Below are 71896 nucleotides of genomic sequence, written 5' to 3' on the forward strand. Positions count from 1 at the left end.
AACATCCTTCCTCTTTGCATGTCTCACCAAACTCATCCCCAAAGATCCAAATTACCCAATAACCAAAATGTAATCAAAATCATCACCAAATCAAAACCCACTTAACCAATCAGAATCTTGATTCATTCCAACCAAACCCAGATGGTCAAAAGTGGTAAATTTATGTGGGTTTTCAATTTCTAGTGTTTCTTGATCATTTTCTTGATGTGGGTGTGTTAAAGTTTTGATTTTTATTGCCTTTTATTTTGTTGTTTTCAAGATTTCTTGATTCCCCTGTTTTTTGTTTGTTGTTGTCTTGTTATTAATATTAATAATGGTTAAGAACATGAAGGAAGATGAAGAACTTGAAATGTTATTGGGTGAGATCCCTCATGCAACATCACTTTCCCATCATCATCATCATCATTATCACAACCACCTTCATCATCATATTGTTCTTCCAACAGTGTATGGTGATAATAATAATAATGATGATGATGATGATGGTTCATGTGGTTACAGTCAACATACATGTCATTCATCATCAAGAAACCAAAATGGATTTGATGAAACTGTTATTAATGAACTTGGTAGAATGCATATTCAAAATCATCAATTTTCAAGCACATTTGGGGTTAATGATTATGTTTCAAGAATCATGAATTCTGATAGTGAAATCAATCCAGCATCTTTTGATATTCAGCAAAACTGTTGGAATTGGAAATTTAAGAACTTTTATAGAAACGCGTTAGATTATCGTTACAAACCGCATAATCCAGCTCAAATTGGGATGAACTCAATGGATGCAATGATGCCAAATGTACCTTATACATGCCACTTGGCAGCCGGTGATTCGTCGAATATTAGAATCCCTTATTGTGGGCTCGGGCCGGGTGCAGCCACTTGCGAGGATAGTTTGATCATTCAAGGCGAAGATGTAAGTCGGGTTAGAAAGAAGTTTGTAAAGCCTTGCGAGAATGGTCAAACCAATGTTCAACGATATGTATTTGCGATGGCTAAAGATCAACATGGGTGTCGTCTTTTACAAAAGATTTTTGATAAAGGGAACCCGCAACACGTAAAGATTGTGTTTGATGAGATTATCGGGCATTTAATTGAGCTTATGATCGATCCTTTTGGGAATTACCTTATTCAGAAGCTTTTGGAAGTGTGTAATGAAGAACAAAGAATGCGTATTCTGGCCGTTGTTACACGAGAACCAAGAAAACTTGTTCAAGTTTCATTGAATACTCATGGGTAACGAATCTTTTTGTCGTGTTATTACTTATTAGTGTTTTATAACATTAAAAATGTCAACTTTGTGGTTTTGTTATAGAACTAGAGTGATACAAAAGCTTATAGAGACTCTAAAAACTAGAGAGCAAGTTAAGCTTGTTATTTCGGCTATTGAACCGGGCTTTCTTTCTCTTATTAAGGATCTTAACGGTAATCATGTCATTCAGCGTTGCTTGCAATGTCTTGGTAATGAAGATAATAAGGTTTGTGTTTAATTTTGCATTTTTATATGTTTATAATGATCGAGTTCATGATGCCTTCGATTAACCAAATGATTGGTTTACAAGAAATTTGAGTGGTTTTTAGTACTGATTTTCGCAAAAAGTCGTTAATGCCGATTTTGTTACGAATTTTGGATTTGTAGAGTAAAAAGTTTGACCTCAATTTACATTTTGTGTAATTCGTAACCAGTAAAAATATCATGTAATTTGTCTAAATCAATTTAAGAGGTTGCGAAACATTCAAATAACATTCTGGGCTACTTTTAACCCGCTCGACCCGTTATGCCTTTCATTTTTGTTAATTTTTTTTATTTGACCGTTGGACGTTTTGTTCATTGACCACAGTTCATCTTTGAAGCCGCTATGAAATTCTGTGTTGAAATTGCAACCCACCAACACGGGTGTTGCGTGTTACAAAGATGCATCAATCACTCGACTGGTGAGCATCGTGAAAGACTAGTCTTAGAAATTTCAAGAAGCGGTCTCCTTCTTGCCCAAGATGCATTCGGGTAATTTCAAGAAACGATTTTTAAGTTATATATCCATCCCCTATATATATATATATATATTTCTTGATTGAAGCTAGTTTCTATTGTGCAATGCAGAAATTATGTTGTGCAGTACATACTCGAGCTGCAGATTCCTTCGGCTGTGAACATGCTGACCTGTCAGTTTAAGGGTAACTATGTGCAGCTCGCGACTCAAAAGTTTAGCAGCCATGTGGTGGAGAAATGTTTGGCTGTATTAGACAGTCAAACCAGGTCAACCATCATTCGTGAGCTGATCTCGGCTGCTCATTTTGAACAGTTGATTCAAGATCCACACGCCAACTATGTTATTCAAACTGCTCTTCGTGTTGCCGAGGTCTGTGATCTTTTACTAAAGTTGTGGTTTATTGTAAAGGTTGTAAAATAGGCGGTCGGGTTGATTAAAAAACTTTTTCATCCACTTTTTGAATATACTTTTATAAATAATTAGTGTGTTAGCTTTGATTATTACGGCTGTATACGAGCCGAGCCCGGGCTCGAACAAGCTTAAACTTGGCTCGTTTAGAGCTCTATTTCTAAAGCTCGAACTCGGTTCCGTAGTTTTTCAAGCTCGAGCTCGTATAATTTATATTCTGTTAATTATTTAGTTATTTATTTGTATATTTTTAAAATTATAATATTTACATGTATATTTATATTCACATTAATTAATTATTTTTAGATCTACCAAATTAAATTCTATTTGTAAATTCATTTTATCCTAACTTTATATAATAATAATAATAATAATAATAATAATAATTTTATTGTGATTTTATATATAATAATAATTGTTATGTAAGTATATATATTTAATATAATAAATTATAATTATGTAAATAAAAAGCTTGTTTATGGTGCGAGTTGGCTCGAGCTTGATATGTGAAGCCCGGGCTCAAGCTAGTTTATTAAATGAGCCTCAATAAAAGCTTGAGTTCAAGTTCGTTTAAGCTCAGCTCGATTTGAGTTTTTAGCGAGCCGATCTTGATTAGCTCACGAGTGCTCGACTTGTTTACACCCTTAGACCTTAGTGATCATAGAGCTTTATTATTACAAAAATATATAGTTTTTTCTTCGTATTAAATGGTATTAAATGGGACTTCCGACCCATTTGGCCCGATTTCCCTTCAAGTTACGTTTTAAATTTCTCATTTAACCCGTTAGAGATTAAACATAATCCAAATTGGCCCGTTCGTATCTAAAACTTCTAAAACTTGAGTGCAGGGTCCACTTCATAGCTCGTTGGTGAATGTGATCGAATCCCACAAGGCAGTCTCACGAAATAGCCCGTACGCAAAGAGGATATTCTCCCACAAGCTTTTAAGGATGTGATTGTATGATTGTAATGTTGTTGTGTCTTTTAGGGGCCGGTTTGTTTTAGCAAATGTGCATGTGCTCGATGACAGGATTTTGTGTCAAATCTTGTCCAGGGTCATAGTTACATAGGAAAAGCAAATTTTGGGTTCAAGTTGCTTAAAAGTTCATGACAATGTTGATGTTGTTTCAATTATGTTGTCTCTTGGTTTTTTCACACTTCTTCTTGAAGCTTGTTTCCTTTGGTGATAGCAAAATAGATATAAATAGTGAATACTCTTTATGTTTTTCTAGCTTTTTGAATAAATAGTTTTGATTAGTTTACAAGCACTAAATTAAAATTTGAACATCTTGGAGATGATGCTGTTGCAACTTTTGTTGCTTTACATTCTTTGGCAGTGTCCAAACTTTTGGAAATTGTAGCACTTTACGTTTTAATTTTAAATGTTTAAATTATTCTGCTATTTTTAGATTGAAACTATGTGATCTTTCCTGCGAAAAGGTCTCGCAATTAGAGGAAGAAGGAAAAAAAACCGTTTGCGTACTTTGTCTAGCCAATGCCCGTTTTCACCTGATTATGCAGTCATACTCTAACTGTTAATCTTCGTGGTGGAGGTCGCCGGAAAAGTGGTTGGTAGTATCAAGAATCATTAGGGAGAGAAAAACAGTGAAAGAAAATAATCAGCTAATCGATAGTTCTAAAAAGTCAAATAAAAGAATGATTGGTTGAAATTAGAAGTATAATATGTGTTATAATAAAGTAAAATATCAAATTGGCCGAAAAAAAAAAATAAGTATAATGTCATATGTAATGGTAAGTGATATTGAAAGTGTTGTCACGTAAGCGTTACCTAGGCATAAAGAGTTTTATAATCACTAAACGTATGCAATAGTGTCACTATTTATATGTAATGGTAAGTGATAGTGAGTGGTCTTTTGTATTAGTTTTTTAATCCATTTCATCAATTATTTTAAACAACTAACATTATTTATTTTATTTGTTAAATTATTAAACAATTAAATAATTTTATTTACTATTTAAAATAATAAATATTAGTTATTTCTAAACATTCGCTTATGATCCGAAATGTTAATTTAAGCACGCGTCAAAACCCGCTTACCTTACCAAAAATATATATTTCTAAAACAACTCCGTTTCTTTAAAATTTATATTTGAATGTTCAGAAATACAAGCAAAACTAAGTATTTTGTTTTTTTTTCCTAAAAGTTAACGAGTATAAATCATTTAAGAAGAAAATACTCCTAGATTAAAAGGTAAATGAATTTTCTCTTTTATAAAAAATAGAAATATAAATGGCAATGTGGTGTGCCTAAATGAAGTTTGGTGACCAGGATCGATAAACACAATAACGAAGTTTTAGATCATAAGCTCGATCTTGTAATTCTCATTAGCTCGAAAATTACAATACTTAAAACTCTTATCTCACTTAATAATATAACCCACAAACTCGGGTATATATACTAGTTTAAACATGAAAACCTAATTAAACTAGAATACAAACTCCTTATCATACTCAAACACTAATTAGTAAAAACATATTTGAATAATAATTAATAAATAAATTCCTTGTTGTCCAAGTCATTCGCTCGACTTGTTCACCAAGTAATTTATTCCATGTCAACCAAGTCACGTGCTCAACTTGATAAACAAGACACTAACTCATCATAGGCTCGGCCCAACCCGCCTCATTGACTCGAGGACGGAAATTAAGTCCAACACTAAATGGCTACTCAAAAAAGAAGAAAAAATGGTCACTTTCTTTTACTCCATCAAATCGTGAGTCTATCAACAGAAACACCTCTCAATCTCTCATGAGTACAGGAGTGATGTGATGTGATCGTGATACTTAAGTGACCCCTGGCTCACAATCACACATGCAATACTATATATACATGCCTAACAGTTTGGTTAAAATATATTAAAAAAAAAAAGAAATAAGCTAAACATGGGTTGATACCAATCTCATTTCTAGATACTTTTTCCTGGTCCAACTTCTTTAAATAATTAACTTAACAAAAAAAATTAATGTTTTATATAAAAACATTTATTTATTAGTGTTACTTAAAAAGTAACTTTAATATACATATATTTAATCTTAGTTTTTATATTTTAAATTATATATTATGAAAATAATAAAGCTGATAAAGAACTTGATTATTGAAAAATGAATGTAAAAAGTTGTGACAATGTGAAAATGTAAGTATTTATAAAAATGTTATATTGAGAGAGAAAATATGAACTTTTATACGTATGTAAAAATTTAATGTTGTGTATACATACATTTAGCACCTTACAATAGAGATAAATTGATGATAAATAATTTAACCATTCAAAAAACAATCAAGGTAGGCTTTTTTTAACGGACATCGAATCCTTCAAATGAGATACTGTCTAAATTCACTGTAACAAGATACACTCAATTCAGGAAAAACCCCCACTTAAGGCCAATTTCTGTGAACACTCACCCGAATACACAATAATACAGTGAGATAAAACTCGTTCAGTTCAAGAATCCAATTAATGAACGCGCTCCATGCTTGCCTAGTCTCCCATCTTCAACAGGTACTGTAGAAACTCAATGATTAGATACAAAAATCACATGAAAATTTTTCTTTACCGCTTCACCAGCAGCTCATTTGCTAATTAGGTAGGTATACGAGCTTGATTGAATAATAACAAAAATTGATAAATACGAGGAGTTGAAAACCAAACTCATTAAGATATTTTTCTCCTGTCCAACTTCTTTAAATAATAAACACTTTCAATAAATCCCATCCTCAAAAAAAAATAAGAAATAATAAATAATATTTATACCCAAAAAAAGAAATTAACGACTCACGTGTCCCTCATGGTCCAAAAAACAGGTGACGTGGACCAATGAGGTTGGAATAAGAGATCGAATGTCTACCTTCTCTCTCGTCCACTAATTACCCAACACTCTCTCTCCTCTCAGCTCTCCTTTTGATATCCTGCCACGTGTCACACCCTTCGTTACCGACTTTTCCCCAATTTGTTTACTTTTCATTCACAACGCACACAACACAACGACTCTCTCTCTCACACACATACATATACACATATACATACATACGTACACATACATACACTTTCTCTCTCTCTACACCTAATTGTTACAGGTTACGATATACAGGATTTGTCATCGGAAGTTAGGGTTTACTGGACGTAAGTGTGAACTGTGCGGTGATTTCGGTGAGTTTTTACGGTAGATCTTACGTTATGTAATGATTTGATGTTAATTTGTGTATGAATTTGTGATTAATGAGTTTGTATTGTTTGTAATATGATTATGAGATTTGATGCTGTGATGTGAAGTTAGATTAGATAGTTTATTTGGTTGATTTGACTGGTAATTGAATGATTTCTTTGGATTTGGAGGTGAATATTTGTGTTTAGGATATGTTTTGATGCTTTTTACTGGAGGTTAGTGTGGAGTGTGCGGTGTGTTTTTTCCGGTAGATCTTAGTTTATGTAGTGATTAGGTTTAGTTATTTGATGTTAATTTGTTTAAGTTATGAGTAATGAGTTTGTATTATGTGATATATGCTTTGGAGATTTGATGTTGTGATGTGAAGTTAGGTGTGAAGTTAGATTAGATACTTTATTTGTTTGATTTGACTGGTAATTGAATGATTTCTTTGGATTTGGAGGTGAATATTTGTGATTAGGATATGTTTTGTTGCTTTTTACTTGAGGTTAGTGTGGAGTGTGCGGTGTGTTTTTTCTGGTAGATCTTAGTTTATGTAGTGATTTGGTTTAGTTATTTGATGTTAATTTGTTTAAGTTATGAGTAATGAGTTTGTATTATGTGAAATATGCTTTTGAGATTTGATGTTGTGATGTGAAGTTTGGTGTGAAGTTAGATTAGATAGTTTATTTGTTTGATTTGACCGGTAATTGAATGATTTCTGTGGATTTGAAGGTGTATATTTGTGTTTTGGATATGTTTTGATGCTTTTTTCTGGAAGTAAGTGTGGAGTGTGCGGTGATTACGGTGAGTTTCTCCAGTAGATTTTAGTTGATGTAGTGATTAGATTTAGTTATTGATGTTTAATTGTTTAAGTTATGAGTAATGAGTTTGTATTATGTGAAATATGCTTTTGAGATTTGATGTTGTGATGTGAAGTTAGATTAGATACTTTATTTGTTTGATTTGACTTGTAATTGAATGATTTCTGTGGATTTGGAGGTGAAAATTTGTGCTTAGGATATGATTTGATGCTTGTGTGGATTTATTAACAGGTGAGAAGCTGTGTTTGTGAAGTTATGTGTTTATCTGTTTCGGTTCAGTTTGTTTGAAACTCTTTACTGTTTTATTTTAGAAGGTAGTGTTTAGTGTTAGGTTATTCTTAGTTGATTTCGGTGTTTCTGGTAAATCTTTGTTGATGTAGTGATTTGATTTGGTTATTTGATGTTTGTTTGTGCTTGAATTGAGATTAATGAGTTTGTATTGTTTGAATTATGCTTTTGAGATTTGATGCTGTGTGTTGTTTGGTTGCTGTGAAGGAAAGTTAGGTGTGAAGTTAGATTTCAGATTTTTTGTTTGATTTGACTGGTAATTGAATGTGATAAATATTGAATTGATTGCCTCTCATTCCATTCAATGATACAATATATAGATACAAGGTTTATCCCATATTTTCAGAAGGGATTTGCATGATCACGAGGAGATCAATATCAATTATAAAACAAGATAAATATAGATAATATATATTCTATTACACCCCCGTAGTCTGGGCAGGAGGTTGCCGAACGCTTAGACTGGATCGAAAATCATCGAAAAGTAACTTTGGAAGCCCTTTGGTGAAGATGTCTGCAATCTGGAATCTTGTATCTTGTAGGAACGTGAAGAATCCGAACATTGCCTCGACGAACCTGCTCTCGAACGAAGTGAATGTCTAGCTCGATGTGTTTAGTTCTTTGATGTTGAACTAGATTACCAGACAAATAGATTGCGCTAATGTTGTCACAATAAACTAGCGTGGCAGCAGACAAAGGGCGATGTAATTCCAATAATAAATTTCTTAACCAGCAAATTTCGGCCACCACGTTTGCCACTCCCCGATACTCGGCTTCAGCACTAGATCGAGATATCGTGGATTGTCGTTTAGACGACCACGACAGCAGGTTGTCCCCAAGATATACACAATACCCGGATGTTGATCTACGCGTGTCCGGGCAACCGGCCCAATCCGCGTCGGTGTACGCACGAAGACCCGAGCCTGTGTTCGGTCCAAGATGTAGGCCAAGATTGGAAGTTCCTCGTAAGTACCGTAGTATTCGCTGAAGAGCATTCCAGTGAGATGTTTTCGGCGAGTGCATATACATGCAAACCTGTTGGACCGCATACGTGATATCAGGTCTGGTAAATGTTAGATATTGAAGAGCACCAGCTAAGCTTCGAAACAGTGTTGGGTCTTCAAAATCCGGTCCATCCGAAGCACTCAGCTTCGGTTTTGTGTCAACCGGAGTTGGTACCGATCTGCTAGTAGTCATTCCCGCGCGTTCCAATATATCGGACACGTAATTCTGTTGAGACAAAAACATGACATTGCCTTGTCGTTTAACCGAGATACCAAGAAAGAAGCTAAGAGGACCAAGATCCTTCATGGCGAATTCAGCTGCAAGTTTAGCCAAGAGACCGACGGAGTATGTCCGACGATGTGGTGAGGATTATGTCATCAACATAGATAAGCAAATAAGCTGTGTCATTACCGTGTTGATAGACGAAAAGAGAGTTGTCACAACGACTCTGAGTAAACCCTATCGTGCAAACAAAATCCGTGAAGCGTTGGTACCATGCACGAGGGGCCTGTTTTAAACCGTAAAGAGACTTCTTAAGGTGGCATACATGATCGGGATAGTCTTTATGGTGAAACCCCATAGGTTGGTACATGTATACGGTCTCGTTAAGGTTCCCGTGTAGAAAAGCATTAAATACATCCAACTGATGGATGGACCAAGATTGGGAAAGTGCAAGAGAAAGAACAGTCCGTATGGTTGCCGGCTTAACTACGGGGCTAAAAGTTTCACCACAGTCAATACCCAGTTGTTGGTTACGTCCATCGCATACCAACCGTGCTTTTTATCGCTCCAATGAACCGTCATATTTAAATTTGTGACGAAATAACCACATACTACGTATAATATTCATATTTGGTGTGCGTGGTACCAATTCCCATGTACCGTTTTTAATAAGGGCATTAAATTCCACATTCATTGCATGGCGCCATTCAGGTGTGGACAAGGCGGTTTTTGGGTTTCGGGGGATGGGTACAGCGGATGCGGCGCTTAGGTTAAACGGCTGTTTAGGTTTAACAATACCGTCCATGGAGCGAGTGCAAATTGCTCTGGGTGCGGGTTGGGTTTCTTGGGCCTGAGGCGCGGGTTGTTGGGTACTGGAGTGGACTGGATGAGCTGTAGGGGTGGGGTTTTTGGTCGTTAGTGTTGGACAAGCAATATTAAGTGTGGAGTTTAGGTTAGGTAGTGGGGTCATGGATGGTGAGGGCTGGTGGGGAGAGAGTGGGCCGTGGGTTTGGGGTAGAGAAGCAGAGGTAGGCTGATTGAGTTGAGTGGTGGTGTTTGTTGGTTTTGTCCGTCGGGTATACACTTGTAGTGTTGGGTCGGTTGGACGGGTAGATTGAGTGGTGTTGATAGGATCGGGTGGAGGGTAGGAGTCAAGAGAGTTGGAAAGAAAATAGGGATGAATATTATCGGTAAGGAAGTTGTATTTTTGTAAGACGGGTGAGTGTATATTTTTGAACGGGAATACGGATTCGTCAAATCGAACGTGACGACTGGTTATGATCTTTTGAGTGGAAAGGTCAAGACACTTGTACCCGCGGTGTTGTGTGGGGTAGCCAAGAAAGACGCAAGGTGTGGAACAAAAATTTAATTTGTGAATTGAGGTGGGAGGAAGAAGTGGATAGCAAAGACAACCGAACACACGAAGGTGGTCGTATGACGGGGAACGATTGTAAAGGAGGTGAGTGGGGGTTTTAAAATTGTGATTTTTACTAGGTAGGATGTTGATAAGGTAAGTGGCAACTTCCAGCGCGTGGTGCCAAAAAGTATTTGGGAGATGTGATTGGGCTAGAAGAGTACGTATGATGTTGTTAATCGAGCGGATTTTGCGTTCCGCTTTCCCGTTTTGAGATGGTGTGTATGGGCACGAGAAACGGGACATCATACCATGTTGTTGACAAAAAGATTTAAAAGAATTGTTTGAATATTCCTTTCCATTGTCACATTGGAATTGTTTGATTTTTCGTTCAAACTGTGTCTCAATTAGTTTATAGAATATATTAAATGTAGGGTAGGTTTGGGATTTTTGGCATAAGGGGTAAGTCCAAAGAAAATTAGAGAAATCATCAAAAAATAATATGTAATAACGATGACCACCCGTGCTAATGATTGGTGAAGTCCATAAATCGCTATGAACTAAATCAAATGGTAAATAAATAGGAGTATTAGAAACATTAAATGGAAGTCTAAATACTTTTACCAAAAACACAAGGTTCACACAATTTGGAAACATCTTTATTACATTTAACTGAACTAGACGAATTAAGAAATTTTAATAGGTTCGATCCCGGGTGGCCCAAGCGTTGATGCCATAACTCTTGAGAAAGGGCAGCAAAGGTGGTAGGAGAACGAATCTTGGATAGTATTTGAGTTGTGAGCGGATATAGATCCCCAGAGCTATTGCTGCGTAGGATACGAGCCTTGGTCTTGAGGTCCTTCACAAGAAAACCAAATGGGTCAAATTTAATAGATATTTGATTATCAGTGGTGAGACGACGGACAGATAAAAGGTTTTTAATAATGTTTGGTGCAAGGAGGACATTGTTAAGTTGTAAAGGTGGGTACGGTGGTGGTAAGGTTTGGTTGCCTTGTCCAATTACGGGAATGGTATTACCGTCACCAACAATTATGTTTCGTGAATTACCTGTATTAAAAAAGGATGAGAAGTTACCTGGATTGTTGGTCATATGATTCGTTGCTTCAGTATCCATGTACCACGGTTGCTCTGGCGGATTGAGAGCCATGGTGTGAAGTGCTTGTTCAATATCCGTAGGCGTGTACCCCATATTATAAGCTTGTGCGGGTCGAGGTCCGAGAATCCCTTGACCAGACGTCCCCGGTGTGTTAGATGTTGGATACGGACACGGTGGATTCGGGTTTCGCTGCTGCCATGGTGATTGAAACATTCCAGAATTAGCCCACACTGGTGTTTGAAGCATTCCGGGATTAGCCCACATTCCCGGGAAGAGATTCCATGGTGAAAACTGTGAACCGCGACCCCGAACGAAGGTGCCACGGCCTCGACCGCGTCCGCGACCACGAGTCCCGGCATGCTGCTGCTGCTGCTGCCGTGATTGATTCCGAAAGTCCGAACCGGGTGAATTGGTGCCGTCGGATTTACTGTTGTTAGAGGATGCATGGAGAGCGGTCCCAGCGGCTTGTGCGGAATGTAGGGCTTGAGATGCGAGTTGCGTTTCTTCGTGGCAGAGGGTTGACCGGGCCTCGTTAAAATCGGGAAGGGGCTGTTTGTGGCGAATGATCGAAGCAGTCGTCTGGTATTGCTCCGTTAACCCGCCGAGAAGCTGCAGAACCAATTGAGTTTGACTCAGGGGTACATCAACATTATAAAGTTGATCCGCCAATAGTTTAACCTCTTGACAATACGCCGCCATATCTTTGAAGGATTCGAGTCTCGTGTTGGTGAGTTTTGTTTGAAGATGAAGAGCACGAGATGCTTTGTTGCCCTGAAACATGTTCTCAAGTGCACGCCACGCGTCGAAAGCTGTGGTGTCTTTCTTAATAATGGTTCGAAGAAGGTCCTGAGAGATCGTACCATAAATCCATTGCAAAACAATCGCGTCTAGTCGTTTCCATGACTCGCCGGTTGCACCGGAGCCGGAGGAGGCCGTAGCTTTGTCTTTACTGGTGGCGTCTGGAGGGGTGACTGGAGCAGATTGTTGTGGTGGTCCAAGGTGGTCTTCAACAAGGTAAGCTGTACAATGTATCTTAAACAATTCTGACCAGGTTATATATTGTGAGCTTTCATTGTCAAGGATGATTGGAATAAAGGTTCGAATGTTGGAAACGGTTATAGCGGGATGGATCTTTGAGTCCATCGTTGTGTATCGGGAATGAAAGGAAGAAACAGGGAAGCGAAGAAGGATCGAGAAGGGAGGGAGGGTCACCGGAAAATAACTGGCGGCTAGGGTTGAGGGGTTGAGGAGAGAAGTTTTTGCTCGATACCATGATAAATATTGAATTGATTGCCTCTCATTCCATTCAATGATATAGATACAAGGTTTATCCCCTATTTTCAGAAGGGATTTGCATGATCACGAGGAGATCAATATCAATTATAAAACAAGATAAATATAGATAATATATATTCTATTAGAATGATTTATGTAGATTTGGAGGTGAATATCTGTCTTTAGGATATGTTTTGATGCCTGTGTGGATTGATTTACAGAAGAGAAGATGTGTTTGTAAAGTTATGTGTTTATCTGTTTCGATTCAGTGTGTTTGAAACTCATCACTGTTTTATCTAACAAGGTACTGTTTAGTGTTGGTTTAATCTAATTCGGTTGTCTTTATGAGGTCCAATCTTGCGGTCTGCTGCATCATTAGTGCTGGATAGAATGATTTGAATGAATGCCACACTTGTCTATGTATGATCGTATGAGGTGATCTTATCAGTACTTTGTTTTAGCATAATTGTACAATCATCAATAGTTAGTTATCCTGAAGTTAGTTGGCATTCAGGATTATAAGCTAATAAGAAGGGTCTGATGCTAATAAGATAATAGATCACGCGAATTCCGAAATTTCACAATTTTGGTACCATGTAAAACAACATAAGCAGAATAGTATTAGTAAGGAGCTCACTTAGTTGTAGATATCTTGTTAGCTTCTCGAATATGCCATGCATATCGCATACAACTAAGAAGGTTGTGATGCATTCATATGCATAGTTTTCGAAAGCATATTATTATTTACAACCAAAATAAAGACTCAAGTATTAATGTCACAGATGCTCACTTGTAATTGGTGAATGGTCATATGAAATTTAAGACGAGTTTTCTAAACTGCAGTTATAAACAGCTTCTATTTCTAACTGGATTTGCAGCTTGAGGATACTATTTGGGATGACTTTGATTGAGGTGATGACCATATAGTACCGCACCCTACTAACACTCAGACTAGTAGAAATTCATTGCAAGACAACAGCAGTCAGCAGTTACAAACCTTGGTGTGAAACAACTTCTGTTTTGAGTAAAACTGACAACCTTGATGCTTCCAGTAGTATTTGTCAAGAAAAAGCAGAAACAGATTCTAAGCCATTGATGGAAAAGGAATCTCCATCTAACGCACCATCTGGTGTATTTAATGCTTCATGTGATGGTGATATTGTAAAAGATATGCCTAATTTGGCATCCGATGATACTCGAATGCAAAATAATTGCTTCAAAAATAGCTATGCCACATCAGCTGCAGATGATAATAACTCATACAGTTACACGTTAACACAAGCAGGAAATCTTTGTTTTGTTGACAATAACTGTGAGAAGGAATCGGCAGATCTATCATACTATAACTGGCCTGATATAGGAAATTTCGAGGATGTTGACAAGATGTTAAGGTAAATGTTACAAGTTTTTCTTTCTTCCCTTTTGCCAAATGAAACAATGTATTCACATATGCTTTATTTTCCATATGCAGAAGTTGTGATTCATCATTTGGACTAGGTGTTGCTGACAATGATGTTGAACTTGGCTGGTTTTCATCGAATCAAATTGAGAGTACTGAAGAAGCACTGAGGATGGATTTTAGATTCCCATGTCCTGAGCCAAGTGGTCTAAAAAATATATTACACCCAGATCATGATTCTTCAGAATCAAATAATTGCAGGTCTGGCTGTATCTCTGAAAGCAAGGATGAACTTAATTTCAAAGATCAGGTAGTACAATATTGTGATAGCAAGCCTAATAAACACTGATGTTAGTTATGCACTTGTGTTAATAATTGACAGACCAATTTGCAGAATAGGCAGTCAAAACATCACAATCAGACGGAAGGTAAAAAAGCAGGACAAGGCATAGGAAATCATGATGGTTCCTTTTATCAAACAAGTGACTTGACAGACAACAACAGTCGATTGTCTTCAAACAATACATTTGACCAAGTTTTTACCTCTGCAGACAACCAGCAACAGTATAGAAATCTAGAATGTGATTATTTTGGTCACATGCAAAGCAACACTTGTTATTTAAATCCAGATTATCCCAATCAAACTACATCTGTTCCGATGCTGTCGGGCAGTAAATCTGAGCAACCAATGGGCTCTTCCTATGCATCTAACCAGGGTCGTTCAACCGAGAGTTCTGGTGATCCTTCATTTGAAAAGGCTGCTTCTGAAGTTAATGAACAGAAGCGGTATATTGGAAGCCCGAGACAGATGGGTATGATGTTTCAGTCTTCAAAAGGTAAATTATTGATAAAGGAACATGAAAGTGAAAGTGATGTTGGAGTTCCAAAAGGAGTGGAGATAGGTTCATTAAATGTACACGGAAGCTCCTCCGTTAGTTCTGAGCTAGATGAAATCTCACTTGAAGCCACTAGTTTTCGCCAGCTAAGACAGGTTATGGAACAGGTATGGCGGTTTTGCTATTGTCATGACAATTGATTCTTAATTTTTTTATTCTTAATTTCTTGGTTAATTTTGTAAAGTTGCTTGAATCGCATTTGTGTTTTTCAGTTGGATTTGAGATCCAAGTTATGCATAAGGGACAGTCTGTATCGTCTGGCTAGAAGTGCTGAGCAAAGGCATAATGATCCAAGAATAAATAGCAGTAATGATCTTGGTGGGCCTTTAATGGCTGAAAGGTCTAACAAGTATGATAACTTCACTCTCTATATGTTTTAATTTATTGTACCTGTTTAGGCACGGGTTTCTGATCTTTTTAATATTCTGATTACAGATGTGCTGGATTCATGGATATAGAAACCGATACAAATCCAATAGATCGGTCTGTAGCACATTTATTATTTCACAGGCCTTCAGAATCACATAGGTTGCCTACTCAATTGCCTCCCAAACCAAATCTGGTAAAATATACATGTAACTATACATAGATTTCATGCGGCCCGATTGTTATAACTTCACCATCTCCTTGATGAACAGAACCATGGGTCTGTTTCGGGGCAGTCTATGCTAGTTTGTCAGGAGGAAGCTGCAGGTGAATCAAATAACACGATCCGTGGTGACTGAAATTAGGTGAGTTATTGTTTATATGTATATTGTTGTGCAATATAATGTATAAAATCGTCCAAGAGGCCCGGTCAACATATACCAGTAGGGCTTTTATAGTTTCTTGGTGTATATCCTTTGTTGTGTTAGCAGTTTATCTTGTTTCGTTAGTTTTGCTGTGTCTTTGTGACCTAATGATCCCGAGTTATGCATGTGAGTGCGGGTGCTTGGTGAATCGGTGATAGATTACATGTTTCTCCCACTTAGTCAAGAATGAAAAGATTTCTGCTTCTAGCCTCATATTCTTTTATATCAAATTCTTTCAATTCCTTTACGGATTTGATGTTTTCATGATTGAGTTGACACCAGACGACGGTAGCATCGGGTGAAGATAATGGATTGAATATTGTGTGTATTATTTAGTTTGAATTGAACAATATTTCATGTTTTGTTTATTTATATAACTTCATGTTGAAACTTGAAAGAAGAAAATGTTGCTTATGCAAACAAAATTATACATAATCTTAAATCACAGTATAGACAGTGATGCTTATGCAACCTTAGACCATGGTCAATGCAAGGGTGTAAATGCATGTGCCATGTCATCCCAACCGTGCCACATCATCCTGCTTATCTTTCAAATCAATGCTTGTTTTAACCTATTAAGTCGTGTCTAAAATCAACATAGAAAACCTAGTATACATTCTTAAGACTCCCCGAGGAAGCTTGCAATATAACATGCATTAGCATGACCCATCGATCATAACACTCAATATATATGCATATTTTCCTACGATACTACGAGCCAAGTATTTGTATCATGAGCACCATCTCATAACATGTCATGTAATATCATACAAAAGTTAAAATTATTCTTTATTATAGACTAATTGTTACAAGGTGATCAACCATCCTCCCCTCATCTTCAAAAACTGCAATAACCATGACACGCAAACCAAATTCATGCTGTGCTTTCTGGAGGTTGCAAATGTGCAAACTCATACGCGTCTTAAATGTGCAAAACATCGAGACCCTAGTCGTTGCGGATGGAGATGAAGATCATGTGTGGGATGGTGGCTGTAACGGAGGCGGTGGTCAAATTGTTGACCCAACAGTTAACAGACTGCTGCAGTTATATCATTCATACATAAGTAACCATTTCCATTTTTCATTCCAAATGCATAAAACATTTACCATCCACTTAATCCTTCGGTGAGCTTTCCTTATTGAACCGCGCCTTATGCTTATAATACTCTTGCAGCTCGTTCTCCAGTTTCTCAACAAACTCACTCGTATGCTCAAGCGACTGTTCATATTTGTATTTTTCTAACGCCTGCAACATTCAACATCCAGAAAATTTTAGAACATTTAATCTGTTTATTTTAGAGCAGCGAACATGATCAAGAACTTTATACCATCAAAGTTTCAAAAATATAAAAAATAAAAAATCTAAAGCAACCGATTTCAAAATTTCGATTTAAGATAATTTTATCAAGCAACTAGTCAAACGATGCCATGTCGATAACTACCATGTCACCTTTTTCTTAAGTAACCAGAAACCCGGTTATCATTTATAACTACCAACTACCTCGGACAAAAAAGTTCGAAACTTTAATGGTTTTTCAGGTCAAAACAATGATGTGGTAAGGAAAACCATACCTTGGCTTTTGAAAGGGTGTCTGGAGGTGACATAATCTCGGGCTGCACATAATTCTTTCCACGATAAAAAATTATGACATTATTGGGTTTGATGTCAATCACGATGCCTTTACTCAATCGAGTTAACTCGTCAGCATATTCTTGAATTTGACCAGGCTTACAAGGTTTGCAAACAACCTTTACTGTCTCATGGTTCTTCCAATGAAGATGCATATTAAGAACAACTCCACCAAACACACCACGCCTCCCAACAGGCACATAATGTTTCTTTTTTTCACCGGTGCGTTTAAGATAAAACTTTTCCTCCTCTGTTAAGCTTTCAGGGTCGTATACTTCAGGTGCGGGTTTTCGTAACTCAAATTTTCTTAGTTTTTCTATTAACCATTCTTCCTTTCTTTTAGCCTGATGAAGCAAACAAATAAAGTTTTAAAACTAATTTATCAGTAATTAATATTAAAAGTTAAAACACAAGCCATAAACGAGTATAACCTTTCCAAGTCTGTATAATATCCTAACTTCTGGATTTGGCGATCTCATCTTTTTCTTTGCTTTCAGGCGATAAAACCTTAGTTCGTTTAGTTTGGCCCTTTTAGACATTTTAACCCGTCTTTGTTTCTTATCTCTTTCTGGTAAACCGTTTATCCGATTCTGTTTGCTTATACAAAATGTGACATTATCTTTATCCATTGTCATCTCAACAGCAGAATTGGTAGCTAATCGAGCATATGACCTTAATGAATAAACATTATGTTGCAAAAATACAGGTTTTTGGCTAACATAACGAGTAATCAGATTGGAATTTGAACCATGATTCTGACTTATCATACACCTGCATTTAAACATTACATGATTAGAATCAGTATCTGTTTGCGCGCGTGCAAATCGGCTAACTGTTGACTAATATCCAGTGTTGTAAAAATCAGAATTAGTCGGTAACTAGTTGCTAATCGGTGGGTAACTGATTAAATTTTGTTAACCGGTGACATTAGTCGGTCAAATCGGCAAGAAAATCAGACCTTTTTTTTTCTAAACTTTTTAAAAGGCAACCGGACCCTGGTTTTCTCAGCGGAAAGTTAACGTACAAACTAAAAAACTGTACTAAACATGCAAATCAAATAGTGTAAATATGTATACAAGCAGTGGAGAAGCTTGGGTGAGTTTGTAAGGGGGGGGGGGGGGGCACAGAATGTATTAAAAAATTCATAAACAAGGGGGGCCGGGCTCAAATTTTCGGTCGAAAACAGGTAAATTTACACTACATATACAAATTTTCGGACGAAAATGAGTAAATTTACACTACTGCGTAAAAAAGCAGGGGGGAGGCCCGGGCCCTCACTAAGCTTCGCCAATGTATACAAGTAGTGTAATTGTGGAATCACATTGTAGTGTATTTAGTTAATTACACTATATGTTGAAATTACACTACACTATAATTACACTACCTTATTATTCTTACAATTAGCACGCTAATTTAATTTGTATTTGATTCAAACCTGTTTTTCTCATTGATTTGTATGTGTGAAGTATTTGTGTGAACATTTATTATATATATGAAAATTTTCAAAATAAGATATAAAAATTCTAATCCGATTAATGGCTAATATCAGCTAAGGAGTGTGAATTAGTACATATAATAAGTATTCATGTAAACAATTGATTGTAATTATAGATATAGTAGAAGTAGTATAAATAAAACCCTAGAAACATAAATGCGTGAATAAGACTTGGGTTTACCGGAGAACGGAGGATGTGTTGGATATGAAACTGGAAATACGCCGGCCAACGAATATCATTGACATGTGACGGTGGCACTGCGACGGTTGTCGGAGGAGTGTGGTGGTGTATTGGTGGAGGAATTGAATCAACTCAACCCTTTGATTTTTTTATTATTTTTATAAATAAAATATTATTTAATAAACAGTTTTTCTTCAATTTTTACAGAAAGCAGAATTCTTTTCTATCCATTTACCCACTTGACATTCGTTGTGCCGTTATAAAAACAGAATTTTTTAATGCATACGGTGTAATGAAAACCTGGGTAGACTCGGGATTCAAATTAACAATCTCGTAAGACCTTGTTTAAGTGTTTAACACTGAAGAACCAAGTTTTTCTATCACTAAACCACATGTGGTGATGTTAACCGTTTTTCTTTAATAACTTATCATATTTAATTATTTTGAAAAATTAAATAGATAATTTTGCTTAATGTTTCTTTTTTGAAATATATATCTGATATAAATTTTTAGCAAAAACCAAATTGTATAGTATTTGTTGATCAATCCTATAGCATTACAACTTGCACATAACAAGATTCGAATCCTTAATTTTTATTGTGGGACACACCGCTTAAACATTATCAATTGTCATCACACATATCATCATTATTGGTATCAATCAGCTTCCTAAGATATTATGCAATTATCTAATTGTTGATTTCGGGTCAAACTTTGTTTGTCAAAATCCATTTTTACAATCAAATTTAGAAAATATTATGTTGTTGCGGGTTTAATATAGCTCTCCATGACTCCATTTCCTGCCTAAAATTGAATCTTTCATTACCTTTTGGATTTTTTGGCTGAAAAATTTGTTTCATCGTTTTAATTATGGTTTCGACTTTTGTAACACCCGCCAAAAATTTCGTGCCGAAATGTCAGCTTTTAAGAATTAAAGGGTCGTGATGTAAATATTTGATATGGTCATTCCGAGATATGAAAATTAAACATTTAGGTTAAATAATCGTTTAAAAGGAAAATAAGCATTCGAAGTATTGAGGTATACGGTTATTTTTTATTATATTGCCCTTTAAATCTTTTATAAAAAAATATATATTATGAAAGGATAGTTAGACCATATGCAATGGGGCTACAATTTGGGCGATAAATGGCGAGAACACCCCCCCCCCGGCGATTTTTGGGCGAAAAGGGGCTGGGGCGGGGTTCTTTTGTCGCCTGGGTTTGAATAATAATATTATTATATTATAATGACCGTTGCAAACGGTCAAATGTAAAAAAAATAAAAAATTAATAATTAAAACAATATATATATATATATATATATATATATATATATATAACATACACATTCTTCTCTATTTCATATCCATTTCATACACAATTCATACCCAAATTCTTCAAAAAATCTAGCAAAATGAATCCTACAAACAACCCGAACCAACCGAAATCCGTGGAACTCACCTCTATCATGACAGAAATGATAAAAAAACACGAAACGTGTGTCAAGGAACTCAACGATACCATGAGAGAAACCAACAAACAACACGAAAAGATTGCCGCTATGATAGAGTTATGGGAAATGAGTAAAGAATACGAATCCCTAAAAGCGGTCGGGTCATACGAAGAGGCCGCATTGTTGCAACGACGACGAATCGAAAAAATGCGCGAATATTATGGATATTAGTACTTTTTTTAGTTATGTATATTTTCTTAGTTATGTATTTTTTTTAGTTATGTATTTTTTTGTATTTCTTTCTAATTTTAATGCATTTTTATTTAATTATTTAAATAAATTGGTTTTTATTTGGTTTAATTATAAAAAGAAAATAATAAAAAAAGATATTGTGGCCCCAGTTTGTAGCCTCTACACCATTACACCACAAAAACAAATTTCCACTCCTTACTAACTTGGCGCCACGTGTCGCAATTCGCTTTGTAGCCCCTCCACTACGCATAGACTTGTAAGAAAATATTTATTCTCCTAAAAAGATATGATGTACACATGTAAGACTTTAAACTAGTGGTGAAGGTGAAATGACACATGTCATTGTCTAGTATTACTTTTCATAATATATCAACACCTCATTGAATAATATGAGTCTATAACTAGTCATAAGACATATCAAAAACCTTAAAGTAGTTGGTGAAAAAAGAATGACACATGTCAAATTTTAGTGTCACCTTTTATGGTTATAGTTTCCTATTTTCTAAATCGAATCAAAAATCTATTTGACACCTCATGATTTGTTAATCATGATGAATAATTTTAGAACTATTAAAAGAGGACTTACGAGGTCATTTTAATTCATTCAAACTTGAATTCATTTACCCTCTTGTATAAATGAGCCTCTTTTGAGCGTTACTTTGTTTTCAAGTAATAGACTTTCGTGTCTAGGAAAACATGACGGTTCTAGTCAAGCATAAGAATATATAACCATCTACTCGTGTCCAATTTATTTTAGGTTAAGCATCCGAGATAGAAAATTAATACATCAGGATCTATCAAACCGAAATGACAGGTGAATACGTCTAATTTTTTTACAACGTGAATACGTCTTACCTCTGTTAAAATGATTTACTCCTACGGGACAAATCAGTTATTTTTCATAGAGTAGTCGGAACCCGTTTACAAACGTGGATATGTTTAAACTATTAACTTACGTGATTACATATGATTGTTATCGAATGTGATTGCTTTAAACTTATATTTAAACTGATTTTATTCTAAAAGACAGCCGATTTGTTTGTCTTGAAGAGTCCGAAAACTCAAACTAAAAATGCACATGTGTCTGAATCCAAACATAATTGACAATTAGAAGATATGCTATTCGTTAGTCTTTGTCACAACTTCGACTCTATATCCCTAGACGGGAGCCATGAACATAAGAGGTGGTATTGGTGTTTATTATTATTATTATTAAAAATAGAGAATTCATACTCGCAGAAGCGCTTTACTTGATCTCAAGGTATTGACGGATCCCACAAGTTTCTGATGACGGGTTCATCCGTTCATAATACAAAACTTAAACAAAATGTCATACTTCTAAAGCTTTGATTTATGAAAGGCATTCATGCATTATAAAAAAAAACAGATTATGCCTTAATTATGTTCTATGGTGAAGACCAAAGCCTTTTCTGCTCTCTAAAGCTTCCTATTACAGCCGATTGTTGTTGTCGAACAAGATGATTTGCAAAAGTATCATAACATGATACCTCATTGAAGCCCTGCAACACTTTAAATTCTTTATTTTTTTGTAAGTCCAAGTTCAGTGTTCCATCCTTGGATACCCGTCCTTCGGCATAGTCGAATTCAGGACTTTCGGATCGCCTGTAGCTATAACGGCAGCTAAAATCTCTCCCAAGAACATATCCTAAAATTTATGTCATAAATTTAAGTGAGGAAGTTTGTAACATAACTTTTAGAGGCAATACATTAAGTGGAAAATGACTAAAATGTCTGTTCAAATCCCACCGGTTTTATTATGTCAAGCTCAAAACCAACCGAGCTGCCTAGTTATTTTGCCCCCATTGACCAAGCACCACATGCCAAGAAGGTTTCATGTCGGCCACCTCCTTTTTTGATGACAAAAATGTTCTCGACACCAGACGGATTATTTATGCGTCGGGTGGTTTTTTCTATTCATCAGGTGGTTTTTTCTAGGCGCCGTCTAGTTTTTCAAATTCAAATTCTTAATTTGTTTATTCATCTTATATGAAACCTGATGCCATATGAAAATTTACGTGTATAAAAAAATAAATAAACAATTTTCATAACCTATGCTATAAGATCTTTTAATGATAAGGATTTTTATTAAAACATCAGATTTTATGAAAAAAATAAGTCAGATATGATATTATAAACAATTTATGGAAAAAAAATTATAAAGGATTTGAATTTGAAAACCAGACGGCACCTAGATTAATCTAGTCGCCTCCTGGATTTATATGATCTAGTAGCCGCCTAGGAAAAAACGACCGGGCGCCTAAAAAAATCCACCCGACGCTCGGTTTTGAAATAACTAGGCGGCGCCGGGAAGTTTTTTGTCTGGTAGTTAGAAAAAAATGCGGCCGACAAGAAACATTCTTGACATGTGGCGCTCGGCCATTGGGGTAGAATAACTAGGCGGCCTGATTGGTTTGGGCCGGTCATAATGGAACCGGTGTGATTTGAATAGACATTTTCTATTCAAATGTAAGGTAAGATCAAATGTCATACCACATGTTGATACGATTGATGCGTTTGTTGCAAGCGATAAAGCCTCATCAACAAACGTCGAGTGAAACTAGCTTCAGGTGTCCCGCTCTTTGCTTGCAACCTTTTTATGATCTCTGGAAACGCGTAAAATTTGCGTTGCATATGAAGAGGAATGATTGTGATATCAAGTGACTAATCAAATATCGTCTTAGCTGACAAAGGGTCGAGAAACATGTTTAGTTCTGCGTACTTGTTTGAACGAACATTGAACACATTCCCTTTGTCTTGGTTGTTTTCGTAGTTCGTATGTCCTCCTAGTATAAACACTTCCTGTAATTACACATTAGAGATTTAAAATCACATAAATGCATAAATGATATGAAGATAAACCCGATCAGTTACCTTAATGATCGAGCTTGAATTATTGTCGGAAAGTAGGATGTTCCCTAAATTGGTTAACGGTCCATTAGCCAAGAACGGAATTCTTGATCCGTCATTGATGGATTTCACTAGTGATCTCCAAACATCTAATGCTAACGGTTGAGATGAATTCACTGCTGCATACCTGAAAATAAACTAATATAAGTTCGACGGTTATTATCGTTTATCACATCTACTTGTTACATGATAAGCGAATAGTCGAATACCTTCTTGGGCTCCTTGGTAGATCACGAGCAAAGCCGTATAGGGTATCAGAGTCCAAACGCCCCCCATTTCCATGCGGTATAGCCTTTGAATATTTACAGTCGCCAAGGTTTGGGTCATTCGGATAAGACTAGTTCAAACCAAATGAATCACCTAAACCAACGACGATGTCATCACGACCCATCATATGTAATAAATCATACACCACATCTATTGTTGCTGCGTTCGCCCAACCACTTCCGGTTACCAGTATTGCCTAAATTTATACAAACATTAGTTTACATGTATATTATTTAAAATATACTTTGGACGAGTTTTAAATTGTGCATCGATCATGATCACATTACCTTGAGATATATTTCTTCGACGGGTACTTTGAGTAGATAAAAGATAGCCAAGAAATCTCCCACGCTCATATCCATATCAAACACCACGATCGTCCCAAGTTTTTTCCCTGTGAAATCTGGTTTGTAGAACACTTGTTTGTAATAATGGAATTCGGATGTGAAATTGAATCGGCCTTTATGTTGAGGTCGGTTTAGTACCTAAAATCATCCAAAACTTCTATTATGATATCTTCTTTATGTGGATCATTGTCACACCCTCAAAATCCACTAACGGAGTTTTACCGTCAGAGGGTGTGAACTGGCAGGATCGGATTCATTAGTTATAACTAAACCAAAGAAAAACGTTTAAATGAAAGTAAATGCGGAAGCGTAAAACCTTAATTCAAAAGTTGCGTCACGCAGGACGACTTAAAACCAAATGTAACTGTTAAAATTAAGTTTGCAGAATAAAAGTGTTTTCATTAATGCATGCTCCTAAACCGCGCGCCCGCCTCGGCTACCTGAGAATAACATACTAAAAGGGGTCAACACGAGGTTGGTGAGTTCACAAGTTATATAAGATAAATCGTTTAGCGTTTGAGTTCAGCGTTTTCGTTAAGTGTTTTGCGTAACCACGTTACGGCGTTTAAAAGTTTTGCGTAACCACGTTACGGCGTTTAAATGTTTTGCGTAACCACGTTACGGCGTTTAAGTGTTTTGCGTAACCACGTTACGGCGTTTAAGTGTGTAACCACGTTACAGCGTTTAAGTGTTACCAGATAATGTTATGTCAAATTATATATCGATAGGTAGCTAATCTATACAACAAGTATTACTAAGTGGTTCGAGACCGAAGCTGACTGTTTATCAAGTGCCTGTCACCAGGTCAACCCAGACCATGGTAAGTGTTAGCCAAAATTACACCCACTCAACCTCCAGTTGAGCTTAGCGTCGGGTGGGGTTTGTCAAACCCAGTAGTACTACTCAACAGTGACTCGCTATTCCAAATATTAACCGGTTCGATGCGTGGGACTTCAAGGGTTACGTGCCGCTTAGCCTCTACAAGTGATATATATAATTTATAACAAAATCTTAAATATGTGTTTATCTCAAAAATGCGTTTATCGGAGTATGTTATCTCCCCCAAGTGAAAAACGTTTGAAAACAGTTCAAAGAGCGGGGTAAGTGAACTCACCGTTTGCGAAGAATATCCGATCTAGATCACCGAGTGATGCGCGTCGTAGAAAACTCTCTAGCGTTCTAAAATAACAAAGAGATTTTCTAAGTATCGGAATGTTTAACGAGTCTCTAGACTCGGCACATAATACCTATGCACGTAACATGTTTCGTGTTTCGTTTGTGAATCGTGTGTGACTTGAACAAGTACAATTGTGATACGATACATGAGTGAGCAATTACTTTCGTGTCACGTATTAATAACATACTTATTAGCAATTATTCCCGTAAGGGCATTTTGGTCAACAAACAAAGACTAACTAACCATTATTCCCCATAAGGGCAATTTGGTCAATTCATGGCAATCAACTAGCAACTATTCCCCGCAAGGGTATTTTGGTCAAAATACAACAATTATATAAAAACTATCATATTTCATGCATTCCTATACAACTCAGCAGCTAGTTTCGTTATGACAGAATTTCTACTTGAAAGATTACACTAGTTCACCGATTATAACGTCTCAATTAATTCACCAAAAATTACCACAGAAGCATACATATCTTAGGTTTCCAGAACATGTTTTATCTTATTTTTATTCCATATAGATTGCTCATAATGATCAAAACACTACAGTAAACTCATATCAGTCAGATTCATGCGCAACAGAATGTTATTTGAAATTCCCGTTAAACGAAAAATCCAATAAATGCAAGACCACTTGGGTTTGGTTCCTAACTCAGTGAGTCAACTTCCAGAAGTGGAACCAACCCAATTGGTCTCGTGGTTCATGAGATATAACATTTACAACATAACCTAACAGCAGGTCTAACAGCTCAGCTTTGCATCACGTTTTTGTAAAATCATAAAAGTATACTTCCACTTATCCAAAAATTACGAATTTATACTTCATAGAAACTAGACTCAACCTAGTTTACTGCAGTACCCACAATCTCAATCAATTTTCACGTTTACACTTCGTTACAGTCAGTTAAACATCGTATATACATTCTGTCCAGAATCTGTTCACATCAAAACTCAACAAAATAACAATCTATGAACTATTATGCATCCATATAACCCTCTAGACACTATAACTACTATCCATGCATATCAATCACACCATACATACAAGATTAGGGTTTGTGTTTTAATTCAAATCAAGAACAACAATCAATCATGTATCAATATCAATCTAGTTTATCAATCATCATGAATTCAACAACCATCATGTTAACTCATACATACTTATCAAAATCGGCTGCCTAGGGTTCTTAATTAACCCATTAAACATCAAAATTAAACAACAAGAAGGTAAAGGATGATCAATTATACCTTCCTAGCACCTAGTTCTTGGATTAAACACTTGATTAGGGTTTGTATGTGTGTATGAAAGTGACGGCAGCCTTGGAGAGGGGAGGTGAGAGCTCCGATCGGGATTTGGAAGGAATAATAATAATAGGTTAGGGTTTAGTTTAGGATATATTTATAAGCAAACAAGTTACACTCTAGTCCTTCTACTTTCAAGTGTTGTTTTTCTAGAACATTCCATCATACTTGGACAATAAGTTAACATGACCATAGTATTATCACATAGCTCATAATCCTAACACATAATAATCATATAATTATTGTTTTTACGTTTGTCGTTTATTTATCAATCGTTTGCGTCAACTCGTTTGCGTTTCGGTGCAAATCCCGAAAGACTACCCATGTAGTGAGTGTTAAGCGTCATTTAAACCCTAGTTTAAATGTAATGAAGTGTGCGTTATAGATTCAACGATCTTAAAGTTTGAATTGACGGATTTGAGTTAACGGAGTTAACCTGGAATTGACGATTGTCACATCATTCCCTTGTTAAAGAATTTTCGTCCCGAAAATTTGAGTCAAGTCGTGATGAGAGCCTGAAAAAGTAAGAAGAAAAATTTTCAGTTTGTCATATTATCCCCTAGTAAAAAGAAATTTCGTCCCGAAATTTAATTCATACCTCCGGTGATGTTTGACGGTTTGTCGGGTTTCGCGGTTTTCGGTGTTTGGTTAGCCCTTCAAAAAGGTGGGGATACTTTTTCATCATTTGATCCTCGCGTTCCCACGTGAACTCCGGTCCACGTCTCGAGTTCCAACGAACTTTAACGATTGGAATTTTGCTGTGTTTGAGCGTTTTGGTTTCCCAATCCAAAACCTCAACTGGTTCCTCAATGAACCGTAACTGTTCATCGACTTGTAGTTCCTCCAAAGGGACTACTTGGGTTTCATCAGATAGGCATTTCTTCAAATTTGAAACGTGGAATACATCGTGTACGCCACTGAGTTCTGTTGGTAGGTCCAGTCGGTACGCCACCGGACCAATGCGCTCAGTTATCCGGTACGGACCAACATACCGTGGGTTGAGTTTGTTTCGCTTACCAAAGCGAACCACACCTTTCCAAGGTGAGACTTTGAGTAACACCCGATCGTTCACTTTAAATTCGAGAGGTTTTCGGCGCTTGTCGGCGTAACTCTTTTGGCGATCCCGTGCTGCTGCCATGCGATTTCGGATTTGAACAATCTTTTCCGAGGTTTCGAGTACCAGTTCTGGACCAGTGATTTGGCTGTCACCCACCTCTGCCCAGCAGAGTGGTGATCGACACTTCCGTCCGTACAGCGCTTCAAACGGCGCTGCCTTAATACTTGCGTGGTAGCTGTTATTATACGAAAACTCTACCAAGGGTAAGTGGGGTTCCCAACTTTTTCCGAAATCTAAAACGCATGCACGCAACATATCTTCCAGGGTCTGAATAGTCCGTTCACTTTGCCCATCCGTCTGAGGATGGTATGCTGTACTCATATCGAGACGTGTGCCCAGTGCGCTTTGCAGCGACTTCCAAAAGTGTGAGGTAAAACGAGAATCTCGATCGGAAATGATCGAGACAGGCACTCCGTGTCTAGACACCACTTATTTCATGTATACTCGAGTCAGTCTTTCCATTTTGTCCGTTTCCTTAATCGCTAGGAAATGTGCCGATTTAGTCAACCGGTCAACGATCACCCAGATGGTATCGCATCCCGTCGGTGTCTTAGGCAAACCCGTAATAAAATCCATTGAGATGTGCTCCCATTTCCACATTGGGAGTTCCGGTTGTTGCAGTAGACCAGATGGTTTCTGGTATTCAATCTTGACTCTGGCACAAGTCAAGCATTTGCTCACGTAGGTGGCAATGTCGGCTTTCATGTTCGGCCACCAGTAAAGTGCCTTTAAATCATGATACATTTTATCTGAGCCAGGGTGGATAGAATATCGGGACTTGTGAGCTTCGTCCATCACTAGAGTTCTCAACTCTCCGTATCGTGGAACCCAAATCCGGTTCTCAAAATATCGGACCCCGTCCGATCTGGTTTCAAGTTGCTTGTTCATGCCCCGCATGAGTTCCGATGGAAGATTTTCATCTTTCAAAGCTTCCAGTTGCGCATCGCGAATCTGATCGGGTAAGCTGGCATGAATCGTAAGTTGCAATGCTCTTACTCGTCTGGGTTTATCTGTTTCTTTTCTGCTGAGGGCGTCGGCCACCACATTGGCCTTGCCCGGGTGGTACTTGATGGCACAATCATAATCTTTGAGCAGCTCGACCCAACGACGCTGTCGCATGTTCAGCTCCTTCTGATCGTAGATATGTTGGAGACTCTTGTGGTCGGTGTAAATGGTAAACTTGGTACCGTACAAGTAATGCCTCCATATCTTAAGAGCAAACACCACAGCTCCGAGTTCCAAATCATGGGTCGTGTAGTTCTTCTCGTGAACCCGTAGTTGTCTAGAGGCGTAGGCTATAACCTTCTCGAGTTGCATCAGCACACAACCGAGACCTTGTATAGATGCGTCACAGTGTACCTCAAAGTTCTCCGTTCCCTCGGGGAGAGCTAAAATAGGGGCGCTACAAAGCTTGGTTTTCAACAGTTGAAAAGCGGTTTCTTGCGCGTCACCCCAGTTGTACTTAGTGCCCTTGTGAGTCAAAGCGGTGAGGGGTTGAGCAATCTTTGAAAATCCCTCGATGAAACGCCGATAGTAGCCGGCCAATCCTAGGAATTGTCGCACCTCAGTCGGAGTCTTAGGTGCTTCCCAGTTTTTGATGGCCTCTACCTTACCGGGATCGACATGGATGCCATTCTCGTTGATCACATGTCCTAAGAAGTGAACCTCGCGAAGCCAAAATTCACATTTCGAGAGTTTAGCATACAGTTGTTCCTTCTTCAGTAGTTCCAGAATTATCCTTAAATGCTCTTCGTGGTCAGTCTCGTTCTTGGAGTAGACGAGAATATCATCAATGAAAACAATCACAAACTTGTCGAGGTACGCCTTGCATACTCGATTCATGAGATCCATAAATACGGCTGGTGCGTTGGTTAGGCCAAAAGGCATAACCGAAAACTCGTAGTGACCATACCGTGTTCTGAAAGCCGTTTTTGAAATATCTTCTTCGCGCACTCTCAGCTGGTGATAACCGGATCGTAGATCGATCTTCGAGTAGTAACTCGATCCCTGAAGCTGGTCAAACAAATCATCAATTCGGGGTAAAGGATAACGGTTCTTGACCGTCACCTTGTTCAACTCCCGGTAGTCGATGCACATTCGGAAAGTCCCGTCTTTCTTTCGGACAAACAAGACAGGGGCTCCCCATGGCGATGAGCTAGGTCGGATAAAACCTTTATCCAACAAATCTTGCAACTGGGTGGACAACTCCTGAAGTTCCGCCGGTGCGAGCCGATACGGGGCTCGTGCTATGGGTGCTGCACCGGGTGTCAACTCGATCTGAAATTCGACTTGACGAATAGGAGGGAGTCCAGGTAAATCCTCCGGGAAAACTTCCGGAAAGTCTCGCACAACCGGTATGTCTTCAATTCGTTTCTCCTCCGCGGGTTTCTCAACAATCTGCGCCAAAATTGCCGGATGACCCTTTCGTAGATACTTCTGTGCTTTCATAAGGGTGATGATGCTGTTGGTCATGCCGCTTCTCTCGCCTCGGACCGAAATGATCTCGACGGAAGGGGTGGTAATATGGACTATTTTATCATGGCATATAATCTCCGCTCGGTTCTCGGATAACCAGTCCATGCCGACAACGACATCGAAACTACTAAGCGTAAAAGGAATAAGGTCGATGTCAAAAACATGACCTGACAGTTTCAACTTACATCCCGCAAGTATATGAGTTGTTACTACAGTTTTACCATTAGCTAATTCAACAGGAAACTTAGCGTCTAACGGGGTTGGAGTAAGGTCTAAAAGTTGGCTAAAGGCTTTCGACATAAAACTCCTATCAGCTCCAGTGTCAAACAAAATAGAAGCAAAATAATCGTTTACAGGGAACTTACCGGACACCACATGCGGATCATTGCGGGCTTGACCCGATCCAATCACAAACGCTCTTCCTTTGCCATTTCCTCCACCGTTACTGCCACTTCCATTGCCCCCATTGTTGTCATTATGTTTCAGCTTGGGGCAATCCTTCCGGAAATGACCTTCCTGTCCACATTCAAAACATCCCTTAGTCGTCATCGGTTGCTTAGGAGCACCCTTTGCCGCAAGGTCTCCTCTACATTCTTTCGCTTGGTGACCTATCTTTCCGCATCTTTGACACTTGACACGGTCACACTGGCCAACATGATGATAGTTGCACCTGTTGCACTTTGGATACTTCCCAGCATATCCGCTCGAAACCTGCCCGCTACCGTTGTTGTTGGAGTTGTTGTTGTTGTGATTCTGAGTGTTAAAGCTCCGGGTGAACTCGGGTTTACGGTAGTGTTGTTGCGGTGGGAGGTTCGAGGATGAAGATCTGGTGTTGTCGAACTTTCTCTTCCCGCTGTTCGGGTTGCTGTTGTTGTTACTGTTGCTGACGTGGTCATTACTCGGGTTGTCACGGGCTTTAACAGTCGAACCCCTCGGTGGTAACGCACCCTGGGTCACAGCCTGATCCGTCAGTTTGTGAGCCAAACGGATCGCTTGTTGGATCGTGGCTGGTCTGGAAGATGTCACCATACCCTGAATCTGTGGTGCTAACCCATCAATGTACATCTCTATTCTCTTGCTCGGCGGATCCACCATCCGCGGACACATCACAGCCAACTCGTGCGAACGAGTAGTGTAGGCTTCAATCTCCGAACCTACCATCTTTAGTGACCAAAATTCTGACTCTAACTTCGAAATTTCTTCCCTCGGACAGTACTCCTCTCGCATCATGTTTTTGAACTCCTCCCAGTTCATCGCGTTAGCCAGTTCCAATCCAAGGATCTGGACGTTCGAATTCCACCAAGTGAGGGCGGAATCCTCAAGTGTCCCAGCAGCGAATTTGACCCTACTGGCAGGGGGACAGTTACACATCTCAAAGGCCGACTCGGCCTTCTCAGCCCAACGCAGGAAGCCTATAGCTCCCTCAGTGCCCTTAAACGTACTGGGCTTGCAGTCAAGGTAGTTCTTGAAAGTACATGCTCCATTCGGACCTCCTGTTTGATTTTGAACGTGTGCAGCTAAAGCGGCAGCAACATGGTCATTCAGCAGGGTTTGGAGTTCAGCTGCAGTCATGCTGATGTTACCACGTCCTCGTCCAGCGTTTCTTCCGGCCATTTCCTAGAATCATAGCATAAAACGTGAATTTTTCTTTCATATACAACACACCATACATGAAATAAAAGATAGGTAAGAAATAAAAAAAAACAACATCACATCACAACCACATATTAGTCTAAATAAAAATTCATGATTAAAACCATTGTATTCGCTACAAAGTATTTCCAATCAATCCTTAAAATCATAGAAAAATAATAGTTAGGATGGAGACAACCCCTCCATCTAAGCATCATCATTACTAGATGTCGTCATCTGAGGACACCTCTGAGTGTGCCTCCTCCTCAGCCGGTTCTTCCTCCGGTTCTTCTTCGGGATCTTCCTCGGGATCTTCTTCGGGATCTTCCTCAGGCTCCTCTTCGGGATCTTCTTCAGGTTCTACTTCAGGCTCTGCCCCAGGCTCGGCCTCAGGCTCTGCCTCAGGGTCGGCTGCGTTCTGAGCAATCTGCATTTGTAGGATATCGCAACGCTCTAACGCTATTTCGGTTCGGGTCCTTGCTTCTTGGAGTTGCTCTTTCAAGTCTATCATTTCGGCTTGCATCTTCATCATAACCTTCGTTTGTTGATCACTAGCCCCTTGCATATCCTTCATTGCCGCCGCCATGCGGGCAACCTCCTCCTTATTCTCGGTTTCGTCTTTTAACAATCTGGAAACGTTCTCTCTCGTGTAGCGCATGTAACCCACATCACGCTCCAAACATGAAACAACGGCTGCGAGAACTCTCTCTACAGGTTCGGTTATGGGTGGTAGGGTGTTGGGATAAGCAGGGTGGTTCGGGTGTGGCAACGGGGGAACTTGTTCACGGTAGACCATACGTCTGATCATGTTAGGGTACCAATCCCAGCTAACGTTGTTTTCGTAAAGGCTTCCGGATAGGCGGTACCTCTTCGGTGCGGGAGCTGCGAGTTCCGGGACTACGCGGGGTGGCGAGGCGGTAGGTAACTGAGGTTCCTTCCCGTGAGCATGCGTCATCGAATCGGATGATGATGAGGGTGGCGTCGACATTCCTACAGGTAAGCCGTGTATGCGCGCGCGTATGAGCGAAAGAGGTAAGTGATAAGATTACAAGACTACACAAACCTATGCAGTGCGTATTATTATAACTAATGGGTCGTCGCGGTTATAGTCTAGTATGCATGCAGTTTCTAGTTCGCTATAACCAATGGCTCTGATACCAATCTGTCACACCCTCAAAATCCACTAACGGAGTTTTACCGTCAGAGGGTGTGAACTGGCAGGATCGGATTCATTAGTTATAACTAAACCAAAGAAAAACGTTTAAATGAAAGTAAATGCGGAAGCGTAAAACCTTAATTCAAAAGTTGCGTCACGCAGGACGACTTAAAACCAAATGTAACTGTTAAAATTAAGTTTGCAGAATAAAAGTGTTTTCATTAATGCATGCTCCTAAACCGCGCGCCCGCCTCGGCTACCTGAGAATAACATACTAAAAGGGGTCAACACGAGGTTGGTGAGTTCACAAGTTATATAAGATAAATCGTTTAGCGTTTGAGTTCAGCGTTTTCGTTAAGTGTTTTGCGTAACCACGTTACGGCGTTTAAAAGTTTTGCGTAACCACGTTACGGCGTTTAAATGTTTTGCGTAACCACGTTACGGCGTTTAAGTGTTTTGCGTAACCACGTTACGGCGTTTAAGTGTGTAACCACGTTACAGCGTTTAAGTGTTACCAGATAATGTTATGTCAAATTATATATCGATAGGTAGCTAATCTATACAACAAGTATTACTAAGTGGTTCGAGACCGAAGCTGACTGTTTATCAAGTGCCCGTCACCAGGTCAACCCAGACCATGGTAAGTGTTAGCCAAAATTACACCCACTCAACCTCCAGTTGAGCTTAGCGTCGGGTGGGGTTTGTCAAACCCAGTAATACTACTCAACAGTGACTCGCTATTCCAAATATTAACCGGTTCGATGCGTGGGACTTCAAGGGTTACGTGCCGCTTAGCCTCTACAAGTGATATATATAATTTATAACAAAATCTTAAATATGTGTTTATCTCAAAAATGCGTTTATCGGAGTATGTTATCTCCCCCAAGTGAAAAACGTTTGAAAACAGTTCAAAGAGCGGGGTAAGTGAACTCACCGTTTGCGAAGAATATCCGATCTAGATCACCGAGTGATGCGCGTCGTAGAAAACTCTCTAGCGTTCTAAAATAACAAAGAGATTTTCTAAGTATCGGAATGTTTAACGAGTCTCTAGACTCGGCACATAATACCTATGCACGTAACATGTTTCGTGTTTCGTTTGTGAATCGTGTGTGACTTGAACAAGTACAATTGTGATACGATACATGAGTGAGCAATTACTTTCGTGTCACGTATTAATAACATACTTATTAGCAATTATTCCCGTAAGGGCATTTTGGTCAACAAACAAAGACTAACTAACCATTATTCCCCATAAGGGCAATTTGGTCAATTCATGGCAATCAACTAGCAACTATTCCCCGCAAGGGTATTTTGGTCAAAATACAACAATTATATAAAAACTATCATATTTCATGCATTCCTATACAACTCAGCAGCTAGTTTCGTTATGACAGAATTTCTACTTGAAAGATTACACTAGTTCACCGATTATAACGTCTCAATTAATTCACCAAAAATTACCACAGAAGCATACATATCTTAGGTTTCCAGAACATGTTTTATCTTATTTTTATTCCATATAGATTGCTCATAATGATCAAAACACTACAGTAAACTCATATCAGTCAGATTCATGCGCAACAGAATGTTATTTGAAATTCCCGTTAAACGAAAAATCCAATAAATGCAAGACCACTTGGGTTTGGTTCCTAACTCAGTGAGTCAACTTCCAGAAGTGGAACCAACCCAATTGGTCTCGTGGTTCATGAGATATAACATTTACAACATAACCTAACAGCAGGTCTAACAGCTCAGCTTTGCATCACGTTTTTGTAAAATCATAAAAGTATACTTCCACTTATCCAAAAATTACGAATTTATACTTCATAGAAACTAGACTCAACCTAGTTTACTGCAGTACCCACAATCTCAATCAATTTTCACGTTTACACTTCGTTACAGTCAGTTAAACATCGTATATACATTCTGTCCAGAATCTGTTCACATCAAAACTCAACAAAATAACAATCTATGAACTATTATGCATCCATATAACCCTCTAGACACTATAACTACTATCCATGCATATCAATCACACCATACATACAAGATTAGGGTTTGTGTTTTAATTCAAATCAAGAACAACAATCAATCATGTATCAATATCAATCTAGTTTATCAATCATCATGAATTCAACAACCATCATGTTAACTCATACATACTTATCAAAATCGGCTGCCTAGGGTTCTTAATTAACCCATTAAACATCAAAATTAAACAACAAGAAGGTAAAGGATGATCAATTATACCTTCCTAGCACCTAGTTCTTGGATTAAACACTTGATTAGGGTTTGTATGTGTGTATGAAAGTGACGGCAGCCTTGGAGAGGGGAGGTGAGAGCTCCGATCGGGATTTGGAAGGAATAATAATAATAGGTTAGGGTTTAGTTTAGGATATATTTATAAGCAAACAAGTTACACTCTAGTCCTTCTACTTTCAAGTGTTGTTTTTCTAGAACATTCCATCATACTTGGACAATAAGTTAACATGACCATAGTATTATCACATAGCACATAATCCTAACACATAATAATCATATAATTATTGTTTTTACGTTTGTCGTTTATTTATCAATCGTTTGCGTCAACTCGTTTGCGTTTCGGTGCAAATCCCGAAAGACTACCCATGTAGTGAGTGTTAAGCGTCATTTAAACCCTAGTTTAAATGTAATGAAGTGTGCGTTATAGATTCAACGATCTTAAAGTTTGAATTGACGGAGTTGAGTTAACGGAGTTAACCTGGAATTGACGATTGTCACAATCATTAAACGAGTTTCAAATGTTTTGTATTCGCTTACATCGAGAAAACTAGCAAAATATTCTCTACCAAGGGGACTAGTGTTGTTGCGATTCGGTTTTGCTCGTGTAGCAACACGCACACGTATTGAATCCGGTCCTGTGACTTCTTGTGTATAACCATCCTATTTAATTTAAAGAAACCATCAAACTAATGCACACAAGTTATTTATATCACACAAGTTACCTTGCATACTCCCGTCTGGTTCTCACGAAGACAAAATGGATCTAGAATGCCTATTTGCACATGACCACTATGAACTCCATTTTTCTTCAAGTTGAATTTCGGGTTCTTAGATCCATCAAAGAGCGTATTCTAGCCATCTGATATCCCATATGGTTGGTTTGATGTAACCACAGTAATATTCATGTACATCATTTCCGCAAACTCATTTTCCTCGTGTTCCTTGTGTATGTTTCGCATAGCTGACGTTGCAACACCGGCCATAAACGAAACCCACATGAAATAGTTCTTTGGAAACATCAAGATTTGTAAATGTCGAAACATGAAATGAATCTGACCTGATCCATGACGATGTTTCCACGGATTTTCGAGATGAACGGACCACGTCTTGATCTTCTTCTCCGTATGCTTGAGACCTGCAATGGTTTTTCGGGGGTGTGGAGGTGACTGCTAAGAAATCTCAAAGATCTCTTGTTTACAGACACAAAAAAGTGGTGGTGGCTCTTATTGAGCATGACCCCTTAATAAGGAGGTGGAGACCTCCTTATATAGAGAGCCTCATGGCCACCATCATGGTACCCTAATGGGCCTAGCCCAGTTAGGGTTACCTCCACAAAACCCCCTCAGCCCAATAACATTGTATTAGTCCATATAATAAAATAAGCCGAACATAATAAATTTAGGGTCGTAAAACCGGGTTTAGTACCATACCCCTACAAGCCCCCCAAATCCAGCGTTGCTCCTGGGCGCGCAAGCATCTAGGTGGAGCGCTGGACTTTATGAGGTGTTTTAGGCCATGAGGCGGTTTTTTCCCTTTTCTTCGGCCTTGTCTTTATTGTCTTTGAGTTTTGGGAGGTTTTCCTCATGATGGTGACATGTTGCGGTCCTTATGATAATGATGGTGCCCTGTCATAAATAAGATATAGCACGCATCATAGTGGCGCGAGGCCTGATAAAAGATGGAGCGCGCATCTCGATAATAATGTAACATAACTTGCGCGCGAGGCAGCTTACGAGTTATGAGACTAATAAAGCCTGCGCGCGAGGCGACTTACGGATCTATGAGAATAATAAAGCCTGCGCGCGAGGCGACTTACGGATCTATAAGAATAATAAAAACTGCGCGCGAGGCGACTTACGAGTTATAAGAATAATAAAGCCTGCGCGTGAGGCGACTTACGAGCTATAAGAATAATAAGGCTTGCGCGAGTTGCGGCTTACGAGCTATAATAATAATGAAGCTTGCGCGCGAGGCGACTTATGAGCTGTAAGAAAAATAAAGCTTGCGCGTGAGGCCACTTACGAGCTATAAGAATAATGAAGCTTGCGCGCGAGGCGACTTATGAGCTGTAAGAAAAATAAAGCCTGCGCGCGTGGCGACTTACGAGCTATAAGAATAATGAAGCTTGCGCGCGAGGCGACTTATGAGCTGTAAGAATAGTAAAGCTTGCGCGTGAGGCGACTTACGAGCTATAAGAATACTGAAGCTTGCGCGCGAGGCGACTTACGAGCTATAAGAATATTAAAGCTTGCGCGTGAGGCGACTTACGAGCTATAAGAATAATGAAGCTTGCGCGAGTTGCGGCTTACGAGCTATAATAATAATAAAGCCTGCGCGTGAGGCGACTTACGGGCTGTAAGAATAATGAAGTTTGCGCGAGTTGCGGCTTACGAGCTATAATAATAATAAAGCCTGCGCGTGAGGCGACTTACGGGCTGTAATAATAATGGAGCTTGCGCGCGAGGCGACTTTTGAGCTGTAAGAAAAATAAAGCTTGCGCGTGAGGCGACTTACGAGCTATAAGAATAATGAAGCTTGCGTGAGTTGCGGCTTACGAGCTATAATAATAATAAAGCCTGCGCGTGAGGCGACTTACGGGCTGTAAGAATAATGAAGCTTGCGCGTGCGCGTAGACTTTATGTCCCGCTCCACGCGCAGATGTTGCGTGCGCGTGCGCGTAGGCTCTGGCTTTGTGTTATGCGCACGCGCAGATGTTGCATGCGCGTGCGCGTAGACTTGATGTCCCGCGCCACGCTCAGTTGTTGCATGCGCGTGCGCGTAGACTTTGTGTCATGCGCCATGCGCAGATGTTGCGTGCGCGTGCGCGTAGACTGATGTGAGAGCATGTGATGCGTAAGCATATGTAATATGCGTGAGCATCTGTGATGCGTGAGCATATGTGGTGCATGAGCATGTGATATGCGACTGCGCTCAAGCATCATGGTGGTGTGCATGTTGAACGGAGCGGAGCCGCGTTCGGTCTTGTATTCGGCGCGAAGCCGTATGGGTTTATGAGGATTCCCAACCTTTAAGTATGGCGCGTAGCCATATGGGATATTATGAGGATTCCCAACCTTTAAGTATGGCGTGTAGCCATATGGGATATTATGAGGATTCCCAACCTTTAAGTTTGGCGCGTAGCCATATGGGATATTATGAGGATTCCCAACCTTTAAGTTTGGCGCGTAGCCATATGGGATATTATGAGGATTCCCAACCTTTAAGTTTGGCGCGTAGCCATATGGGATATTATGAGGATTCCCAACCTTTAAGTTTGGCGCGTAGCCATATGGGATATTGTGAGGATTCCCAACCTTTAAGTTCGGCGTGTAGCCATATGGGATATTATGAGGATTCCCAACCTTTAAGTTTGGCGCGTAGCCATATGGGATATTATGAGGATTCCCAACCATTAAGTTTGGCGCGTAGCCATATGGGATATTGTGAGGATTCCCAACCTTTAAGTTTGGCGTGTAGCCATATGGGATATTATGAGGATTCCCAACCTTTAAGTTTGGCGCGTAGCCATATGGGATATTATGAGGATTCCCAACCTTTAAGTTTGGCGCGTAGCCATATGGGTATTATGAGGATTCCCAACCTTTAAGTTTGGCGCGTAGCCATATGGGATATTATGAGGATTCCCAACCTTTAAGTTTGGCGCGAGGCCTGATGCGCGCATGCACGGCGATGGAGTGGTGACTCGTGAGTGCGCGTGCATGGCGGAGGTCTCTTGCGCAAAACCCACATGGTGGTTTCCGCGGCGGCACATGCACGGCTGCAGAGTGAGAATCCGCGGGCGCGCGTACATGGCGGCGGAAGTCTGGTAATTTCTGGATCTGCAATTTTAGAGTCAGATCTGCAACTCTAAACCTAAAATCCAGGTCTGTAATCTAGATCTAGATCTGTAAATCAGATCTAGATAGATCTGAAGCTCGGAGCAGATTTAAAACCATCACAGATCCGGAGACTTGATCATTCGAGTCAGGCAGTTTCTTTTTGCACAGATCTGGAAGCCTCTTTTAGATCTATTATTGTTATAGCTCGTAAGTCGCCTCACGCGCAAGCTTTATTATTGTTATAGCTCATAAGTCGCCTCGCGCGGAAGCTTTATTATTCTTATAGCTCGTAAGCCGCAACTCGCGCAAGCTTCATTATTATTATAGCTCGTAAGTTGCCTCTCGCGCAAGCTCCATTATTATTATAGCTCGTAAGTCGCCTCACGCGCAAGCTTTATTATTCTCATAGCTCATAAATCGCCTCGCGCGCAAGCTTCATTATTCTGATAGCTCGTAAGTCGCCTCACGCGCAAGCTTTATTATTCTTATAGCTCGTAAGCCGCAACTCGCGCAAGCTTCATTATTATTATAGCTCGTAAGTCGCCTCTCGCGCAAGCTCCATTATTATTATAGCTCGTAAGTCGCCTCGCGCGCAAGCCTTATTATTCTTATAGCTCGTAAGTCGCCTCACGCGCAGGCTTTGTTATTTTTATAACTCATAAGTCGCCTCGCGCGCAGTTTTTATTATTCTTATAGCTCGTAAGTCGCCTTACGCGCATGCTTTATTATTCTTATAACTCGTAAGTCGCCTCGCGCGCAGTTTTTATTATTCTTATATAATCCGTAAGTCGCCTCGCGCGCAGGCTTTATTATTCTCATAACTCGTAAACCGCCTCGCGCGCAAGTTATGTTACATTATTATCGAGATGCGCGCTCTACCTTTTATCAGGCCTCGCGCCACTATTGTTATGATGCGTGCTATATCTTATTCATGCCAGGGCACCATCATTATCATAAAGACCACAACATGTCACCATCATGAAGAAAACCTCCCAAAACTCAAAAGACAATAAAGACAAGGCCGAAGAAAAGGGAAAAAAACCGCCTCATGGCCTAACACACCTCATAAAGTCCAGCGCTCCACCTAGACGCTTGCGCGCCCAGGAGCAACGCTGGACTTGGGGGGCTTGTAGGGGTATGGTACTAAACCCGGTTTTACGACCCTAAATTTATTATGTTTGGCTTATTTTATTATATGGACTAATACAATGTTATTGGGCTGAGGGGGTTTTGTGGAGGTAACCCTAACTGGGCTAGGCCCATTAGGGTACCATGATGGTGGCCATGAGGCTCTCTATATAAGGAGGTCTCCACCTCCTTATTAAAGGGTCATGCTCAATAAGAGCCACCACCACTTTTTTGTGTCTGTAAACAAGAGATCTGTGAGATTTCTTAGCAGTCACCTCCACACCCCCGAAAAACCATGGCAGGTCTCAAGCAACCGGAGAAGAAGATCAAGACGTGGTTCGTTCATCTCGAAAATCCGTGGAAACATCGTCATGGATCAGGTCAGATTCATTTCATGCTTCGACATTGGCGCCATCCGTGGGACGGCAACGAACTACCCTTCGATCTCCCTCTCGGTTGTCAGATCTCTCCCAGGAAAAACCCAGATCTGGAAGTTTACAGAAAAAGGCTTCAAGGCTTGTTTTATTAAAGCTCAAAAAGATCCATAGATCTAAAGGAGGCTTCCAGATCTGTGCAAAAAGAAACTGCCTGATTCGAATGATCAGGTCTCCGGATCTGTGATGGTTTTAAATCCGCTCCGAGCTTCAGATCTATCTAGATCTGATTTACAGATCTAGATCTAGATTACAGACCTGGATTTTAGGTTTAAAATTGCAGATCTAACTCTTAAATTGCAGATCCAAAAATTACCAGACTTCCGCCGCCGTGAACGCGCGCCCGCGGATTCTCACTCCGCAGCCGTGCATATGCCGCCGCGGGAACCACCACGTGGGTTTCGCGCAAAAGACCTCCACCATGTGAGTTTTGCGCAGAAGACTGCCATCACGCATGCTCGCCAGCGGGTCACCATTCCGCCGACATGCGTGAGCGCCCGTAGAAACCACCGCGGAAACCACCATGTGGGTTTTGCGCAAGAGACCTCCGCCATGAACGCGCGCTCGCGAGTCACCACTCCATCGCCGTGCATGCGCGCATCAGGCCTCGCGCCAAAACTTAAAGGTTGGGAATCCTCATAATATCCCATATGGCTATGCGCCATACTTAAAGGTTGGGAATCCTCATAATATCCCATATGGCTACGCGCCAAACTTAAAGGTTGGGAATCCTCATAATATCCCATATGGCTACACGCCAAACTTAAAGGTTGGAAATCCTCATAATATCCCATATGGCTACGCGCCATACTTAAAGGTTGGGAATCCTCATAATATCCCATATGGCTACGCGCCATACTTAAAGGTTGGGAATCCTCATAAACCCATCAGGCCACGCGCCAAAACTTAAAGGTTGGGAATCCTCATAATATCCCATATGGCTACGCGCCATACTTAAAGGTTGGGAATCCTCATAATATCCCATATGGCTACGCGCCAAACTTAAAGGTTGGGAATCCTCATAATATCCCATATGGCTACGTGCCAAACTTAAAGGTTGGGAATCCTCATAATATCCCATATGGCTACGCGCCATACTTAAAGGTTGGGAATCCTCATAATATCCCATATGGCTACGCGCCATACTTAAAGGTTGGGAATCCTCATAAACCCATCAGGCCACGCGCCAAACTTAAAGGTTGGGAATCCTCATAAACCCATCAGGCCAAGCGCCAAACTTAAAGGTTGGGAATCCTCATAAACCCATACGGCTTCGCGCCGAGTACAAGACCGAACGCGGCTCCGCTCCGTTCAACATGCACACCACCATGATGCTTGAGCGCAGTCGCATATCACATGCTCATGCACCACATATGCTCACGCATCACATATGCTCACGCATATTACATATGCTTACGCATCACATGCTCACACATAAAACACAGTCTACGCGCACGCAACATCTGCGCATGGCGCATGACACAAAGTCTACGCGCACGCGCATACAACATCTGCGCGTGGCGCGGGACATAAAGTCTACGCGCACGCGCATGCAACATCTGCGCATGGCGCATAACACAAAGCCAGAGCCTATGCGCACGCGCATGCAACATCTGCGCGTGGCGCATAGCACAAAGCCAGAGCCTATACGCAAGCGACATAACAAATGAGTAGTCTAATCCCAAATCAGGATAAGGACAACCTCATTTAGCAGCAGTGAATTAGGGGACTGTCGTGGTACACCACCACCACGTTATCGCAATAGAAGACATCCGAATCTTAGGGCGGGAGCCTAATAATATCCCACATGGCCACGCGCCAGCTTTATTATTCTTATAGCTCGTAAGCCGCAACTCGCGCAAGCTTCATTATTATTATAGCTCGTAAGTCGCCTCTCGCGCATCCATTATTATTATAGCTCGTAAGTCGCCTCACGCGCAAGCTTTATTATTCTTACAGCTCATAAGTCGCCTCGCGCAAGCTTCATTATTATTATAGCTCGTAAGTCGCCTCGCGCGCAAGCTCCATTATTATTATAGCTCGTAAGTCGCCTCACGCGCAAGCTTTATTATTCTTACAGCTCATAAGTCGCCTCGCGCGCAAGCTTCATTATTATTATAGCTCGTAAGTCGCCTCTCGCGCAAGCTCCATTATTATTATAGCTCGTAAGTCGCCTCACGCGCAAGCTTTATTATTCTTACAGCTCATAAGTCGCCTCGCGCGCAAGCTTCATTATTATTATAGCTCGTAAGTCGCCTCACGCGCAAGCTTTATTATTCTTACAGCTCATAAGTCGCCTCGCGCGCAAGCTTCATTATTATTATAGTTCGTAAGTCGCCTTTCGCGCAAGCTCCATTATTGTTATAGCTCGTAAGTCGCCTCACACGCAAGCTTTATTATTCTTATAGCTCATAAGTCGCCTCGCGCGCAAGCTTTATTATTCTTATAGCTCGTAAGCCGCAACTTGCGCAAGCTTCATTATTATTATAGCTCGTAAGTCGCCTCTCGCGCAAGCTCCATTATTATTATAGCTCGTAAGTCGCCTCACGCGCAAGCTTTATTATTCTCATAGCTCATAAATCGCCTCGCGCGCAAGCTTCATTATTCTGATAGCTCGTAAGTCGCCTCACGCGCAAGCTTTATTATTCTTATAGCTCGTAAGCCGCAACTCGCGCAAGCTTCATTATTATTATAGCTCGTAAGTCGCCTCTCGCGCAAGCTCCATTATTATTATAGCTCGTAAGTCGCCTCGCGCGCAAGCCTTATTATTCTTATAGCTCGTAAGTCGCCTCACGCGCAGGCTTTGTTATTTTTATAACTCATAAGTCGCCTCGCGCGCAGTTTTTATTATTCTTATTGCTCGTAAGTCGCCTTACGCGCAGGCTTTATTATTCTTATAACTCGTAAGTCGCCTCGCGCGCAGTTTTTATTATTCTTATATAATCCGTAAGTCGCCTCGCGCGCAGGCTTTATTATTCTCATAACTCGTAAACCGCCTCGCGCGCAAGTTATGTTACATTATTATCGAGATGCGCGCTCTACCTTTTATCAGGCCTCGCGCCACTATTGTTATGATGCGTGCTATATCTTATTCATGCCAGGGCACCATCATTATCATAAAGACCACAACATGTCACCATCATGAAGAAAACCTCCCAAAACTCAAAAGACAATAAAGACAAGGCCGAAGAAAAGGAAAAAACCGCCTCATGGCCTAACACACCTCATAAAGTCCAGCGCTCCACCTAGACGCTTGCGCGCCCAGGAGCAACGCTGGACTTGGGGGGCTTGTAGGGGTATGGTACTAAACCCGGTTTTACGACCCTAAATTTATTATGTTTGGCTTATTTTATTATATGGACTAATACAATGTTATTGGGCTGAGGGGGTTTTGTGGAGGTAACCCTAACTGGGCTAGGCCCATTAGGGTACCATGATGGTGGCCATGAGGCTCTCTATATAAGGAGGTCTCCACCTCCTTATTAAAGGGTCATGCTCAATAAGAGCCACCACCACTTTTTTGTGTCTGTAAACAATAGATCTGTGAGATTTCTTAGCAGTCACCTCCACACCCCCGAAAAACCATGGCAGGTCTCAAGCAACCGGAGAAGAAGATCAAGACGTGGTTCGTTCATCTCGAAAATCCGTGGAAACATCGTCATGGATCAGGTCAGATTCATTTCATGCTTCGACAACAACATTTCAGTTTTTTAACATCAACTCACGCACTCTTTAACTCTAGTCCTGAAGTACACTTAAATGATTTGTAGTGAAATCATACCCTCTCTGATCTATTTAACACGCGCAACTTATTTTCCGTTGATATGTCGTGCAATTTGCACTTGAATTCCTTTTGCTTCTGTAATACTGTTACAATATATTCATTCGTATATTACACTCTTAGATTAATACACAAAACCAATTTATCCTTAAGCCATAAATGCTTTTGTGGTATAAATATAATTTGCTATTTATTAAGTTATTATATTCTATAATACTATTATTACCATTATTGTATTATATAATTATAATTGTTAGTAGTATTATTATTAGCACTATTTACATATATTAAAAATGATTTACGGATGGGTAATTAAGATGAAAACTATATGGATTTCTATGATTTTAGGAAAGAATGGACTCCCCTTTTTAAAATGAAAACTAATGAGAAACAAATTAGTATATTTAAATTAACAAAAAGGTATAACGCATTACTTTATTACGTTAATATATTAAAAAAAGTTTGTTCAGGCTAATATGTATTAAGGCTGTGGGTAATGACTCGCGAAGGAAAGGGCGCAGTTCAAATGGTGGGTGAGGTGGCTCGCGAACACCACTACACCCATCAAGTGGTCAGGGGCGCGGACGGCCCTCGTGGTCCGGACCCACTACATTTGGGCAAGGGTTGAGCAAGGGGCTTGGTCAAACAATTGGGGGAGGGCAATCAAGCCCCACTACACCCTATGGGGCTTGGTTGAGAGACTTTATTCAGTGTCATGTCATCGCCTACGTGTCTGGTTTTGATTGGATCACTTGGGGCTCAACCAAGCCCCATTACTCTTAGCCTAAGTGTGATTGTTTCGACTTTCGAGTACCCTTTTTTTAACAGTCAATTTGGATCGTTGACGAGCTACTGACCCACCCGATCATCTTCATTATCCGAGTTAAGTCAAAGCCCCCCCCCCCCTCCCCACCCCAGGTGAGAAAATTACATGGTCCAACGACTCCAACCTAAATTAGCCTCCTATTTTTGTAAGACGTGAACTGAAGATCTTCCCTTTTAAATATCTTTAGGTACATCGCCTTAATCACTTGGACTAAGGATCCCGCTTATATTACCACTTTTAGTATCTTATGCTTCAAGCCCACCAGTATATCAAACTATTTTAAAAAAAAAATAAAAATAAAAAGTCAAATGTATTTGTAAAAATGATGAACGCTGATAGGTTAAAAGTGTCAAAATAATTACAAAGATATCTCTCTTAAATTGGGCAGTAAAGGCATGCCAATATTTATACATTTATTAGTTTTAAATAACTAAAAGCCTACAAAACATATGATAGAACTACTACCATAAAAATCAAATCATTTAGGTAGTGTTTGTTATAGAGGAATGGAAGGTAGAATGTAACGAGTCATTTCAAAGGAATGCAAAAATGTTTGTTTGGTTACCATGCATGAATGGAATAGATCATTTCATAAAGAATGAAATTCCTTCCTTCTTTAGGATTTTCATTTTTTTGGGTATGAGTGTTTTTTTTCATTCCTTCAAGGAATGAAAAAGTCAAAAGAGTCAACAATCATTATTAGTATTATATAATTATAATGATATTATTATTATTATTATTATTATTATTATTATTATTTTCCAATTATAGTTATTAATTATATTATTATATAATTATTCATTATTGTTTTGTATATTTTAATATAACTATTATTATATTAGAACTATTACTACATTATTCATATTAGTTTTTTTTTTAAATTTGACGAGTTAACATTTCACAAAGCACATACGTGATTCAACATTGTTAAGATTATTTTTATTCAGTTTAAAGATCCCTTTGCAGCACGAGGGTCCAAAAATTAGTTATTATGAATATTAATATTATTATTAAAATTATTTATTTGTTTATTTTATTATTATTACTAATAAAAGTAATAATAATAATAATAATAATAAAGTGATTAATCATTCTATTCTTACATGGTAACCAAACATGACAATGAAATGGTAATGATCTATTTTATTCCTTTATCCATTCCATTACCATGTTTATTTCATTGCCTCATCTATTCCATTATTATATACCAAACATACCCTTAGGGTTACGCTAATTCTATTGTTTAACATTTGGTATTTTGGTTCCATTGTTTTTATCGAATGTACTCATTCACTCTAATTAATTGGTCACATTATCTTTCTATTTATACACGAGGGTGTAACTTTTTTTCCCACTATATGTTAGGATAAACTTTAATTTTTGTGCCCTCAAACAAGACACCAAAATTAATATCATAATATAGTAAAGTCGATAATGATGTTCTCAAATCACTTGACAAACAAAAACAATAAACTCATCATAAAAATATATTAAAATCGGATGAGTATGTAAAAAAAGAACCTGTAAATTGAATTCAGATTGATTAAGCTTGAGTAGATACAATATAGCAAACAAATCATCAATATCAACATCGGTATCCAAAAGAATCCGATAAGGAGTTCTTCCATGAATTGTGGATATAGCCGTTGCGGGTTATAGCCATACCTAGAACACATAGAATACTTGACCATAGACGTAACATCTTCATTTATCTTTACTGTTAGCTAATTCTATATGACACCTAATGGTTTTTTTTACAATCTCACAAATGAATGAGCCTTTTGGATTTATACACCGGAATCTTCGTAATACCCCGAATTTTCTAAATAGTAACAATAATAGCTAGTAATATTATCAATGACAAAATATGCTATATATGTTACAACAATAATGGATGAATTTAAATGGATAATAATAATAATCTTTATATACTTATAGTAAAATATTTAAGTTTTAAGAAGAAAATATGGAAATTTCAAAGCAATAATAATTAGATGTCAAAGATTTATTAAATTCTAAAAACAAATAAGATGACTTATCTACTATACAATTATAAAATAAATTTCTTAACATAAATAAAATGCATTCTCATAAATTTTTACTAAATAAACAATTTAAAATTAAATTACCTTAAATTCGTCTTCTAAAATTTCAGTTTATATTAATTACCTTGGGATTGAGTTTGAAAAATGTTTATTGACTTATTGGTGTTTTTCAAAAACCATTTTGAAAAGCCAGGATTTGGGGTTTTTGGAAAACTGTTTTAACCCTTTCAAAAAGCTAAAATAAATAAAAAAATTTTGTGATTGCCAAACACATTTTAACTTATTGGCTTTTTGAAAACACCAATAAGCCAATAAGCATTTTTCAAACTCAATCCCAAACATGCCCAACCGACTCCAATCAACATCTTTCACAATATCCTAATTTGAGCATAGATATGTGAATACTATTTAACACCTTTTATTGATTCATATGCAATACACAATATTGGGTTCTATTCTCCTACTGCAATGTATCTTTTTTCATTTCCTTTTTTAAGTCTAAACGATCTGTGGATGTCAACAATACCAAAGAATCATGAAAATAATTGTCAATTGAGTTTAGTATTTAAAGGATCATATTATAAGTTGTTTTCCGGCATTCAAATTGTTTTATTTATAGAATATTTTCCTCAACCTTTTTATTTTCCTTTATTTGTTTGGTGTTTCTTAAAAGTTTAGAATGTTTCGCTAAAGTTTATAGTCGGCATTTTTTAAAATTCTTTTTAGTTAATTTATTACCTATATTTATTTCATCATAATTTCTTTCAAAAAAAACTAACACACTACAAGCCTAAAATATTTGTGTCTGGTCTGTGCGACGCAAACAAAAAAAATTAAGAAGACCTTTTCTGAAAAAATAAACATCACTATAACCATTGTAAGAACGTAAGAATTTGAAGAATTAAAAGAGGTGCTATTAATATCATTATAAACAAACAAAATTATGATATAATGGATAATGTTATATAGGACACCATATAGACTACACAATACGTGAAAAGATCTCCGACTCAACTTTCTCAAGTTCAGATGTCAACGTTCTTGTTTCCCATTTACGTTCAAATGGTTTGGTTATTAGCTCCCTCAATACATAATGTTTGACCACCGGAAAGTCAACCTGCAAGTTCAAAGTGGGGTTGCCTGATCATTAATTTGAGAAACAATACCAATGGCACCTCAAAAAAGAATTAGTTAAAAAACAAATAAAAATAACGAAATGAAATAAATAAGCATATATTTATTAACAAAATCCGACATTAGTCATTAGTGGCATACTGGCATCCATAAGGCTACGTGTTGTGGGAATTGGGATAACTAGCAAAAACTAGTTATCGCGGCACGCCACTGCCATGTAGGATAACGTAGATCATCCGTTAATTTATGTGCTGTGAGATAACTAGCCAAAATTATTTTTAAAAAAATGGTAACGTGGTTGAGGTGGATTTTGTTTATTGGTGTGGACAATTAATTCCTTGGAATCAAAAGGGAGCTGCTAACATTATGCCGTCATTGGAGTAATGCGAAGATGAAAAAAACTTCATAGCGCCTGGGTTTATATTGAGTGGGTGGTGTTCATGACGCCATCCTGCCTATGTGGCATGGATGACGCCTCCACAACATATAGCCTAAGATATCATTGAAAGGAAAAAAAAATTAAAACTTATATTGCAATAAGCTAACATTATGTTCTATGATTATGCGGCTTTAACTTTACCTTTGAGCAACTATACAAATTAATGAATCACCATGAGATGGCTCACAACTTACTTTCTCTATCAAATCCTTGAATAAAATAAAAATCATTTATTTGAAAACATTAAAGAGTAAACAAATTTGTTTAAGAATACAAAATTCATGAAATCTCACTTCTAATACAATATTCGTGTATAATAAGTTTATGATTTTTTTTAAAGATTTAGAATATTGTAAGCGACTCGTTTACCACTCTGCCTAATCATATTTTCACTCGAACCGGTTTTGACCAGAACCAAATTACAGTAGAAACTCTATAAAATAATACATTTGGGACCACCAAAATTTATTAATTAAAAGAGTTATTAATTAATCGATAAATTAATAATTATTAATTTATATATTAATTAATATTTTATTAATTTATAGTAGAATACTTAGTTTACAAACACCTTTCAAGCTTCCACTTAATTATTGTATACAATGCATGTATATCAAATGAACGACCCAATTTGAAAGAAACATTCAATCTTCCACCTTATTATGCTTCTTGTGTTCAATGTAACAATTTATGGACATTAAAAATATTTTTTATATAAATACAAGATCAAAATAGGTTAACACAAACAAATCATACAATTTCTTGTTGAGCTATGAGAAAACAACACCAGAAGTTCTTACCATGCTAAGGAAAATTAGAGACGAGATTCAAAGAGAAATTGATTTCAACAAAAAACAAAAGACAATTGAGTCATTTTTCAAAAAACCTTCATAAATCATTCATGTAATATGCTATATATAAGGAATTATTACTTTATATTTTATATGGGGTCTAAAGAAATTATCAAAAATTTATTATCTTATAATTTTAGCTAATTATTAATTTAGCACCCTATCCCCGAGTTGGGACCGGCAAAAAGTATTATCTTAGAGAGTTTATTAAATAATCGAGTATTAATTTATCGAGTTTCTATTGTAGTTTTATAAAGCGGCTCGTTTCGACCCAAACCCGTTTTCACCATAACCAACTTCCTTTTTTATGAAAGTTGGCCTGGTTCGACCCGAACTCGTTTTAACCATAACCTAATCAGACCTAGTCATACATTAAGCACTGAACATGTGTTGGCTTAACATATACGTGCCTCCTAGTGGTCAGATTCAAACCATTTCATAAATCAGTTGTTGCAAATGAATGTTTCTGCCAATTATATTTTAGAGTCAGGTGCAAAATCACTCCGAATCGGTACAAAGTTTTAAGAATTCGGTACCGGTACCGGTACCCGTACCAAACCGATATCGAACCGAACACTTAGGTATCGGTACCAAATACTTACGATTTTCGGGACCAGGATTTTCGGTACCGGTATACGGTACCGATATCATCCCTAAAGCAACCAGCAATTTTTATGTTGTCAAACATTTCTTTCTTCCTTAATTTGGGTTCACTGATTGTATTAATTTCTTGATGTAATATGTTCCATTGATTTTTATGGTCAATGTTTCTTTTTATTTATTTATTTTTTTATGTTATTTCTTGATAACTTGATATGTAGAAACCAGTCTGTTTGCTCATTTTACTTTCAAGTGCTACACTGACTGCTGCATCTACTTGTTCATTTATATTATAAATGAACAAACACAAACAAGAAACTTTGTTCGATTAATCATTCGTGCTCGGTCGTTTGTTTAGTTAAGCTAAACGAACATGCATGAACATCCTTCGTTCTTGTTCTTGTCCGTACGATTCGTTTACAACCTTACACGTTACACGACTAAGCGTAGATATTCTACAAATTCGCTAGAGAACCCGGTCACCAGAAACTTAACCAAATGCGGTTATTGATTCGATTGTATCGTCGCACCCTAATGAATTATTAATAACTTTCTGCTGTTTGTCCCACATCGTAATAGGAGAAAAGAATTTGCTTCTTTATATAATTAACTTCAATTCTTTTATTACCCAGGACCAACGAACGATGTGATTGGGCTTTGAATCCACCTTGGTGAGTTCACGCTCAGGAAAGTCTCCGGGCCCTTTACGCAGAGATGTGGACCTGGAAACAGGTTAAGCTTCGGTCCATTGAATCTGGTTTAGCCAGAAATGGCTAGACGGGCTGAGACAAGTGTGGAGCCTAATGGATTCTGGCTCGAAGTGAATTTGGCCGATATACACAGTCATTCACATGGTTCATTGTGACTAACTGAACGGGGCTTATGATTCGTTGGTCTATTTCTTTTTCGTGTTTCTCTTAATAAATTTACATGTCACGTGATTACAAGGAAGCTTAATAAGTAATAAATAAATAATAACACAACCCGCGTGTTTTTCCATTACAACCCGAGAGCTCCAAGAGGCGTTTTCCCTTGGCCCGCCTCAAAGTAAAAAATCAACATAGCAACCATAGCAAGTCTCGCATGTTTAATCTCAGCCAACTTCAATCTATCAAGCTTCTCGTTATCCGGAACATAAACCCCATTCTGGATCGTACCCGCAAAGCTTAACGAGTAAAAGAATTTGCCACCCGGGTACCCTTGTTCACCGGTATAATTAGCAAAATTTTCAGCTGTTCTGGACCACGGGGTGGCCCACTCAACTGATTGTGATTCCCGGTTGAAAAAGTCAACCCATCGCTTACTCTCGACCCAACCCATTAGTAGGAGTTGGGTGCCCAAAAGACTTCCGAATGAGAAAGGGACAATGGCACCCGGATCGGCTCCAGCTTCGAACCATGGGATCCCGCTCCATGCCTGGCCCACAAAGATGCCAAGGACTGCAGCCATGGCCCACCGTCCGTGGATCAGCTCGGCTTCTCGGTACCATTTTAGGAATGCTGGGTCCTTGCCTAGGCCCAGTGAGTCGAACCCGAAGTCACCTGGGAGCCTGTTAAAAATAAAAAATTATTGTGAGAATTAATACACCTAAAATATTATTATTATTATTTTATTTATAAATAGTTTACTTTTTTTAAATTCTTTTTTACTTCTTACATACGGATGACTATGTTATGTATAAAAAAAACGTTACATTGTATTTCGACCATTTTCTTATATGTTATAATTAATTTCAAAGATTGAAAAAATGGATTTTTTTTTGTTACAAAAAACTGTTATTGTAAAAGAAGACATACGATCCATCAAGCCACTCGGGGTCGAGTAAATTGCCACCACCTTTAATGGCAGGGATCCAATATTTCTTGGGAGCAACAGCCGCAACAATAAGACACCGCCTAGGGACGGAGGCAGAACCGGCATTGATAGCGGCTGCAGCTGGTGCAGACAAGGTGTGGCTCTTCTTGCTACCAGTCAAGAAGGATGATCCCAGCCCATTTAACACTGCAGCAGATGTAGCAGCTGCCATTTTTTTTAAATGTGTACACAAGGTTTAAATTTTAGTGATGTTGAATATGGAAGAAGAGGAGAATGAATGGTATGTTATATGGGATGAGTAAATGGAGCCATGTAGGATAAGTGAAATCTGCATGGGCAAATGTTGGATAGAATTATTTTGGCTAATGATATGATGGTATCCATGAGCTTTGGTTTTGGTGGTTCCCCACTTTTAAGTCCTTGTGGTTTTGAATTGGTAGCTAGAAATTATGTTGGTTTGGTCTTTAAATATTCATGTAAACAATTTATTGGTTTGGTTTAATCCTTTTATTATTATTATTATTATTATTATTATTATTATTAGTGTTTAAATATGATGACAAATACCCTACTATAAAAATACTACTCTTACCTTCTTTTTCTTCTGATAAAGTGTTTTATAATGTAAGTGTTTCAATCCACGTTAAACGGTTAAGAATTTTTTTTCGTATGGTGTCATTCTTTTTTTAGCACATGACTCCGAAATTTTCAACTTTAAGTCTATAATAAAAAGATGTAATTGTATACGATATAATTTTCAACTTTAAATATGTAATTATGTTTGCTATCGTGAACTATTTTTGTCTTTTCTGAATGATGAAAATAATAGGGTCAAAAGGAAATGAATTTTATCAACTCGACGACTCTTAAGTTGTCTAATGCCAATTTGGATTATCTAGGCGCTCTTTTTCTATTTAGATTAAAAGTTGGGTAATTGGTTATTGGGTGATGAGTATGACTATGTGTTGTGGGGCTTTCTTGGCCTCTGATTCATCCTCTAATATTACGTCACATCGTGCTGATTGGACGCTGGCTAGGCTTCAGATAAATCCCTTGCTCGCTCACTTGTCCATGTTGTTGATAAAGCCCTACTCACGAGCCATAAATAACCAAACATTCCCCTCCGACATCCCTTAGCAACCGTGAGTGAGATGAAGCCCCGAACGAAGCCCAACACATAGTGTAAGTTATAAATGGATTGGGCATTTAATTGGTTAAATAAAAAGACACCAGCCTTTAATTGGCTATATAATAAGACGTGGGCTTAATTACTAAACTATAAAACATTTTAAGGTAAGGACGTCTTAGTATTAAGGACTTATATATTGGTAGTGCGCATATTAAAAGTTTTTTTATTTTATTTTATCGAGTATGTATTGAAATGAAACTTGCACAAAAAGCTAATCGGGAAGAAAAATTAGTTATACGGAATTATTTATTAATTTTTTTTTTTACCTCAACCAATATAACACAATCCATTTTAAGCCTCTTAATGAAAATTTTTAGATTTGTAACCCTTATTTTTAAAAAATGTACTACAAAACAATGGTATTTACTATTTAGTACATTTTCTTGCATATTTCTTTATATAATATCTTGCAAGCAATGGTTTTTTAGGTGGGACCATGTAACATGAGCTGGTTATGGCTATTGGCAATATACTGGCCTTTGCTCTCATCTCCCTGCATGCTTCTTGCCAACTGTATGTGATTTTTATTTTTATTTTCTTTTGCCTAAAGTGTATTTTGTTATTTTATATCAGTTCTCATCTTTTTATAAATATTTATCCTACTAGCCAAATATTATAGGATCAATATCTCATAGCTGGTCCTCGGTTCCTAAGAACGTTTCTTGAGGAACGAGGTAAGATTGTTAACGACTTAACTTATTGCTTATAAAACGATCAACAATTTACGTTGTCATGAATTTATATCATCAACTAATAAATACTGTAAATTCTTACAAAACTTCACCGACGCATTACATACCATACTACTTGTCTACTTTCACCAACGAATTAGTCAGTCGGCGGATATATATAAAATATTATCATTCTATTTGTAAATAATATTGAAATGAACTCCAAACGTTGAAAGAATGTTTTGTGCAGAGCTATTAACCTCCCATCGATGTTAACCATGGAGTCAACACGCTTTCCTATTTAATTTGTTGAATATTCATATTCTTCCCTTGAGCTTCTCGTCATGTCTCTACACTCCATTGTCCTATTGTCCCAATATAAAGCTTTAACAAGTATATGTTTATTTACTCGTACTTTTGAAATAGTCAGTAATAAAATATCACTTTTTTATATACGCATGTGGTAATTTTAGCACCAAACTATCAACTATATATTTCGTCCCAGATTCTAAACCCCAAACCTCTTATAGCACGCCGCCTTCTAAAATCACAACTTTTGTTCCATGGCCAATATTTCTTTGTATTTCGGTTCAAACACATGTATCAAACCCTTAATATATGCACAAAGATCAACATATGCATCCCATGACACAGGCTCAGGCTCAGGCTCGGGCTTAGGCTTAGGCTTAGGCTCTAATAATACTAACTTTTACAAGTTACTTTCATTGAGTTCAAACAAAGCAGGAACCCAAGAAATCAAAAGAGCTTACAGAACACTAGCTCTAAAGTACCATCCTGATGTTTGTCATGATCAAGACACCACCAAAATGTTTATTATGTTGCAAACCGCGTACAAGACACTAGTCGATCCAGTGTTACGTGAAGAGTACGATTGTGCACTTGGATGTGGAGAATTTGGTCATTTTTTTGTTGGTCGTGCGTCTGTTGATCATGTTGGAGAGTGTCGCGAGTGGGAGGGTCAGATCGCTGAGCTCAAGAAACGGTCTAGTTTTCGCTCCGAGCATAAAGAGGGATCATGGGGAAATAAAGTAAGGTATGCTAATAGACAAAAATAAGGAACCCTGTGAAGCAAGCAATAATTTTTATGTTGTCATTTGTCAAACATGAAACATTTCTTTCTTTGTTTCTTAATTTGTGCTTATTTTGCAGTTTGATATGATTGTATTATTTTCTTGATGTAATATTTGTTCATTGATTTATGGCCAACTATTTTTTAAAGTTTTCTCTTAATATGGAGAAATCAATGCCTGTCTTTTTACTCATTTTACTTTCAAGCGCTACACCACTCCGGCATATACTTGTTTCGGGTCCTTATGCTGGCTCACCCAACAAGCGTTGACTGAGAGATCGACAGTATACTAGTGTAGTTAGGCCTGTAAATGAGTTGAACACCCAGTGAATTGTTTGGCGAGAAGTTCGTTTATTTAATAATCAAACAAATATGAATATGTTTTTGTTAAATTACTTAAAACGAACGAACATGAACACATGTCTTGTTCGATCATTTTTGTTCGCTAACATTCATTTATGTTTGTGAGTTTATGTATTTTCGTTTATGTACATTTATGTTTTATAATTTACGGTCGCTTATATATTCATTAAAAAGTTTAGATCTGTAACAATTTCATCTAGTTTTATAATTGAAATACCACTTATTAACATTCGTTTATATATTCATTAAAAAGTTTAGATCTATAACAATTTCATCTAGTTTTATAAAATTGAAATACCACTTATTACAATTTAATTTAGATATTAGTTTGTTTAGCCAAACAAATTAAATTTCATCTTTACGTACTTTTGATTGTTGCTCGCTAAATTATGTCATTTATGTTTTTCGTGTGTTTATTTACGTTGTGAGCCGTTCGTTTATATTGTTAATAAACGAACACAAACAAGAAAACTCTATTCGCTTAATTATTCAATTGTTTGTTCAATTAAATTAAATGAACGACCGTGAACCTCCTTCGTTCGTGTTCTGCCTACGTGTAGTCTCAAATTCTAAAAGATCGCTAGAGGGCCCAGACTCCCTATAGAAATAAACTTGAACGAATGCGGTAATTGGTTCGATTGTATCGTCGCAACCTAATGAATTATAATAGCTTTCTGTTGTCTGTGTACGATTTTGGAATCATGAATCATCCCACATCTTAACAGGAGAAAACAATTGGTGCTTTATATAATTAACTAGCACTTGCTTTACAATCCGAGGCCAACGAACGATGTGATTGGGCTTTGAATCCACCTTAGTGAGTTCACGCTCAGGAAAGTCCCCGGGCCCTTTACTCAGAGATGCGGACCTGGAAACAGGTTAAGCTTCGGTCCATTGAATCTGGTTTAGCCAGAAACGGTTAGACGGGCTGAGACAAGTGTGGAGCCTAATGGATTCTGGCTCGAAGTGAATTTGGCCGATATACAGTCATTCACATGGTCCATTGTGAGTCATTCATATACACAGTCATTCACATGGTCCATTGTGACTAACTGAACGGGGCTTATACGCAGAGATGCGGACCTGGAAACAGGTTAAGCTTCGGTCCATTGAATCTGGTTTAGCCAGAAACGGTTAGATGGGCTGAGACAAGTGTGGAGCCTAATGGATTCTGGCTCGAAGTGAATTTGGCCGATATACAGTCATTCACATGGTCCATTGTGAGTCGTTCATATACACAGTCATTCACATGGTCCATTGTGACTAACTGAACGGGGCTTATGATTTGTTGGTCTAACTTTTTTTTCCCATTCTTGTATGTGATGTGAATACATAAGTTATCTAGTAAATCCAAAGTTTGATTTATTTGAGTGCTGATCTTTCTTTAAACGAGTCGGTCAACCCATATATTTACAAGTGCGACCGCGTGATACAACCCATATATTATTATGTAAATATACTATCAGGTAGGCCACGGCATTCAAAGGTAGTGGCCTCTGGGTACCATAATCCTTGCGACTAGACACCGCTGCCTTAGCGGGTATGCCCAACTAGGGTTGTTGATGAACCGAATACATGCTTGCTCCTACTTGGTTTGGTTTGAAAGCGAGCTGAACAAAGCATATTGAATTTTAAGAGACGAGCGATATTTTTATGCTTTAACTTAGTTTGGTTTGAAACCGGGCGACTTGGTTTCGTACAATTTTGTTTTAATTTTAAATTTCTAAAAGCAAAACATATCATTAATCAAAGACTTTTAGCTCTAAAATATTTAGACTTCCAGCCCTAAAATGTCTAAACTCAAAGTTAATAAGAAAACATATATAAAACGAGTAGCTAGAGTTATAAATTGAACTCTAAAGTTAACACAGAATAGAGAAATTTCAAAAATTTTAAAAAATACTTTATATATATATATATATGGTTGGTATCAATTAAGAACCAATCTTTTATTCAGAACTCTAAGAACTCCTCTTAACCAATCAAATCATTTTATTCTTTCTCTTTATCAAATTCTAAATAAGGGTAGTAGGGTCTTTTTGAATAATGACATTTTCTTCTAATATCTGGTCAAGATTTTGTTCATTACTTGTTAATTATTCTTATAAATTCTTAAAAAGATTCGAAGGTTATATCTTGTAAACATATTTCAATCAACTATTATCTCTTCATCTTCTCATCGATTTCCCTAAAAAAATGACAAAATATCAATTTTTGAAGAAAGTAGCCACAATGATTAATGTTCTTATTCTTTTCATATTTAAAATATTTAATTTGCCGATATATATATATTTCTTTGGAAATTAAAATTTTCATTTCACATGATTTGTCTATGTTTGAAGTCTAGTGGTATGATTCTACATATTTTTTTGTTACAGCACACTTCTCTTTTTATCGTGTGGAGGTTTAATTCTTTTGTTTACATGTTTAGTTCTTTTTTATGCATATGTGCAATAAACTTATTTATATATATACACGAAGTCAGCTTATTTACATGTATGTAATTGACATGTTTGCATATACGTAATTGATGTAACTTATGATCCATACAATCCTTTATATGTACTTGCCTTTTAATACGCGTGATTTCACAATTTACATATATGCAAGTGTCCTATTTAACATACATATATAACATTTGCATATATGTAATTATTTTACTTACGTGCATATAGTTGACCGGACCTATACATATGTATAAATTCAAAATTTTGAATATCTTAAGTTTAATAATTTTTTTTTGAACAGCTCTTAAGTTTAATAATTACATATGTTTGTAGCTTATATGTCATACATTTACGTATATGTATTTCTTTAACTTAGATTGGTGTAATTGACATATTTACAAGTGTGTAAATTTCAATAGAATATACCCAGTTTCAATTTTATTCTAATTATTTTCGGTTTCAAAGAATCCTAAAGGAAATCATTCAATATAACTAATTGATTATTTTATGAGAAGTTAAAATGGCATCATGCAGAGGAAGTTGAGAAAAAATAGGAATGTAGTTATTGGAAACTGATTTGAATATAATTCAAAAGGTTTTACGATAATACCCTTTTTTATGTAAATTGAACCTAGATTTCTAATTATTTACAATTATACCCTAAATGATTAGGGCTATTGATTAATAAGATAAATGGCTCTGAAGAGTTCTTAGAGTTCTCATTAAAATATGAGTTCTCAAAGGAAGCTAAATGAACCGAACCGAACGAGGCTTTTTATGTATGCTTAAAAAGCATATATAAAAATAAAACAAATAAAAAATAATTTAAGCAAAAACGAATCGAACCGAGCGAGGCTTTGCTCGTGCTTGGTTTGTTTTCAAACCGGACAAAGCCGAACGCCTCACTTTCAAACCGAGCCGAAATCAAACGAACAATCTTCAAGCGAGCAGTATTAACGACGATCGACGGACAGATTGAACAACCCTGTGCCCAACAGTAAATATAAGAATCTCTCGGTATAAAAGAAAATGTAAATAATGAAAGAAAAAACTGAATGAACTCAAATGTACAAAGCGGGGAAAAGATCCTCAGTTACAATATTGATCGAACTCAAAAGTCAAAATCGAATTCACAAGTCACAATAACGGTTTTGCCAAAACCTACAATTCAAAACAACATCCAAATCATCTCTTCAACTTCAATGGAACCTGACGCATCAAAACCAGATCCACCCGATTATCCTATGCCTCGTAAACGCCTACTCACCGATCATCTAAATCCTAAACAAACCTCCATCACTCATTCACCTGAATCCACAGTCTCCTTCGACTCATCTTCTGATCGATTAACCAAAAAAATCAGAGAACTGCCAAATCTCTCCGATTGCCATAGCTGCGGTGTACGAATTAACCACACAAACCCTAGGGACAGGCTTCACCTGTTGGACAGCATGTGGCGCATCGTTCTGTTGTGTAAAACCTGTACTAAGCGCGTAAGCTCTTCCGCTTTATGTCCGTATTGTTTTAATTCTGTTGTTAATGATAATGATAATGATAATAATGATAATGATAATGATAATAATGATAATGATATCGTAAAGTGCCGTGAGTGTTCGCGTAGTGTGCATAAGGAGTGTGTTGGGAGGTATGGGTTAGGGTTAGGGTTAGGGTTAGGGTTAGGGTTTGAGCGTTTCGTTTGCGTTGATTGTTGGATTCCGGTTGCCATTGCCAAGTCGGTTAGGGCGAGGAAGCGAAATAATAATAATAAGAAGTGCGTTAAGTTGACCGAAGAATCTAGGGTTTCTGTTAGAGAAAGTAAAAGGAAGGTTGTTTTGGGTGTTGTTGCGAGTAGAATGGTTACAGTGAAAGTGCGTTGTGAGAAGAAGGTCGCGTTGCGTTGTGAGAAGAAGGTTGCGGCGCGTTGTGAAAAGAAGGCTGTGGATGATGCGGAGTTGGCGTTTTTGTTGCATAGGGAGATTAATAGGTCTGCTAGGATATGTAGGAATAGTTGTTCGGGGGGGTTGGATAAAGGGGATGATGTACCGATAGCGTGCTATAAACGAAGCGTGTCGGTGATAAGGTTGGTTTGATGAATTCGAGCGGGTTGGATGCGTCGTTGGTTTGTTATTCTAGAAGAGAGAAAAATGGTTGCTTGTTGAATTCGGAGTCTTTGAATGCACCATTGATGTGTTATACGAGAAGGCGTTCTGGCAGTAAAGATTGTTTACATGATACTGAATGTGAAAGAACTGATAAGCATGGTTCTATATCATCTGCAGGCTTGAAGGCTTGTAATCTTGGTTCCGACATTTGCCACGAAAATGATGTGGGAATGGGCAGAACTGATATGAAGCCGCATCGGTATTTTTTAAAATACTACAGGATTGGAAAAAGTAAACCAAGGCCTTCGGTTTTTGCTGAGGATTCTGACAGTTGTTCTTCTATGGATTCTGATAATTTGTGTACTAAAGGCATGACTGATACAAGCGGTTTTGGAAACGGCATGGAATGCACTGAAGTTTCTGAGAACTGTGGCGATAATGCTAACCGCTTTTTGTTGAAATACCAGAGATCTTCAAGATGTAAGTCAGAATTGAGTTGTAAAGTTGAAGAGTTTTTTAAAATGTTACCTTCAAACCATCGCCTGGAACAGACAGCATTATCTAATATTAGACCCCAGTCTTCTTGACGAAAGAGAACTTTGAATTTTCAGGTATTCTTACTGTAGTTAGCTGTTGATGGTTATTAATAAAGTCTTGTATCATGTATATGTACTTATGATTTGAACTTCCTTTGTAAGTTTTTACTTTTTGTGTATTATTGTATTTTCTATAAACGTAATTCTTTTCGATTAATGGTGGATATTTCTTGATACTTGTCTTGTTGTGTGTGGTTTGATGATTATAGTTACAGGAATTGATGTCCAAATATGATATCTTTTATTCAGTATGCTCTTCAACAGATATAAGGTTTTTTGTTGTCTGCTTTGTGTCTATTTTAGCCTTTTAACTCTTTATTAAAGTTACTAGCATTGCCTATTAATCTCTTAGTTCTCTTGTACCCATGTTGCCTAGTCTTTAGGCACTCATGTTGTAAAGTATACTGGATCCTGTGGTTGCCGAGCTTTGAGGGTCCACATGTTTAATGATATCTTCTATATTCCATAGCATACTCCCTTTGTTTGGTTTCTACATCTTTTCATACACTCCACAAACTCTGCATTGTTTGTAAATGCTGTGATCCTTGATTTTGTTTTTGGGCATCTCATTTTGTAAGCTGTTTTGATGATATGCTTCTAATTGAAGACTTGAACTTGAGTCAAAAGGGGATTGTAGCAAATGGTATATTCATTCAAAGAGAATTTTGGGTTAATGATTTTGGTTATATTTGGGATTGATATGATGCTGTGATTGACAATGCTTATGTGATGTGAATCTGTGATTGACAATGCTTTGGGGGGTTTTCACATGATGTGGAATTTAACAACTTGCTATGGTTAATGTAGATATGAAAGCTAAAATAAGTGTTCTTTTCATTTACATATTGATACAATGCCATGTCCTAGTGTGCGATCTTGTAATCTTTCAATTAATTATTTGATTTTAGTTTTCTATAAATGTTTTATTTGTTAATTAAATTCTGTTCTGTTACTCGTTCACTATCTACTTTGCGTTAAAGGCTAGAAGTTGTTTTCATGCACTTAGCATTCTGTGGTACGTTAACCTTATAGTTTTGCTGTTTTTTGGTTTTGTTTTGTTTATTGTAGTTTTTTGTTTGTGGTAAGTTACTACATATCAGGATGCATACGAGTTTGGTGGTTTAGTGCTTTTGTGCATGTTTTTTAAATTATTCATAGACAAAGAGAAAGGGCAGGGACACATGAATTCATGTAATTTATAATTTTAGAATATAGTTTTTTTCATGAAAAATGTCACATATGCTGGAAGCATGTATCCAGCTAATGAAGACATAGCTGAATGTTGAGTCCTGTTTTTTAGTTAGGCTCACAAATTAAACAAGGTGAAAAGTCTTAGTTCAGGATACATATGCAAAAGACTTTTTTTATGGTCATTGGCAATTATGTTTCTTTTTTGAGTTAGCACTAAATAAAGTAAACAATATTGGATTCTAGGGATCGACGTATCTTGGCCTGTTGATTTTGAAGTTGTACTTCTGGGGGCCTGGTTAGGTTGGATATGCTTATAAAAATAGACCATAGCATTGTGCTTTATTGGACTGCAAGTGTGATTGTTTATGGCTTTCTTCTAGGATTAATTTGCTGTTGGTTTATTTCAACTTCTTTGGTCTTATTGAAAGTGTAGTAAATATAATCTTGGTGCTAGTCCCACGTATGCAAGGCACCAGCCGCCTTATATTCGAAATATACTTGTACTCTAAATTGCTTATATTCAGTGTTTTACTACCCGGTTAGCGGGTGTGGGTAAAAAGGCAGGGTTATGCATACCAGGACAAAGCTATATTTGACTTTCCATGTAACACATAGTTATATTCAAATAATGACTAAGTACAAAAGAAACGAGAATACAAGTGAAAACTAAGTTATGCTTTTCAAGTGTAGAGTACACATTTCTTCCATTTTATTAAATCTCGCGCGGGATTATCCAAACTCATTATTACATTGATAAAAGTGCTTTCCTACACAGCCATCCACCTTCCTAGTGGTTTCTTATGTCCTCTAGTATGATATATTGTAATATGATAATTTAGTTACATGCAATCCTTTTTTGCATGACTGTAGCTGTTTTATTACAGTATATCTTGCTTACTGCTATTTACTATCATTATTAAAGTTCATTAAGAATATGTATGACAATGAACAATGAACAATGAACAGTAATTTGATCTTCAACATTTCTCATTTGAAGTTGACTGCAAAAATACCTTTTAGGAGACAAAATGTGATTGTTCTATTCCACTTAGATTTAGTACCCATTTTTATGGGAATGTTGGTTGCTATATATGATATCAGACATGAATCTTTACATCTGATTCTGGGCAGTGTCCTGTGTATTGTGAACAGGTGCGATATAGAATTACACATTTTTACTGACTTATTTTTTCTCTGATTGTGTATGTCTTCATTTTTTAGTGCTACTTTAGCAGAAAAAAAGAAGTATATGCATTTGAAGTTTGTCCCCATGGATGCAGACATGATTTAATCTATTTCTTGAGATGATTTATTTTGATATAAGAGGGTTATACACTGTCTTTATCTTTTTGCACTATCTACACATTGATAATTATCACTATTAGGGGGTTGCACACTATCTTTTACTTTCTGCACGATCTACACATTGATAATTATTGACACACACATATACAAGGGTGTGTTCATTTCAGAACCAATATTATGTTGAGAACCGCTTAAGCACGTGCACGTAGTACTTCAATGAAAATGGTTAAATTGAAAAAATATGGTTTATTTTCTTCTCTTGATTATTTTTTAAGAAGTATTAAAGCCTGCACATATGCATATACATGTGCGTTTAGACATAACACTATCAATACTCTATTTTTTAACGATAAATAAGATATTGAAATCAATATGCATTCTAGTCAATTTATATAACAAATTAATACAAGAGTTAAAGCGGTTCTCGTAGTTCTTAACATTATATTGGTTCTGAAATGAATGCACTCCCCCGCCCCTCTCTCCATATGTATGTATACATATATATATATACAGTATGCATATATATATATACATACATACATACATGCGTGTGTGTGTGTTTGTGCGAATATCCACACATGCATACTATATATATCCTCTATGAAGGACTGTTTTCTTCCATAAATAAGTTTCTTTTACCATTCTATGTGATATCGTATCATCTATCCTTCCATCATATGGCTGCACAAAATGATGTATGCATTCCGGTTTTTGAGGACACCTTTGACTACTCACAAAGGGGACAGTGGCTGCGTGCTGCTGTTCTTGGAGCCACTGATGGTCTTGTTTCAGTAGCATCTCTGATGATGGGTGTTGGAGCAGTTAAACATGATGCGAGAGCCATGATTCTTACAGGATTTGCTGGCTTAATAGCCGGTGCATGCAGCATGGCGATTGGTGAGTTTGTTTCAGTCTACTCTCAACGAGATGTTGAGGTGGCTCAGATGACGAGAGGTAATAATAGGACCAACAATGATGAGGATGTCAATGAGAAGGAAGCACTGCCAAATCCCGTTCAAGCTGCTGCAGCATCAGCCTTTGCTTTTACTTTGGGTGCCATGATGCCCTTGCTTGCTGCTGCTTTTATAGTGGACCATAAGGTTAGATTGTGTGTGGTTGTAGCCACGGTGAGCTTGGCACTTGTGGTTTTTGGGTGGATTGGAGCGGTTTTAGGTCAGACTTCCATGGTGAAGTCTTGTTTTAGGATTCTGGTTGGGGGTTGGATGGCTATGGCTATTACTTTTGGGCTCACCAAGTGGATTGGCTCTACTGGTCTTTAGTGTTTCACTTTCATCAGATTGTTACTGAGAATGGAACTTTGTGATTTGCTCTTAGTAATCTATATGAACTTATTGATGTATAAATAATTATATATGTATATTTGTTCAAGAATAAACACCATCAAAGTGGTCTGGTAATGTAAAGTTCAGTGTAGTGTGTACTTCTAGTTAAAAGCTATTCAGTGACAATGATTGGTGATATATGATGTAGCTGTTAAAAGGAGTACTTGTGATTGAAGATAAGCACTTGGTTGATAATAAAGGTTACATATAATCTAGCGATCCATAGTCCCATATGTAGTTTGCATCTGTGTAAAATGCTACTTTTTGTTGAGTGTGTCTAAATCATAAATTCATAATGCATGGAATCTGACCTAGCCCATACCCGGAGTAAAATGTCACCAAATCCAAAAATATAGAAAGATTCTAGCTGCTTACTTTGATATTGGTAATTGGTCATGGTTGATGGCATCTTTTTGTGTTGGCATTTGACTGCACAGTTAAATTAGTTATATATTGTTCTATTTTATACTGAACGGATTGTGGACGTCGTGTGGATTCCATAACCTGTAGTTCTTATTACATTTATTTATCCAACTTTAGTTTTGGATTTGCACTCTCTCTCTTTTGTTTTAATATGCATAAGTTATCTAACTGCGAAGTATCTGCAGATATATTTGGGCAGCAAACAGCCAAATTATCGGGTACATGCTAAAGCTAGCTCTTTGTAAAGCAGGTCTAAATTTTGACTTGTAATACGTGTGGGTTGTACTACTAGTTAAAAGCCATTCAATGACAATGATTGGTCATTTTAATGTAGCTGTTAAAAGGGAGTACTTGTGATGTAGAGAAGTACTGTTGGTAATAAAGGTTACATATGGTCTAGCTAGTGATATTTTGTCTTCACTATTACCTCTTGGTCAACTTAATTGGAAAAATAGTATCATTTAATAGTAACCAAGATTTATATACGTTTCCTTTGACTCACTTAAATTTAAAAAGTTTAAACATTTATAAAAAGAAAATTCCCAAGATTGGAACACCTAATGTAAGTTGCGTGACTCAGATAATCAAAAAAATATATGCGGGTAAGTTGACTTTTTCTAACTGTGAATTGTCTGCAGATGGGATTTGGGCAGCAAACGGTACCTGCCAAAGCTAGAACTTTATAAAGCAGGTTTGAATTTTGACTTGAAACTGTTATCATTTGGGATACTAACTTTCTGTAAATGCAAAACATAAAACCATGTATCGAGTTACCGTGTTGTTTTTTTTACATTTTTCTAGTAATTGTTAAAGAGACTTTTCGTTCAGTAGGTAAAATTTCTAGTTTCATCAATTTACATGTCTATACGATACGTTTCTTGAGTCTTATTACTCTTTTGCTGGTGATCTACCTAAATTATGAAATCTTGATTTGCCTTGAGGTAGGTAATATATGTAGCCAAGAGTGTTTAATTCCCCTCTAGCAGAGGTCACAGGTCCCTGAAGGCCACCTGCCCAGTTAAGGTGTACTTGGTCCCACTAGTTAGCAGGGTATTGGTGTGGTTTGTGAGCTTAACTTGTTCTCACGGTTACCAAATATAGATAACTAGCTAGTATACGTGATCATAATACCGTGAAGATAGACGAAAAAGTTTCAAGGCCAATAACTCGAGCAAAAATAGTTTAGTAATTTTTCTACCATATTGATGATATCTTTACTTGAAACATAGGAAAACAGTATTATTGTAATTGCCATCATAAAAACCAAGACTAATTGAGTTTGAAATAGGAGAGAGTAATTAGTACCTTTTATTGTTAGTGCGTACCATGGGCCTTCGGTTATATATAATAACATTTGCAATTTGTGTATTTGGTCAAATGCCTTTAATCTCTTATAATAAAGAACTCCTAAGTCCTAAATTTTTCATAATTTGCTTCACGTCTTATATATGATGCTAGAGGTTTAAAAGTGTCGTGTATGATGGGTTGGCGGGTCGAACCTGATTATCGTGTCAGATACACCAACCCCCACACGACACAAACCTGAAATTTATGTCACACATGAACTCGTGCACGGCACTAGTATTCATGGTTTGGCACAAACCTACCTGAATTTAATTTATTTTAGAACACGACCCGTCTAGGTAAGCGTGTTGGCGGGTTTGACTCAGATTAATCCAAACTCGTTTAGAATAAATCCAAACCTATAGATATATTTCATGTTAGGTTTGTGCTGTGCAAAAAATGCACACACCAATGCGGGTCATACACAACAGTTTATTTGTATGTGCTCTCCCACAATCAGTAATGCTTTCAGAAGATTAAAAAATATAACTTTTTATTTATCTTGTAAGTAGTATATATTTCATTTCATATTGCAATATATCACATACTGAGTCTTATTTTTTATTCATGTTCATGATCATGCATATGGTTCGCTTTCGTGTGCATTCCACTCTCCTTTCACATATTATATATACCTTTCATTCTCTTTTGAATAAAGGTGTTTTGAGGTTTTTCTGATTTAAATATAGCAAGTAAGTTGGCAGTCCTGTGGATTCCACAAGCCTTGAATTTTTTAAGTACCTAATCTTTTTAAGTTTGGTATGTAGCTTAAATAAAATGGTTTTGCTTGTTGTAACTTGTAAGCTTTTGAACTCAAGTTAGACTACTTTTCATTAAACATATTTTTCTCTTTTGACCCGTTCCAATTTTAGCCGCTTTTAATATATTTTGACCGTTTGACCAGTTATTAAACAATATATCCCAAATTGACCCGTTTTCGTATAAGTGAGCTGAGTTTTAGATGAGGCAACATGACGATAGCAGCACGCTCCGTCCAGGGTTTTGTGTCTTACGGTCTTACCTAGAGCTAAGATACCAAGCAAAAATACAATATTAAATAACTACATTTTACAACATCTTTTTATGTTGGCATTGGATTGATATCTATCTTTTCATTTTCTAATCTATCTTTTAATCACTTGTGGTCTGCACACTTATATCAGTTTTATATTGTTTCATTTTTGTATTAAACAGACTGTGGCAGTCGTGTGGATTCCACATTCTTTAAATTTTATAACATTTATTAGTCCAACTTTAGTTTTGGATTTGCACTCTTTTCCTTTTGTGTTAATATAGTTTTCTAACGGCTAATTGACTGCAGATATGTTCGGGCAGCAAACAGACAAAATATCAGGTACTCATCAACGCTAGTGCTTTATAAAGCAGGTTTGAATTTTTACTTGGAACTGTCACCGTTGGGGATACATATGGGTCGTAACAATTTTCTAAACATGCAAAACATAAACCATGTCTTGAGTTACTATGTTCTTTTGGGATTTTGGCATTTTTCTGCTAAATTGTTAAGACTTTTCGTTTAGTCACTAAAATGTCTGTTTTAGCAATTTACATGTCTAAACGATATGCGTCTTGAGTCACTAAAACGTCTGTTTTTTTACTGGGATCTGTAAACATTATGGAAACTTGATTCGTCTTGAGGTAGAATACATAGCCAAGGGCGTTTGATTCTCCTCTACTAAGGGTCTCGGGTTCCCAATAGGCCACTTGCCGAGTGTAAGGTGTTACGTGGTCCCACTAGTTAGCATAGTATTGGTGGAATGGTGGGCCTGCTAATTATCTCGTTCTCACGTTTACCATAATCAGATACCGACCCATATAAATGATTATAATCAGGGCTGTTCAAAAAGTCCGTGGCTCGCGACTCGCTCAAAAATAGCTTGAAAAAAGCTCGGCTCGATTTTTAAACGAGCCGAGCTCGAGCCAGGGTTAGCTCGGCTCAGGGATCGGCCTTGGCTCGACTCGTTAGCTCGGCTCGTTGGCTCGTTTAGATTAAACCCTAAATTTTAATATCTATATATAATAATAGCATACCAAGAAATAAATAAATAAAAATTATACATATATTATGCCACTCGATACCTAAAGCCTTATAAAAGAACTAAAATAAAACATATAAAGTTATAAATTCTCTTGTTTATAAATTTTATATAATATGTATGTTAAAATTATAATTTTTGTCTTTTAAGCATTTGGATACAAGTTATTTTACCTATTAAACATGTTTCGCTTATTTGACCCATTCCATTGTTTAGCTACTTAATAGTGTATTATAACCGTTTAAACAGTATGCATCAATTTGACCCGTTATCATATAAATGGATTGAATACGCAGACCACTTTTCACATAACAATATAAGCTTGTCACCATTGCTGCTGACACGATTCAATCTATTTGTTTGGGTGCTTTCTTTAATCACCATTATTAGGGGCTTGTGGGTTGCACATATACTACATACATGTATATATATATGTACTCGATGAGGGACTCTTTGACAAGTTGCTTCATTTATCACTATTTTCCGAGACAATATCATTTTTCTTTCTTTTCACCAACATGTCTGCACAAAATGATGTATGCATTCAAGTTTCTGAAGACAAAACCGACGACTTTGACTACTCGCAAAGGGGACAGTGGCTGCGTGCAGCCGTTCTTGGAGCCACCGATGGTCTAGTTTCAGTTGCATCTCTGATGATGGGTGTTGGAGCCGTTAAACATGATGTGAGAGCCATGATCCTTACGGGGTTCGCTGGCTTAGTGGCCGGTGCATGCAGTATGGCGATCGGTGAGTTTGTTTCAGTCTACTCTCAACGAGATGTTGAGGTGGCTCAGATGAAGAGAGAGAATAATAATAATAATAATAATAGAACCGCTGAAACCGACGGTGAGCTTGATGATAAGGAAGCACTACCGAATCCTTTTCAGGCGGCTGCAGCATCTGCTCTTGCATTTATGTTAGGGGCTATCATGCCATTAGTTGCTGCTGCTTTTATAATGGACCATAAGGTTAGGTTGTGTGTGGTTGTAGCCACGGTGAGCTTGGCGCTTGTGGTTTTTGGGTGGATTGGGGCGGTTCTAGGGCGGACCCCCGTGGTGAAGTCTTGTTTGAGGATTCTCCTTGGGGGTTGGATGGCTATGGCTGTTACTTTTGGACTCACCATGTGGGTTGGCTCTATTGAACTGTAGTGTTGCTCCTTGGGGGTTGTATGTTCCGTTTTCGCTTGTTTACTATGACATGATTGTTGTTTATTGAGCCTTATATGTGAATTAAGGGCTTGTCTAATGTAAATCAGAAACTCTTGTATCATGTCACCTTTAAATCATTACTCTATATGTTACATCATATCTATATGCGATCATATAAGCGCAAAGTAGCAACGATATTATTACCGTAATTAGTTAAAATGGACTTTGGTTGAAATGAGTCGTTTAAGAAAAGAAAATATCAAAATGGGCTCACTCACTAAGTTTATTTTTTTGATTAGTGTTAAATTTGACATGAGGGGATTTGATTTTTTTTCCTTATATTATGAGACGTGGATTCAACGAGGGAGTTGAGCCGAGCCGTTGCCCACTCACGCTCAACTGCTGAAGCTCATATTAGTACTAGCAATCCGAGCAGAAACTTGAGCTCTTGGCTCGCCAAGTACGCTCATGCTAAATTGACTCGAGTGTTCTGAGAACTAAATTTAAGTGAGTTACGAGGTACAAGTTGGTTAAACGGACTAGGGGTGTTGAAATATTGAAATACCATACCCGGTTCATAACAACGTTGCGTATCGTGTTGCATGAAGCAAGTGTTTAAAGTTGTTGAATAAAGGGTTCTCCTTTTAGACTTCATTTCATGTTGTGGGTGGTGTGGATTCCACACTCCAATCTTTATTCATGCATCAGTCACAATCCTCTATTGTAGTAATAGTTTTAAACTTTCCAACTTTAGTGTGTAGTGCACACTCCTCTCAATTTAGATAATAAACTTGACATTAGTAAGTGCCATCCTACACACACCTCCACCTTAATTCCTTGCTATTTGCCATATTCTAACTAGCTTTGATATTGTGAAACTTAGTGGATTTAAGATTAAACATGTACCTTTGTTTAAGACTTCTCTAGTCTTATTACTCGTTGCTAAGCCTGATAAAATGGTCAGGTGGTCAAAAGGGGTACGTTCTGACCAAAATGGCTCGATGAGCTTTTTCGCCTGCTCTAGATACAGAGGCATGGTGTTCTCCTTGGCATCATAAAGGCCATTGACCTGTGCTGCTACCAAGTATGAATCAACATGGGCCTCTAGCTTTTTAACTCCGAACTTGTGCGCGATTCGCAGGCCAGCCAGCAGGGCTTCATACTCAGCTTCGTTGTTGGTGCTCTTGAAATCCAACCTGGTGCTCTTGAGGCCTGCGCCGGACCTTTCGTTGTTTGAAGCTCCATCAGTGAATAATCTCCAAACATTTTCTTCATTATTGGCTCGGGAAGGTCTACCTCGCGCTGAGCCTCTTCAATTTTTCCTTCAGGGATTTCTGCGATGAAATCAGCTAAGACTTGTCCCTTTATTGCTGGACGGGGCTTATAGGCGATCGTGTGCTCTCCTAATTCCAGCGCCCATTTTGTCAGCCTTCCTGAGAGCGCGGGACGCCGCAAGACTTGCTGGATGTTGTAACCAGTCAGAACTTCAATAGGATGACTATTGAAATATCTATGAAGCTTGCGCGACGCGTGTGTTAGTGACAAAACTAACTTTTCCATGATGGAGTAGCGCGTCTCAGGATCTGTCAGCACCCGACTCACATAATATATTGGTGTTTGGATTCCCTTGCGATCCACCAACAACACTGCGCCGATGGCGCGCTCTCCTGCTGACAGGTACAATGTTAGAGTTTCGCCAGGAAGTGGAGCTGTGAGCGCAGGCAGATTTATCAAACATTCTTTTATCTCACTGAAAGCTTGCTCGGCCTCAGGCGTCCACTTGAATTGGCTTTTCTTTAGACAATTTCTCAATGTATTAACAAATTGGGTAGATTTGCTTGCATGGTTCGCTAGGAACCTGTTAATTGATACCAATCTACCATTCAACTTTTGAACTTCCTTCATGGTGGATGGTGAGGGCATGTCAAGGATGGCCTCCACCTTCTCTGGGTTCACCTTGAAACCATCCTTGGTGACCATTACACCTAGAAATTTCCCTTCTTGAACGCCGAAAGTACATTTGCTCGGGTTGAGCTTCATGTTTACTTCCTTTAGGCGCCAAAGGGTTTCTTCGATGTCTTTGAGCATTTGTTTTTCCTCCCTGCTTTTGATCACCAAATCATCCACGTAGACTTCTAGGTTTCTTCCAATTTGCTCGTTGAAAACCGCATCCATAAGTCTTTGGTAGGTGGCTCCCGCATTCTTCAAACCAAAGGGCATTTTTGTGTAACAAAAAACACCCTTGTCGGTTCTGAAGGCAGTCTTGTCCTCGTCTTGTGGTGCCATTTGAATTTGGTGATAGCCCTTGTAGGCATCCAGGAAAC

General features: G+C 37.9%; 6 protein-coding genes and 2 pseudogenes across 6 annotated transcripts; 4 read left to right on the forward strand and 4 right to left on the reverse strand.

Moving 5' to 3' along the window:
* The first annotated feature begins 313 nt into the window (after window positions 1-313).
* Window positions 314-3546, forward strand: LOC143538618 (putative pumilio homolog 8, chloroplastic). The gene is made up of 5 exons (XM_077032134.1): window positions 314-1236; window positions 1316-1478; window positions 1842-2005; window positions 2102-2360; window positions 3248-3546. The coding sequence occupies exons 1-5, from the start codon at window positions 314-316 to the stop codon at window positions 3353-3355; spliced, it is 1617 nt and encodes a 538-aa protein (XP_076888249.1). The 3' UTR covers window positions 3356-3546.
* Window positions 3547-6554: 3008 nt separating this feature from the next.
* Window positions 6555-15797, forward strand: LOC143538660 (protein LNK1-like). Its single transcript, XM_077032172.1, has 9 exons — window positions 6555-6593; window positions 6844-7027; window positions 12818-13084; window positions 13493-14040; window positions 14121-14358; window positions 14431-15051; window positions 15157-15293; window positions 15380-15506; window positions 15583-15797. The coding sequence occupies exons 4-9, from the start codon at window positions 13745-13747 to the stop codon at window positions 15667-15669; spliced, it is 1506 nt and encodes a 501-aa protein (XP_076888287.1). The 5' UTR covers window positions 6555-6593; window positions 6844-7027; window positions 12818-13084; window positions 13493-13744; the 3' UTR covers window positions 15670-15797.
* Window positions 8406-12793, reverse strand: LOC143538662 (uncharacterized). The gene is made up of 2 exons (XM_077032173.1): window positions 11353-12793; window positions 8406-11116 (listed from the first exon to the last, which is right to left on the reverse strand). Exons 1-2 carry the CDS (start codon window positions 12515-12517, stop codon window positions 11079-11081), a joined length of 1203 nt encoding a protein of 400 aa, XP_076888288.1. The 5' UTR covers window positions 12518-12793; the 3' UTR covers window positions 8406-11078.
* Window positions 15798-16664: 867 nt separating the features above from the next.
* Window positions 16665-19187, reverse strand: LOC143538642 (putative CRM domain-containing protein At3g25440, chloroplastic). Its single transcript, XM_077032155.1, has 4 exons — window positions 19042-19187; window positions 17797-18136; window positions 17308-17709; window positions 16665-16981 (listed from the first exon to the last, which is right to left on the reverse strand). Exons 1-4 carry the CDS (start codon window positions 19104-19106, stop codon window positions 16850-16852), a joined length of 939 nt encoding a protein of 312 aa, XP_076888270.1. The 5' UTR covers window positions 19107-19187; the 3' UTR covers window positions 16665-16849.
* Window positions 19188-23428: 4241 nt separating this feature from the next.
* LOC143538619 (nucleoside hydrolase 4-like) lies at window positions 23429-24303 on the reverse strand. The gene is made up of 5 exons (XM_077032135.1): window positions 24229-24303; window positions 24087-24137; window positions 23884-24011; window positions 23639-23801; window positions 23429-23566 (listed from the first exon to the last, which is right to left on the reverse strand). Exons 1-5 carry the CDS (start codon window positions 24301-24303, stop codon window positions 23429-23431), a joined length of 555 nt encoding a protein of 184 aa, XP_076888250.1.
* Window positions 24304-51490: 27187 nt separating this feature from the next.
* LOC143538664 (chlorophyll a-b binding protein CP24 10A, chloroplastic-like) lies at window positions 51491-52517 on the reverse strand. The gene is made up of 2 exons (XM_077032174.1): window positions 52288-52517; window positions 51491-52040 (listed from the first exon to the last, which is right to left on the reverse strand). The coding sequence occupies exons 1-2, from the start codon at window positions 52515-52517 to the stop codon at window positions 51491-51493; spliced, it is 780 nt and encodes a 259-aa protein (XP_076888289.1).
* A 10217-nt stretch (window positions 52518-62734) lies between these two features.
* On the forward strand, window positions 62735-64575 carry LOC143538663 (vacuolar iron transporter homolog 4 pseudogene; annotated as a pseudogene).
* Window positions 64576-68858: 4283 nt separating this feature from the next.
* On the forward strand, window positions 68859-70040 carry LOC143538665 (vacuolar iron transporter homolog 4 pseudogene; annotated as a pseudogene).
* The last annotated feature ends 1856 nt before the right edge of the window (window positions 70041-71896 follow it).

This window comes from Bidens hawaiensis, unplaced genomic scaffold (assembly GCF_021521415.1).
Source record: "Bidens hawaiensis isolate Kalapana, Puna unplaced genomic scaffold, B.hawaiensis_p1.1 tig00011661_1, whole genome shotgun sequence".
NCBI lineage: Eukaryota > Viridiplantae > Streptophyta > Magnoliopsida > Asterales > Asteraceae > Bidens > Bidens hawaiensis.

Bases quoted from the DNA above. Each gene is read 5' to 3' on its own strand.
- LOC143538618 (XM_077032134.1), top strand. From the start codon at position 314: ATGGTTAAGAACATGAAGGAAGATGAAGAACTTGAAATGTTATTGGGT. The intron at 1,237-1,315 runs GTAACGAATCTT...GTTTTGTTATAG, and splicing joins GTTTCATTGAATACTCATGG to AACTAGAGTGATACAAAAGC. The intron at 2,361-3,247 runs GTCTGTGATCTT...ACTTGAGTGCAG, and splicing joins CTGCTCTTCGTGTTGCCGAG to GGTCCACTTCATAGCTCGTT.
- LOC143538662 (XM_077032173.1), bottom strand. From the start codon at position 12,517: ATGGACTCAAAGATCCATCCCGCTATAACCGTTTCCAACATTCGAACC. The intron at 11,117-11,352 runs GTAACTTCTCAT...TTTCTTGTGAAG, and splicing joins TCATATGACCAACAATCCAG to GACCTCAAGACCAAGGCTCG.
- LOC143538660 (XM_077032172.1), top strand. From the start codon at position 13,745: ATGGAAAAGGAATCTCCATCTAACGCACCATCTGGTGTATTTAATGCT. The intron at 14,359-14,430 runs GTAGTACAATAT...AATAATTGACAG, and splicing joins AACTTAATTTCAAAGATCAG to ACCAATTTGCAGAATAGGCA. The intron at 15,294-15,379 runs GTATGATAACTT...TTCTGATTACAG, and splicing joins ATGGCTGAAAGGTCTAACAA to ATGTGCTGGATTCATGGATA.
- LOC143538642 (XM_077032155.1), bottom strand. From the start codon at position 19,106: ATGTCAATGATATTCGTTGGCCGGCGTATTTCCAGTTTCATATCCAAC. The intron at 17,710-17,796 runs GTTATACTCGTT...TTGCTTCATCAG, and splicing joins TATTATACAGACTTGGAAAG to GCTAAAAGAAAGGAAGAATG. The intron at 16,982-17,307 runs GTATGGTTTTCC...TGAATGTTGCAG, and splicing joins ACACCCTTTCAAAAGCCAAG to GCGTTAGAAAAATACAAATA.
- LOC143538619 (XM_077032135.1), bottom strand. From the start codon at position 24,303: ATGGATATGAGCGTGGGAGATTTCTTGGCTATCTTTTATCTACTCAAA. The intron at 24,012-24,086 runs GTGTATGATTTA...GGTTTGAACTAG, and splicing joins ACGCAGCAACAATAGATGTG to TCTTATCCGAATGACCCAAA. The intron at 23,802-23,883 runs GTATTCGACTAT...GTTTATTTTCAG, and splicing joins CTACCAAGGAGCCCAAGAAG to GTATGCAGCAGTGAATTCAT.
- LOC143538664 (XM_077032174.1), bottom strand. From the start codon at position 52,517: ATGGCAGCTGCTACATCTGCTGCAGTGTTAAATGGGCTGGGATCATCC. The intron at 52,041-52,287 runs GTATGTCTTCTT...TATTTTTAACAG, and splicing joins CCCGAGTGGCTTGATGGATC to GCTCCCAGGTGACTTCGGGT.